Raw genomic sequence first — 72,089 nt, 5'->3', positions numbered from 1 at the left:
CATGGAACCGGCCGCTGACACCCTACAGCACCATGGAACCTGATTAAGACCATCCAGGACCGCTGACACTCTGCAGCACCATGGAACCTGATTAAGACCATCTAGAGTCGCTGACACCCTGCAGCACCATGGAACCTGATTAAGACCATCATGGGCCGCTAAAATCCTGCAACACCATGGAACCTGATTAAGAAAATCGAGAGCCGCTGACACCCTGCAGCACCATGGAACCTGATTAAGACCATCTAGGGCCGCTGAAACCCTGCAGCACCATGGAACCTGATTAAGACCATCTAGGGCCGCTGACACCCTGCAGCACCATGGAACCTGATTAGGACCATCTAGGGCCGCTGACACCCTGCAGCACCATGGAACCTGCTTAAGACCATCTGGGACCGCTAAAACCCTGCAGTAGCATGGAACCTGATCAAGACCATCTAGGGCCGCTGAAACCCTGCAGCATCATGGAACCTGATTGCTGACACCCTGCAGCACCATGTAACCTTATTAAGACCATCTGGGGCCACTGACACCCTGCAGCACCATGGAACCTTATTAAGACCATCTAGGGACGCTGACACCCTGCAGCACCATGAAACCTGATAAAGACCAAATAGGGCCGCTGACACCCTGCAACACCATGGAACTTGACTAAGACCATCTAGGGCCGCTGACACCCTGCAGCACTATGGAACCTGATTAAGACCATATTGGGCAGTTGACACTCTGCAGCACCATGGAACCTGATTAGGACCACCTAGGGCCGCTGACACCCTGCAGCATCATGGAACCTGATTAAGACTATCTAGGGCAGCTGACACCCTGCAGCACCATGGAATCTGATTAAGACCAGATAGGGCCGCTGACACCCTGCAGCACCATGGAACCTGATTAAGAACATCTAGGGCCGCTGAAACCCTGCAGCACCATGGAACCTGATTAAGACCATCTAGGGCTGCTGACACCTTGCAGCACCACGGAACCTGATTAAGACCATCTAGGGCCGCTGACACCCTACAGCACCATGGAACCTGATTAAGACCATCCAGGACCGCTGACACTCTGCAGCACCATGGAACCTGATTAAGACCATCTAGGGTCGCTGACACCCTGCAGCACCATGGAACCTGATTAAGACCATCAGGGGCCGCTAAAATCCTGCAACACCATGGAACCTGATTAAGAAAATCGAGAGCCGCTGACACCCTGCAGCACCATTGAACCTGATTAAGACCATCTAGGGCCGCTGAAACCCTGCAGCACCATGGAACCTGATTAAGACCATCTAGGGCCGCTGACACCCTGCAGCACCATGGAACCTGATTAAGACCATCTAGGGCCGCTGACACCCTGCAGCACCATGGAACCTGCTTAATACCATCTGGGACCGCTAAAACCCTGCAGTAGCATGGAACCTGATCAAGACCATCTAGGGCCGCTGAAACCCTGCAGCATCACGGAACCTGATTGCTGACACCCTGCAGCACCATAGAACCTTATTAAGACCATCTGGGGCCACTGACACCCTGCAGCACCATGGAACCTTATTAAGAACATCTAGGGACGCTGACACCCTGCAGCACCATGGGACCTGATTAAGACCATCTAGGGCCGCTGACACCCTGCAGCACCATGGAACCTGATTAAGACCATCTAGGGCCGCTGACACCCTACAGCACCATGGAACCTGATTAAGACCATCCAGGACCGCTGACACTCTGCAGCACCATGGAACCTGATTAAGACCATCTAGGGTCGCTGACACCCTGCAGCACCATGGAACCTGTTTAAGACCATCAGGGGGCGCTAAAATCCTGCAACACCATGGAACCTGATTAAGAAAATTGACAGCCGCTGACACCCTGCAGCACCATGGAACCTGATTAAGATCATCTAGGGCCGCTGAAACCCTGCAGCACCATGGAACCTGATTAAGACCATCTAGGCCGCTGACACCCTGCAGCACTATGGAACCTGATTAAGACCATCTAGGGCCGCTGACACCCTGCAGCACCATGGAACCTGCTTAAGACCATCTGGGACCGCTAAAACCCTGCAGTAGCATGGAACCTGATCAAGACCATCTAGGGCCGCTGAAACCCTGCATCATCATGGAACCTGATCGCTGACACCCTGCAGCACCATGGAACCTTATTAAGACCATCTGGGGCCACTGACACCCTGCAGCACCATGGAACCTTATTAAGACCATCTAGGGCCGCTGACACCCTGCAGCACCATGGAACCTGATTAAGACCATCTAGGGCCACTGACACCCTGCAGCACCATGGAACCTGATTAAGACCATCTCCGGCCGCTGACACCCTGCAGCACCATGGAACCTGATTAAGACCATCGAGAGCAGCTGACACCCTGCAGCACCATGGAACCTGATTAAGACCATATAGGGCCGCTGACACCCTGCAGCACCATGGAACCTGATTAAGACCATCTCGGGCCGCTGACACCCTGCAGCACCATGGAACCTGATTAAGACCATCTAGGGCCGCTGACACCCTGCAGCACCATGGAACCTGATTAAGACCATCTAGGGCCGCTGACACCCTACAGCACCATGGAACCTGATTAAGACCATCCAGGACCGCTGACACTCTGCAGCACCATGGAACCTGATTAAGACCATCTAGGGTCGCTGACACCCTGCAGCACCATGGAACCTGTTTAAGACCATCAGGGGGCGCTAAAATCCTGCAACACCATGGAACCTGATTAAGAAAATTGAGAGCCGCTGACACCCTGCAGCACCATGGAACCTGATTAAGATCATCTAGGGCCGCTGAAACCCTGCAGCACCATGGAACCTGATTAAGACCATCTAGGGCCGCTGACACCCTGCAGCACCATGGAACCTGATTAAGACCATCTAGGGCCGCTGACACCCTGCAGCACCATGGAACCTGCTTAAGACCATCTGGGACCGCTAAAACCCTGCAGTAGCATGGAACCTGATCAAGACCATCTAGGGCCGCTGAAACCCTGCATCATCATGGAACCTGATCGCTGACACCCTGCAGCACCATGGAACCTTATTAAGACCATCTGGGGCCACTGACACCCTGCAGCACCATGGAACCTTATTAAGACCATCTAGGGCCGCTGACACCCTGCAGCACCATGGAACCTGATTAAGACCATCTCGGGCCGCTGACACCCTGCAGCACCATGGAACCTGATTAAGACCATCGAGAGCAGCTGACACCCTGCAGCACCATGGAACCTGATTAAGACCATATAGGGCCGCTGACACCCTGCAGCACCATGGAACCTGATTAAGACCATCATGGGCCGCTAAAATCCTGCAACACCATGGAACCTGATTAAGAAAATCGAGAGCCGCTGACACCCTGCAGCACCATGGAACCTGATTAAGACCATCTAGGGCCGCTGAAACCCTGCAGCACCATGGAACCTGATTAAGACCATCTAGGGCCGCTGACACCCTGCAGCACCATGGAACCTGATTAGGACCATCTAGGGCCGCTGACACCCTGCAGCACCATGGAACCTGCTTAAGACCATCTGGGACCGCTAAAACCCTGCAGTAGCATGGAACCTGATCAAGACCATCTAGGGCCGCTGAAACCCTGCAGCATCATGGAACCTGATTGCTGACACCCTGCAGCACCATGTAACCTTATTAAGACCATCTGGGGCCACTGACACCCTGCAGCACCATGGAACCTTATTAAGACCATCTAGGGACGCTGACACCCTGCAGCACCATGAAACCTGATAAAGACCAAATAGGGCCGCTGACACCCTGCAACACCATGGAACTTGACTAAGACCATCTAGGGCCGCTGACACCCTGCAGCACTATGGAACCTGATTAAGACCATATTGGGCAGTTGACACTCTGCAGCACCATGGAACCTGATTAGGACCACCTAGGGCCGCTGACACCCTGCAGCATCATGGAACCTGATTAAGACTATCTAGGGCCGCTGACACCCTGCAGCACCATGGAATCTGATTAAGACCAGATAGGGCCGCTGACACCCTGCAGCACCATGGAACCTGATTAAGAACATCTAGGGCCGCTGAAACCCTGCAGCACCATGGAACCTGATTAAGACCATCTAGGGCTGCTGACACCTTGCAGCACCACGGAACCTGATTAAGACCATCTAGGGCCGCTGACACCCTACAGCACCATGGAACCTGATTAAGACCATCCAGGACCGCTGACACTCTGCAGCACCATGGAACCTGATTAAGACCATCTAGGGTCGCTGACACCCTGCAGCACCATGGAACCTGATTAAGACCATCAGGGGCCGCTAAAATCCTGCAACACCATGGAACCTGATTAAGAAAATCGAGAGCCGCTGACACCCTGCAGCACCATGGAACCTGATTAAGACCATCTAGGGCCGCTGAAACCCTGCAGCACCATGGAACCTGATTAAGACCATCTAGGGCCGCTGACACCCTGCAGCACCATGGAACCTGATTAAGACCATCTAGGGCCGCTGACACCCTGCAGCACCATGGAACCTGCTTAAGACCATCTGGGACCGCTAAAACCCTGCAGTAGCATGGAACCTGATCAAGACCATCTAGGGCCGCTGAAACCCTGCAGCATCACGGAACCTGATTGCTGACACCCTGCAGCACCATAGAACCTTATTAAGACCATCTGGGGCCACTGACACCCTGCAGCACCATGGAACCTGATTAAGACCATCTAGGGCCGCTGACACCCTGCAGCACCATGGGACCTGATTAAGACCATCTAGGGCCGCTGACACCCTGCAGCACCATGGAACCTGATTAAGACCATCTAGGGCCGCTGACACCCTACAGCACCATGGAACCTGATTAAGACCATCCAGGACCGCTGACACTCTGCAGCACCATGGAACCTGATTAAGACCATCTAGGGTCGCTGACACCCTGCAGCACCATGGAACCTGTTTAAGACCATCAGGGGGCGCTAAAATCCTGCAACACCATGGAACTTGATTAAGAAAATTGACAGCCGCTGACACCCTGCAGCACCATGGAACCTGATTAAGATCATCTAGGGCCGCTGAAACCCTGCAGCACCATGGAACCTGATTAAGACCATCTAGGGCCGCTGACACCCTGCAGCACCATGGAACCTGATTAAGACCATCTAGGGCCGCTGACACCCTGCAGCACCATGGAACCTGCTTAAGACCATCTGGGACCGCTAAAACCCTGCAGTAGCATGGAACCTGATCAAGACCATCTAGGGCCGCTGAAACCCTGCATCATCATGGAACCTGATCGCTGACACCCTGCAGCACCATGGAACCTTATTAAGACCATCTGGGGCCACTGACACCCTGCAGCACCATGGAACCTTATTAAGACCATCTAGGGCCGCTGACACCCTGCAGCACCATGGAACCTGATTAAGACCATCTAGGGCCACTGACACCCTGCAGCACCATGGAACCTGATTAAGACCATCTCGGGCCGCTGACACCCTGCAGCACCATGGAACCTGATTAAGACCATCGAGAGCAGCTGACACCCTGCAGCACCATGGAACCTGATTAAGACCATATAGGGCCGCTGACACCCTGCAGCACCATGGAACCTGATTAAGACCATCTCGGGCCGCTGACACCCTGCAGCACCATGGAACCTGATTAAGACCATCTAGGGCGGCTGACACCCTGCAGCACCATGGAACCTGATTAAGACCATCTAGGGCCGCTGACACCCTACAGCACCATGGAACCTGATTAAGACCATCCAGGACCGCTGACACTCTGCAGCACCATGGAACCTGATTAAGACCATCTAGGGTCGCTGACACCCTGCAGCACCATGGAACCTGTTTAAGACCATCAGGGGGCGCTAAAATCCTGCAACACCATGGAACCTGATTAAGAAAATTGAGAGCCGCTGACACCCTGCAGCACCATGGAACCTGATTAAGATCATCTAGGGCCGCTGAAACCCTGCAGCACCATGGAACCTGATTAAGACCATCTAGGGCCGCTGACACCCTGCAGCACCATGGAACCTGATTAAGACCATCTAGGGCCGCTGACACCCTGCAGCACCATGGAACCTGCTTAAGACCATCTGGGACCGCTAAAACCCTGCAGTAGCATGGAACCTGATCAAGACCATCTAGGGCCGCTGAAACCCTGCATCATCATGGAACCTGATCGCTGACACCCTGCAGCACCATGGAACCTTATTAAGACCATCTGGGGCCACTGACACCCTGCAGCACCATGGAACCTTATTAAGACCATCTAGGGCCGCTGACACCCTGCAGCACCATGGAACCTGATTAAGACCATCTCGGGCCGCTGACACCCTGCAGCACCATGGAACCTGATTAAGACCATCGAGAGCAGCTGACACCCTGCAGCACCATGGAACCTGATTAAGACCATATAGGGCCGCTGACACCCTGCAGCACCATGGAACCTGATTAAGACCATCTCGGGCCGCTGACACCCTGCAGCACCATGGAACCTGATTAAGACCATCGAGAGCAGCTGACACCCTGCAGCACCATGGAACCTGATTAAGACCATCTAGGGCCGCTGACACCCTGCAGCACCATGGAACCAGATTAAGACCAATTGGGCCGCTGACACCTGGCAGCACCATGGAACCTGATTAAGACCATCTAGGGCCACTGACACCCTGCAGCACCATGGAACCTGATTAAGACCATCTAGGGCCGCTGACACCCTGCAGCACCATGGAACCTGATTAAGACCATCCATTTCCGCTGACACCCTGCAGCACAGTGGAACCTGATTAAGACCATCTAGGGCCGCTGACACCCTGCAGCACCATGGAACCTGATTAAGACCATCGAGAGCCGCTGACACCCTGCAGCACGATGGAACCCGATTAAGACCATCGAGGGCCGCTGACACCCTGCAGCACCATGAAACCCGATTAAGACCATCTCGGGCCACTGACACCCTGCAGCACTGTGGAACCTGATTAAGACCATCTAGGGCCGCTGAAACCCTGCGGCACCATGGAACCTGATTAAGACCATCTAGGGCCATTGACACCCTGCAGCACCATGGAACCTGATTAAGACCATCTAGAGCCGCTGGCACCCTGCAACACCATGGAACCTGATTAAGACCATCTGGGGCCGCTAAAATCCTGCAACACCATGGAACCTGATTAAGACCATCTAGAGCCGCTGACACCCTGCAACACCATGGAACCTGATTAAGACCATCTAGGGCCGCTGAAACCCTGCAGCACCATGGAACCTGATTAAGATCATCTAGGGCCGCTGACACCCTGCAGCACCACGGAACCTGATTAAGACCATCTAGAGCCGCTGACACCCTGCAGCACCATAGAACCTGATTAAGACCATCTAGGGCCGCTGACACCCTGCATCACCATAGAACCTGATTAAGACCATCTAGGGCATCTGACACCCTGCAGCACCATAGAACCTGATTAAGACCATCTAGGGCCGCTAAAACCCTGCAGCAGCATGGAACCTGATCAAGACCATCTAGGGCCGCTGAAACCCTGCAGCACCATGGAACCTGATTGCTGACACCCTGCAGCACCATGGAACCTTATTAAGACCATCTAGGCCGCTGACACCCTGCAGCACCATGGAACCTGATTAAGACCATCTAGGGCCGCTGACACCCTGCAGCACCATGGAACCTGATTAAGACCATCTAGGGCCACTGACACCCTACAGCACCATGGAACCTGATTAAGACCATCTAGGGCCGCTGACTCCGTGCAGCACCATGGAACCTGATTAAGACCATCTAGGGCCGCTGACACCCTGCTGCACCATGGAACCTGATTAAGACCATCTAGGGCCACTGACAACCTGCAGCACCATGGAACCTGATTAAGACCATCGAGTGCCGCTGACACGATGCAGCACCATGAAACCTGATTAAGACCATCTAGGGTCGCTGACACCCTGCAGCACCATGGAACCTGTTTAAGACCATCAGGGGGCGCTAAAATCCTGCAACACCATGGAACCTGATTAAGAAAATTGAGAGCCGCTGACACCCTGCAGCACCATGGAACCTGATTAAGATCATCTAGGGCCGCTGAAACCCTGCAGCACCATGGAACCTGATTAAGACCATCTAGGGCCGCTGACACCCTGCAGCACCATGGAACCTGATTAAGACCATCTAGGGCCGCTGACACCCTGCAGCACCATGGAACCTGCTTAAGACCATCTGGGACCGCTAAAACCCTGCAGTAGCATGGAACCTGATCAAGACCATCTAGGGCCGCTGAAACCCTGCATCATCATGGAACCTGATCGCTGACACCCTGCAGCACCATGGAACCTTATTAAGACCATCTGGGGCCACTGACACCCTGCAGCACCATGGAACCTTATTAAGACCATCTAGGGCCGCTGACACCCTGCAGCACCATGGAACCTGATTAAGACCATCTAGGGCCACTGACACCCTGCAGCACCATGGAACCTGATTAAGACCATCTCGGGCCGCTGACACCCTGCAGCACCATGGAACCTGATTAAGACCATCGAGAGCAGCTGACACCCTGCAGCACCATGGAACCTGATTAAGACCATATAGGGCCGCTGACACCCTGCAGCACCATGGAACCTGATTAAGACCATCTCGGGCCGCTGACACCCTGCAGCACCATGGAACCTGATTAAGACCATCGAGAGCAGCTGACACCCTGCAGCACCATGGAACCTGATTAAGACCATCTAGGGCCGCTGACACCCTGCAGCACCATGGAACCAGATTAAGACCAATTGGGCCGCTGACACCTGGCAGCACCATGGAACCTGATTAAGACCATCTAGGGCCACTGACACCCTGCAGCACCATGGAACCTGAATAAGACCATCTAGGGCCGCTGACACCCTGCAGCACCATGGAACCTGATTAAGACCATCCATTTCCGCTGACACCCTGCAGCACAGTGGAACCTGATTAAGACCATCTAGGGCCGCTGACACCCTGCAGCACCATGGAACCTGATTAAGACCATCGAGAGCCGCTGACACCCTGCAGCACGATGGAACCCGATTAAGACCATCGAGGGCCGCTGACACCCTGCAGCACCATGAAACCCGATTAAGACCATCTCGGGCCGCTGACACCCTGCAGCACCATGGAACCTGATTAAGACCATCTCGGGCCGCTGACACCCTGCAGCACCATGGAACCTGATTAAGACCATCGAGAGCAGCTGACACCCTGCAGCACCATGGAACCTGATTAAGACCATCTAGGGCCGCTGACACCCTGCAGCACCATGGAACCAGATTAAGACCAATTGGGCCGCTGACACCTGGCAGCACCATGGAACCTGATTAAGACCATCTAGGGCCACTGACACCCTGCAGCACCATGGAACCTGATTAAGACCATCTAGGGCCGCTGACACCCTGCAGCACCATGGAACCTGATTAAGACCATCCATTTCCGCTGACACCCTGCAGCACAGTGGAACCTGATTAAGACCATCTAGGGCCGCTGACACCCTGCAGCACCATGGAACCTGATTAAGACCATCGAGAGCCGCTGACACCCTGCAGCACGATGGAACCCGATTAAGACCATCGAGGGCCGCTGACACCCTGCAGCACCATGAAACCCGATTAAGACCATCTCGGGCCACTGACACCCTGCAGCACTGTGGAACCTGATTAAGACCATCTAGGGCCGCTGAAACCCTGCGGCACCATGGAACCTGATTAAGACCATCTAGGGCCATTGACACCCTGCAGCACCATGGAACCTGATTAAGACCATCTAGAGCCGCTGGCACCCTGCAACACCATGGAACCTGATTAAGACCATCTGGGGCCGCTAAAATCCTGCAACACCATGGAACCTGATTAAGACCATCTAGAGCCGCTGACACCCTGCAACACCATGGAACCTGATTAAGACCATCTAGGGCCGCTGAAACCCTGCAGCACCATGGAACCTGATTAAGATCATCTAGGGCCGCTGACACCCTGCAGCACCACGGAACCTGATTAAGACCATCTAGAGCCGCTGACACCCTGCAGCACCATAGAACCTGATTAAGACCATCTAGGGCCGCTGACACCCTGCATCACCATAGAACCTGATTAAGACCATCTAGGGCATCTGACACCCTGCAGCACCATAGAACCTGATTAAGACCATCTAGGGCCGCTAAAACCCTGCAGCAGCATGGAACCTGATCAAGACCATCTAGGGCCGCTGAAACCCTGCAGCACCATGGAACCTGATTGCTGACACCCTGCAGCACCATGGAACCTTATTAAGACCATCTAGGGCCGCTGACACCCTGCAGCACCATGGAACCTGATTAAGACCATCTAGGGCCGCTGACACCCTGCAGCACCATGGAACCTGATTAAGACCATCTAGGGCCACTGACACCCTACAGCACCATGGAACCTGATTAAGACCATCTAGGGCCGCTGACTCCGTGCAGCACCATGGAACCTGATTAAGACCATCTAGGGCCGCTGACACCCTGCTGCACCATGGAACCTGATTAAGACCATCTAGGGCCACTGACAACCTGCAGCACCATGGAACCTGATTAAGACCATCGAGTGCCGCTGACACGATGCAGCACCATGGAACCTGATTAAGACCATCTAGGGTCGCTGACACCCTGCAGCACCATGGAACCTGTTTAAGACCATCAGGGGGCGCTAAAATCCTGCAACACCATGGAACCTGATTAAGAAAATTGAGAGCCGCTGACACCCTGCAGCACCATGGAACCTGATTAAGATCATCTAGGGCCGCTGAAACCCTGCAGCACCATGGAACCTGATTAAGACCATCTAGGGCCGCTGACACCCTGCAGCACCATGGAACCTGATTAAGACCATCTAGGGCCGCTGACACCCTGCAGCACCATGGAACCTGCTTAAGACCATCTGGGACCGCTAAAACCCTGCAGTAGCATGGAACCTGATCAAGACCATCTAGGGCCGCTGAAACCCTGCATCATCATGGAACCTGATCGCTGACACCCTGCAGCACCATGGAACCTTATTAAGACCATCTGGGGCCACTGACACCCTGCAGCACCATGGAACCTTATTAAGACCATCTAGGGCCGCTGACACCCTGCAGCACCATGGAACCTGATTAAGACCATCTAGGGCCACTGACACCCTGCAGCACCATGGAACCTGATTAAGACCATCTCGGGCCGCTGACACCCTGCAGCACCATGGAACCTGATTAAGACCATCGAGAGCAGCTGACACCCTGCAGCACCATGGAACCTGATTAAGACCATATAGGGCCGCTGACACCCTGCAGCACCATGGAACCTGATTAAGACCATCTCGGGCCGCTGACACCCTGCAGCACCATGGAACCTGATTAAGACCATCGAGAGCAGCTGACACCCTGCAGCACCATGGAACCTGATTAAGACCATCTAGGGCCGCTGACACCCTGCAGCACCATGGAACCAGATTAAGACCAATTGGGCCGCTGACACCTGGCAGCACCATGGAACCTGATTAAGACCATCTAGGGCCACTGACACCCTGCAGCACCATGGAACCTGATTAAGACCATCTAGGGTCGCTGACACCCTGCAGCACCATGGAACCTGTTTAAGACCATCAGGGGGCGCTAAAATCCTGCAACACCATGGAACCTGATTAAGAAAATTGAGAGCCGCTGACACCCTGCAGCACCATGGAACCTGATTAAGATCATCTAGGGCCGCTGAAACCCTGCAGCACCATGGAACCTGATTAAGACCATCTAGGGCCGCTGACACCCTGCAGCACCATGGAACCTGATTAAGACCATCTAGGGCCGCTGACACCCTGCAGCACCATGGAACCTGCTTAAGACCATCTGGGACAGCTAAAACCCTGCAGTAGCATGGAACCTGATCAAGACCATCTAGGGCCGCTGAAACCCTGCATCATCATGGAACCTGATCGCTGACACCCTGCAGCACCATGGAACCTTATTAAGACCATCTGGGGCCACTGACACCCTGCAGCACCATGGAACCTTATTAAGACCATCTAGGGCCGCTGACACCCTGCAGCACCATGGAACCTGATTAAGACCATCTCGGGCCGCTGACACCCTGCAGCACCATGGAACCTGATTAAGACCATCGAGAGCAGCTGACACCCTGCAGCACCATGGAACCTGATTAAGACCATATAGGGCCGCTGACACCCTGCAGCACCATGGAACCTGATTAAGACCATCATGGGCCGCTAAAATCCTGCAACACCATGGAACCTGATTAAGAAAATCGAGAGCCGCTGACACCCTGCAGCACCATGGAACCTGATTAAGACCATCTAGGGCCGCTGAAACCCTGCAGCACCATGGAACCTGATTAAGACCATCTAGGGCCGCTGACACCCTGCAGCACCATGGAACCTGATTAGGACCATCTAGGGCCGCTGACACCCTGCAGCACCATGGAACCTGCTTAAGACCATCTGGGACCGCTAAAACCCTGCAGTAGCATGGAACCTGATCAAGACCATCTAGGGCCGCTGAAACCCTGCAGCATCATGGAACCTGATTGCTGACACCCTGCAGCACCATGTAACCTTATTAAGACCATCTGGGGCCACTGACACCCTGCAGCACCATGGAACCTTATTAAGACCATCTAGGGACGCTGACACCCTGCAGCACCATGAAACCTGATAAAGACCAAATAGGGCCGCTGACACCCTGCAACACCATGGAACTTGACTAAGACCATCTAGGGCCGCTGACACCCTGCAGCACTATGGAACCTGATTAAGACCATATTGGGCAGTTGACACTCTGCAGCACCATGGAACCTGATTAGGACCACCTAGGGCCGCTGACACCCTGCAGCATCATGGAACCTGATTAAGACTATCTAGGGCCGCTGACACCCTGCAGCACCATGGAATCTGATTAAGACCAGATAGGGCCGCTGACACCCTGCAGCACCATGGAACCTGATTAAGAACATCTAGGGCCGCTGAAACCCTGCAGCACCATGGAACCTGATTAAGACCATCTAGGGCTGCTGACACCTTGCAGCACCACGGAACCTGATTAAGACCATCTAGGGCCGCTGACACCCTACAGCACCATGGAACCTGATTAAGACCATCCAGGACCGCTGACACTCTGCAGCACCATGAAACCTGATTAAGACCATCTAGGGTCGCTGACACCCTGCAGCACCATGGAACCTGATTAAGACCATCAGGGGCCGCTAAAATCCTGCAACACCATGGAACCTGATTAAGAAAATCGAGAGCCGCTGACACCCTGCAGCACCATGGAACCTGATTAAGACCATCTAGGGCCGCTGAAACCCTGCAGCACCATGGAACCTGATTAAGACCATCTAGGGCCGCTGACACCCTGCAGCACCATGGAACCTGATTAAGACCATCTAGGGCCGCTGACACCCTGCAGCACCATGGAACCTGCTTAAGACCATCTGGGACCGCTAAAACCCTGCAGTAGCATGGAACCTGATCAAGACCATCTAGGGCCGCTGAAACCCTGCAGCATCACGGAACCTGATTGCTGACACCCTGCAGCACCATAGAACCTTATTAAGACCATCTGGGGCCACTGACACCCTGCAGCACCATGGAACCTGATTAAGACCATCTAGGGCCGCTGACACCCTGCAGCACCATGGGACCTGATTAAGACCATCTAGGGCCGCTGACACCCTGCAGCACCATGGAACCTGATTAAGACCATCTAGGGCCGCTGACACCCTACAGCACCATGGAACCTGATTAAGACCATCCAGGACCGCTGACACTCTGCAGCACCATGGAACCTGATTAAGACCATCTAGGGTCGCTGACACCCTGCAGCACCATGGAACCTGTTTAAGACCATCAGGGGGCGCTAAAATCCTGCAACACCATGGAACTTGATTAAGAAAATTGACAGCCGCTGACACCCTGCAGCACCATGGAACCTGATTAAGATCATCTAGGGCCGCTGAAACCCTGCAGCACCATGGAACCTGATTAAGACCATCTAGGGCCGCTGACACCCTGCAGCACCATGGAACCTGATTAAGACCATCTAGGGCCGCTGACACCCTGCAGCACCATGGAACCTGCTTAAGACCATCTGGGACCGCTAAAACCCTGCAGTAGCATGGAACCTGATCAAGACCATCTAGGGCCGCTGAAACCCTGCATCATCATGGAACCTGATCGCTGACACCCTGCAGCACCATGGAACCTTATTAAGACCATCTGGGGCCACTGACACCCTGCAGCACCATGGAACCTTATTAAGACCATCTAGGGCCGCTGACACCCTGCAGCACCATGGAACCTGATTAAGACCATCTAGGGCCACTGACACCCTGCAGCACCATGGAACCTGATTAAGACCATCTCGGGCCGCTGACACCCTGCAGCACCATGGAACCTGATTAAGACCATCGAGAGCAGCTGACACCCTGCAGCACCATGGAACCTGATTAAGACCATATAGGGCCGCTGACACCCTGCAGCACCATGGAACCTGATTAAGACCATCTCGGGCCGCTGACACCCTGCAGCACCATGGAACCTGATTAAGACCATCTAGGGCGGCTGACACCCTGCAGCACCATGGAACCTGATTAAGACCATCTAGGGCCGCTGACACCCTACAGCACCATGGAACCTGATTAAGACCATCCAGGACCGCTGACACTCTGCAGCACCATGGAACCTGATTAAGACCATCTAGGGTCGCTGACACCCTGCAGCACCATGGAACCTGTTTAAGACCATCAGGGGGCGCTAAAATCCTGCAACACCATGGAACCTGATTAAGAAAATTGAGAGCCGCTGACACCCTGCAGCACCATGGAACCTGATTAAGATCATCTAGGGCCGCTGAAACCCTGCAGCACCATGGAACCTGATTAAGACCATCTAGGGCCGCTGACACCCTGCAGCACCATGGAACCTGATTAAGACCATCTAGGGCCGCTGACACCCTGCAGCACCATGGAACCTGCTTAAGACCATCTGGGACCGCTAAAACCCTGCAGTAGCATGGAACCTGATCAAGACCATCTAGGGCCGCTGAAACCCTGCATCATCATGGAACCTGATCGCTGACACCCTGCAGCACCATGGAACCTTATTAAGACCATCTGGGGCCACTGACACCCTGCAGCACCATGGAACCTTATTAAGACCATCTAGGGCCGCTGACACCCTGCAGCACCATGGAACCTGATTAAGACCATCTCGGGCCGCTGACACCCTGCAGCACCATGGAACCTGATTAAGACCATCGAGAGCAGCTGACACCCTGCAGCACCATGGAACCTGATTAAGACCATATAGGGCCGCTGACACCCTGCAGCACCATGGAACCTGATTAAGACCATCTCGGGCCGCTGACACCCTGCAGCACCATGGAACCTGATTAAGACCATCGAGAGCAGCTGACACCCTGCAGCACCATGGAACCTGATTAAGACCATCTAGGGCCGCTGACACCCTGCAGCACCATGGAACCAGATTAAGACCAATTGGGCCGCTGACACCTGGCAGCACCATGGAACCTGATTAAGACCATCTAGGGCCACTGACACCCTGCAGCACCATGGAACCTGATTAAGACCATCTAGGGCCGCTGACACCCTGCAGCACCATGGAACCTGATTAAGACCATCCATTTCCGCTGACACCCTGCAGCACAGTGGAACCTGATTAAGACCATCTAGGGCCGCTGACACCCTGCAGCACCATGGAACCTGATTAAGACCATCGAGAGCCGCTGACACCCTGCAGCACGATGGAACCCGATTAAGACCATCGAGGGCCGCTGACACCCTGCAGCACCATGAAACCCGATTAAGACCATCTCGGGCCACTGACACCCTGCAGCACTGTGGAACCTGATTAAGACCATCTAGGGCCGCTGAAACCCTGCGGCACCATGGAACCTGATTAAGACCATCTAGGGCCATTGACACCCTGCAGCACCATGGAACCTGATTAAGACCATCTAGAGCCGCTGGCACCCTGCAACACCATGGAACCTGATTAAGACCATCTGGGGCCGCTAAAATCCTGCAACACCATGGAACCTGATTAAGACCATCTAGAGCCGCTGACACCCTGCAACACCATGGAACCTGATTAAGACCATCTAGGGCCGCTGAAACCCTGCAGCACCATGGAACCTGATTAAGATCATCTAGGGCCGCTGACACCCTGCAGCACCACGGAACCTGATTAAGACCATCTAGAGCCGCTGACACCCTGCAGCACCATAGAACCTGATTAAGACCATCTAGGGCCGCTGACACCCTGCATCACCATAGAACCTGATTAAGACCATCTAGGGCATCTGACACCCTGCAGCACCATAGAACCTGATTAAGACCATCTAGGGCCGCTAAAACCCTGCAGCAGCATGGAACCTGATCAAGACCATCTAGGGCCGCTGAAACCCTGCAGCACCATGGAACCTGATTGCTGACAGTCTGCAGCACCATGGAACCTTATTAAGACCATCTAGGCCGCTGACACCCTGCAGCACCATGGAACCTGATTAAGACCATCTAGGGCCGCTGACACCCTGCAGCACCATGGAACCTGATTAAGACCATCTAGGGCCACTGACACCCTACAGCACCATGGAACCTGATTAAGACCATCTAGGGCCGCTGACTCCGTGCAGCACCATGGAACCTGATTAAGACCATCTAGGGCCGCTGACACCCTGCTGCACCATGGAACCTGATTAAGACCATCTAGGGCCACTGACAACCTGCAGCACCATGGAACCTGATTAAGACCATCGAGTGCCGCTGACACGATGCAGCACCATGGAACCTGATTAAGACCATCTAGGGTCGCTGACACCCTGCAGCACCATGGAACCTGTTTAAGACCATCAGGGGGCGCTAAAATCCTGCAACACCATGGAACCTGATTAAGAAAATTGAGAGCCGCTGACACCCTGCAGCACCATGGAACCTGATTAAGATCATCTAGGGCCGCTGACACCCTGCAGCACCATGGAACCTGATTAAGACCATCTAGCGCCGCTGACACCCTGCAGCACCATGGAACCTGCTTAAGACCATCTGGGACCGCTAAAACCCTGCAGTAGCATGGAACCTGATCAAGACCATCTAGGGCCGCTGAAACCCTGCATCATCATGGAACCTGATCGCTGACACCCTGCAGCACCATGGAACCTTATTAAGACCATCTGGGGCCACTGACACCCTGCAGCACCATGGAACCTTATTAAGACCATCTAGGGCCGCTGACACCCTGCAGCACCATGGAACCTGATTAAGACCATCTAGGGCCACTGACACCCTGCAGCACCATGGAACCTGATTAAGACCATCTCGGGCCGCTGACACCCTGCAGCACCATGGAACCTGATTAAGACCATCGAGAGCAGCTGACACCCTGCAGCACCATGGAACCTGATTAAGACCATATAGGGCCGCTGACACCCTGCAGCACCGTGGAACCTGATTAAGACCATCTCGGGCCGCTGACACCCTGCAGCACCATGGAACCTGATTAAGACCATCGAGAGCAGCTGACACCCTGCAGCACCATGGAACCTGATTAAGACCATCTAGGGCCGCTGACACCCTGCAGCACCATGGAACCAGATTAAGACCAATTGGGCCGCTGACACCTGGCAGCACCATGGAACCTGATTAAGACCATCTAGGGCCACTGACACCCTGCAGCACCATGGAACCTGAATAAGACCATCTAGGGCCGCTGACACCCTGCAGCACCATGGAACCTGATTAAGACCATCCATTTCCGCTGACACCCTGCAGCACAGTGGAACCTGATTAAGACCATCTAGGGCCGCTGACACCCTGCAGCACCATGGAACCTGATTAAGACCATCGAGAGCCGCTGACACCCTGCAGCACGATGGAACCCGATTAAGACCATCGAGGGCCGCTGACACCCTGCAGCACCATGAAACCCGATTAAGACCATCTCGGGCCGCTGACACCCTGCAGCACCATGGAACCTGATTAAGACCATCTCGGGCCGCTGACACCCTGCAGCACCATGGAACCTGATTAAGACCATCGAGAGCAGCTGACACCCTGCAGCACCATGGAACCTGATTAAGACCATCTAGGGCCGCTGACACCCTGCAGCACCATGGAACCAGATTAAGACCAATTGGGCCGCTGACACCTGGCAGCACCATGGAACCTGATTAAGACCATCTAGGGCCACTGACACCCTGCAGCACCATGGAACCTGATTAAGACCATCTAGGGCCGCTGACACCCTGCAGCACCATGGAACCTGATTAAGACCATCCATTTCCGCTGACACCCTGCAGCACAGTGGAACCTGATTAAGACCATCTAGGGCCGCTGACACCCTGCAGCACCATGGAACCTGATTAAGACCATCGAGAGCCGCTGACACCCTGCAGCACGATGGAACCCGATTAAGACCATCGAGGGCCGCTGACACCCTGCAGCACCATGAAACCCGATTAAGACCATCTCGGGCCACTGACACCCTGCAGCACTGTGGAACCTGATTAAGACCATCTAGGGCCGCTGAAACCCTGCGGCACCATGGAACCTGATTAAGACCATCTAGGGCCATTGACACCCTGCAGCACCATGGAACCTGATTAAGACCATCTAGAGCCGCTGGCACCCTGCAACACCATGGAACCTGATTAAGACCATCTGGGGCCGCTAAAATCCTGCAACACCATGGAACCTGATTAAGACCATCTAGAGCCGCTGACACCCTGCAACACCATGGAACCTGATTAAGACCATCTAGGGCCGCTGAAACCCTGCAGCACCATGGAACCTGATTAAGATCATCTAGGGCCGCTGACACCCTGCAGCACCACGGAACCTGATTAAGACCATCTAGAGCCGCTGACACCCTGCAGCACCATAGAACCTGATTAAGACCATCTAGGGCCGCTGACACCCTGCATCACCATAGAACCTGATTAAGACCATCTAGGGCATCTGACACCCTGCAGCACCATAGAACCTGATTAAGACCATCTAGGGCCGCTAAAACCCTGCAGCAGCATGGAACCTGATCAAGACCATCTAGGGCCGCTGAAACCCTGCAGCACCATGGAACCTGATTGCTGACACCCTGCAGCACCATGGAACCTTATTAAGACCATCTAGGGCCGCTGACACCCTGCAGCACCATGGAACCTGATTAAGACCATCTAGGGCCGCTGACACCCTGCAGCACCATGGAACCTGATTAAGACCATCTAGGGCCACTGACACCCTACAGCACCATGGAACCTGATTAAGACCATCTAGGGCCGCTGACTCCGTGCAGCACCATGGAACCTGATTAAGACCATCTAGGGCCGCTGACACCCTGCTGCACCATGGAACCTGATTAAGACCATCTAGGGCCACTGACAACCTGCAGCACCATGGAACCTGATTAAGACCATCGAGTGCCGCTGACACGATGCAGCACCATGGAACCTGATTAAGACCATCTAGGGTCGCTGACACCCTGCAGCACCATGGAACCTGTTTAAGACCATCAGGGGGCGCTAAAATCCTGCAACACCATGGAACCTGATTAAGAAAATTGAGAGCCGCTGACACCCTGCAGCACCATGGAACCTGATTAAGATCATCTAGGGCCGCTGAAACCCTGCAGCACCATGGAACCTGATTAAGACCATCTAGGGCCGCTGACACCCTGCAGCACCATGGAACCTGATTAAGACCATCTAGGGCCGCTGACACCCTGCAGCACCATGGAACCTGCTTAAGACCATCTGGGACCGCTAAAACCCTGCAGTAGCATGGAACCTGATCAAGACCATCTAGGGCCGCTGAAACCCTGCATCATCATGGAACCTGATCGCTGACACCCTGCAGCACCATGGAACCTTATTAAGACCATCTGGGGCCACTGACACCCTGCAGCACCATGGAACCTTATTAAGACCATCTAGGGCCGCTGACACCCTGCAGCACCATGGAACCTGATTAAGACCATCTAGGGCCACTGACACCCTGCAGCACCATGGAACCTGATTAAGACCATCTCGGGCCGCTGACACCCTGCAGCACCATGGAACCTGATTAAGACCATCGAGAGCAGCTGACACCCTGCAGCACCATGGAACCTGATTAAGACCATATAGGGCCGCTGACACCCTGCAGCACCATGGAACCTGATTAAGACCATCTCGGGCCGCTGACACCCTGCAGCACCATGGAACCTGATTAAGACCATCGAGAGCAGCTGACACCCTGCAGCACCATGGAACCTGATTAAGACCATCTAGGGCCGCTGACACCCTGCAGCACCATGGAACCAGATTAAGACCAATTGGGCCGCTGACACCTGGCAGCACCATGGAACCTGATTAAGACCATCTAGGGCCACTGACACCCTGCAGCACCATGGAACCTGATTAAGACCATCTAGGGCCGCTGACACCCTGCAGCACCATGGAACCTGATTAAGACCATCCATTTCCGCTGACACCCTGCAGCACAGTGGAACCTGATTAAGACCATCTAGGGCCGCTGACACCCTGCAGCACCATGGAACCTGATTAAGACCATCGAGAGCCGCTGACACCCTGCAGCACGATGGAACCCGATTAAGACCATCGAGGGCCGCTGACACCCTGCAGCACCATGAAACCCGATTAAGACCATCTCGGGCCACTGACACCCTGCAGCACTGTGGAACCTGATTAAGACCATCTAGGGCCGCTGAAACCCTGCGGCACCATGGAACCTGATTAAGACCATCTAGGGCCATTGACACCCTGCAGCACCATGGAACCTGATTAAGACCATCTAGAGCCGCTGGCACCCTGCAACACCATGGAACCTGATTAAGACCATCTGGGGCCGCTAAAATCCTGCAACACCATGGAACCTGATTAAGACCATCTAGAGCCGCTGACACCCTGCAACACCATGGAACCTGATTAAGACCATCTAGGGCCGCTGAAACCCTGCAGCACCATGGAACCTGATTAAGATCATCTAGGGCCGCTGACACCCTGCAGCACCACGGAACCTGATTAAGACCATCTAGAGCCGCTGACACCCTGCAGCACCATAGAACCTGATTAAGACCATCTAGGGCCGCTGACACCCTGCATCACCATAGAACCTGATTAAGACCATCTAGGGCATCTGACACCCTGCAGCACCATAGAACCTGATTAAGACCATCTAGGGCCGCTAAAACCCTGCAGCAGCATGGAACCTGATCAAGACCATCTAGGGCCGCTGAAACCCTGCAGCACCATGGAACCTGATTGCTGACACCCTGCAGCACCATGGAACCTTAATAAGACCATCTAGGGCCGCTGACACCCTGCAGCACCATGGAACCTGATTAAGACCATCTAGGGCCGCTGACACCCTGCAGCACCATGGAACCTGATTAAGACCATCTAGGGCCACTGACACCCTACAGCACCATGGAACCTGATTAAGACCATCTAGGGCCGCTGACTCCGTGCAGCACCATGGAACCTGATTAAGACCATCTAGGGCCGCTGACACCCTGCTGCACCATGGAACCTGATTAAGACCATCTAGGGCCACTGACAACCTGCAGCACCATGGAACCTGATTAAGACCATCGAGTGCCGCTGACACGATGCAGCACCATGGAACCTGATTAAGACTATCTAGGGCCGCTGTACCCTGCAGCACCATGGAACCTGATTAAGACCATCTAGGGCCGCTGACACCCTGCTGCACCATGGAACCTGATTAAGACCATCTAGGGCCACTGACACCCTGCAGCACCATGGAACCAGATTAAGACCATTGAGTGCCGCTGACAAGCTGCAGCACCATGGAACCTGATTAAGACCATCTAGGGCCGCTGACACCCTGCAGCACCATGGAACCTGATTAAGACCATATAGGGCTGCTGACACCCTGCAGCACCATGGAACCTGATTAAGACCATCTGGGGTCGCTAAAATCCTGCAACACCATGGAACCTGATTAAGACCATCTAGGGCCACTAACACCCTGCAGCACCATGGAACCTGATTAAGACCATCTAGGGCCGCTAAAATCTTGCAGCACCATGGAACCTGATTAAGACCATTCACGACCGCTGACACCCTGCAGCACCATGGAACCTGATTAAGACCATCTAGGGCCGCTGACACCTTGCAGCACCATGGAACCTGATTAAGACCATCGAGTGCCGCTGACAAGCTGCAGCACCATGGAACCTGATTAAGACCATCCAGGACCGCTGACACCCTGCAGCACCATGGAACCTGATTAAGACCATCGAGTGCTGCTGACAAGCTGCAGCACCATGGAACCTGATTAAGACCATCTGGGGCCGCAAAAATCCTGCAACACCATGGAACCTGATTAAGACCATCTAGGGCCGCTGACACCCTGCAGCACCATGTAACCTGATTAAGACCATCTGGGGCCGCTAAAAAATCCTGCAGCACCATGGAACCTTATTAAAACCATCTGGGGCCACTAAAATCCTGCAACACCATGGAACCTGATTAAGACCTTCTAGGGCCGCTAAAATCCTGCAGCATCCTGGAACTTGATTAAGACCATCCAGGACCGCTGACACCCTGCAGCACCATGGAACCTGATTAAGACCATCCAGGTCCGCTGACACCCTGCAGCACCATGGAACCTGATTAAGACCATCCAGGACCGCTGACACCCTGCAACACCCTGGAACCTGATTAAGACCATCTAGGTCCGCTGACACCATGCAGCACCATGGAACCTGATTAAGACCATCTAGATCCGCTGACACCCTGCAACACCATGGAACCTGATTAAGACAATCTAGGTCCGCTGACACCCTGCAGCACCATGGAACCTGATTAAGACCATCCAGGACCGCTGACACCCTGCAACACCATGCAACCTGATGAAGACCATCTAGGTCCGCTGACACCCTGCAGCACCATGGAACCTGATTAAGACCATCTAGGTCGCTGACACCCTGCAGCACCATGGAACCTGATTAAGACCATCAAGGACCGCTGACACCCTGCAACACCATGGAACCTGATTAAGACCATCCAGGTCCGCTGACACCCTGCAGCACCATGGAACCTGATTAAGACCATCTAGGTCCGCTGACACCCTGCAACACCATGGAACCTGATTAAGACCATCTAGGTTCGCTGATACCCTGCAGCACCATGGAACCTGATTAAGACCATCTAGGACCGCTGACACCCTGCAGCACCATGGAACCTGATTAAGACCATCGAGTGCCGCTGACAAGCTGCAGCACCATGAAACCTAATTAAGACCATCTAGGGCCACTAAAACCTTGCAGCACCATGGAACCTGATTAAGACAATCCAGGACCGCTGACACCCTGCAGCACCATGGAACCTGATTAAGACCATCGAGTGCCGCTGACAAGCTGCAGCACCATGGAACCTTATTAAGACCATCTGGTGCCGCTAAAACCCTGCAGCAGAATGGAACCTGATTAAGACCATCTAGGGTCGCTGACACCCTGCAGCACCTTGGAACCTGATTAAGACCATCTAGGGTCGCTGACACCCTGCAGCACCAGGGAACCTTATTAAGACCATCTAGGGCCGCTGACACCCTGCTGCACCATGGAACCTGATTAAGAGCATCTAGGGCCACTGACACCCTGCAGCACCATGGAACCTGATTAAGACCAACTAGGACCGCTCATACCCTGCAGCACCATGGAACCTGATTAAGACCATCTAGGGCCGCTGACACCCTGCAGCACCATGGAACCTGATTAAGACCATTCAGGACCGCTGGCACCCTGCAGCACCATGGAACCTGATTAAGACCATCTGGGGCCGCTAAAATCCTGCAACACCATGGAACCTGATTAAGACCATCTAGAGCCGCTGACACCCTGCAACACCATGGAACCTGATTAAGACCATCTAGGGCCGCTGACACCCTGCATCACCATAGAACCTGATTAAGACCATCTAGGGCAGCTGACACCCTGCAGCACCATAGAACCTGATTAAGACCATCTAGGGCCGCTAAAACCCTGCAGCAGCATGGAACCTGATCAAGACCATCTAGGGCCGCTGAAACCCTGCAGCACCATGGAACCTGATTGCTGACACCTTGCAGCACCATGGAACCTTATTAAGACCATCTAGGGCCGGTGACACCCTGCAGCACCATGGAACCTGATTAAGACCATCTAGGGCCGCTGACACCCTGCAGCACCATGGAACCTGATTAAGACCATCTAGGGCCGCTGACACCCTGCAGCACCATGGAACCTGATTAAGACCATCTAGGGCCGCTGACTCCCTGCAGCACCATGGAACCTGATTAAGACCATCTAGGGCCGCTGACACCCTGCAGCACCATGGAACCTGATTAAGACCACCTAGGGCCACTGACACCCTGCAGCACCATGGAACCTGATTAAGACCATCGAGAGCCGCTGACACCCTGCAGCACCATGGAACATGATTAGGACCATCTAGGACCACTGACACCCTGCAGCACCATGGAACCTGATTAAGACCATCTAGGGCCGCTGACACCTTGCAGCACCATGGAAACTGATTAAGACCATCTAGGGCCACTAAAATCCTGCAACACCATGGAACCTGATTAAGACCATCGAGAGCCGCTGACACCCTGCACCATGGAACCTGATTAAGACCATCTAGGGTTCGCTGAAACCCTGGAGCACCATGGAACCTGATTAAGACGATCTAGGGCCGATGACACCCTGCAGCACCATGGAACCTGATTAAGACCATCAAGTGCCGCTGACACCCTGCAGCACCATGGAACCTGATTAAGAACATCTAGGGCCGCTGAAACCCTGCAGCACCATGGAACCTGATTAAGACCATCTAGGGCCGCTGACACCCTGCAGCACCATGGAACCTGATTAAGACCACCTAGGGCCACTGACACCCTGCAGCACCATGGAACCTGATTAAGACCATCGAGAGCCGCTGACACCCTGCAGCACCATGGAACATGATTAGGACCATCTAGGACCACTGACACCCTGCAGCACCATGGAACCTGATTAAGACCATCTAGGGCCGCTGACACCTTGCAGCACCATGGAAACTGATTAAGACCATCTAGGGCCACTAAAATCCTGCAACACCATGGAACCTGATTAAGACCATCGAGAGCCGCTGACACCCTGCACCATGGAACCTGATTAAGACCATCTAGGGTCGCTGAAACCCTGGAGCACCATGGAACCTGATTAAGACGATCTAGGGCCGATGACACCCTGCAGCACCATGGAACCTGATTAAGACCATCCAGTGCCGCTGACACCCTGCAGCACCATGGAACCTGATTAAGAACATCTAGGGCCGCTGAAACCCTGCAGCACCATGGAACCTGATTAAGACCATCTAGGGCTGCTGACACCTTGCAGCACCATGGAACCGGCCGCTGACACCCTACAGCACCATGGAACCTGATTAAGACCATCCAGGACCGCTGACACTCTGCAGCACCATGGAACCTGATTAAGACCATCTAGAGTCGCTGACACCCTGCAGCACCATGGAACCTGATTAAGACCATCATGGGCCGCTAAAATCCTGCAACACCATGGAACCTGATTAAGAAAATCGAGAGCCGCTGACACCCTGCAGCACCATGGAACCTGATTAAGACCATCTAGGGCCGCTGAAACCCTGCAGCACCATGGAACCTGATTAAGACCATCTAGGGCCGCTGACACCCTGCAGCACCATGGAACCTGATTAGGACCATCTAGGGCCGCTGACACCCTGCAGCACCATGGAACCTGCTTAAGACCATCTGGGACCGCTAAAACCCTGCAGTAGCATGGAACCTGATCAAGACCATCTAGGGCCGCTGAAACCCTGCAGCATCATGGAACCTGATTGCTGACACCCTGCAGCACCATGGAACCTTATTAAGACCATCTGGGGCATCTGACACCCTGCAGCACCATGGAACCTTATTAAGACCATCTAGGGACGCTGACACCCTGCAGCACCATGAAACCTGATAAAGACCAAATAGGGCCGCTGACACCCTGCAACACCATGGAACCTGATTAAGACTATCTAGGGCCGCTGACACCCTGCAGCACCATGGAATCTGATTAAGACCAGATAGGGCCGCTGACACCCTGCAGCACCATGGAACCTGATTAAGAACATCTAGGGCTGCTGAAACCCTGCAGCACCATGGAACCTGATTAAGACCATCTAGGGCTGCTGACACCTTGCAGCACCACGGAACCTGATTAAGACCATCTAGGGCCGCTGACACCCTACAGCACCATGGAACCTGATTAAGACCATCCAGGACCGCTGACACTCTGCAGCACCATGGAACCTGATTAAGACCATCTAGGGTCGCTGACACCCTGCAGCACCATGGAACCTGATTAAGACCATCAGGGGCCGCTAAAATCCTGCAACACCATGGAACCTGATTAAGAAAATCGAGAGCCGCTGACACCCTGCAGCACCATGGAACCTGATTAAGACCATCTAGGGCCACTGAAACCCTGCAGCACCATGGAACCTGATTAAGACCATCTAGGGCCGCTGACACCCTGCAGCACCATGGAACCTGATTAAGACCATCTAGGGCCGCTGACACCCTGCAGCACCATGGAACCTGCTTAAGACCATCTGGGACCGCTAAAACCCTGCAGTAGCATGGAACCTGATCAAGACCATCTAGGGCCGCTGAAACCCTGCAGCATCACGGAACCTGATTGCTGACACCCTGCAGCACCATAGAACCTTATTAAGACCATCTGGGGCCACTGACACCCTGCAGCACCATGGAACCTTATTAAGAACATCTAGGGACGCTGACACCCTGCAGCACCATGGGACCTGATTAAGACCATCTAGGGCCGCTGACACCCTGCAGCACCATGGAACCTGATTAAGACCATCTAGGGCCGCTGACACCCTACAGCACCATGGAACCTGATTAAGACCATCCAGGACCGCTGACACTCTGCAGCACCATGGAACCTGATTAAGACCATCTAGGGTCGCTGACACCCTGCAGCACCATGGAACCTGTTTAAGACCATCAGGGGGCGCTAAAATCCTGCAACACCATGGAACCTGATTAAGAAAATTGACAGCCGCTGACACCCTGCAGCACCATGGAACCTGATTAAGATCATCTAGGGCCGCTGAAACCCTGCAGCACCATGAAACCCGAATAAGACCATCTCGGGCCGCTGACACCCTGCAGCACCATGGAACCTGATTAAGACCATCTAGGGCCGCTGACACCCTGCAGCACCATCGAACCTGCTTAAGACCATCTGGGACCGCTAAAACCCTGCAGTAGCATGGAACCTGATCAAGACCATCTAGGGCCGCTGAAACCCTGCATCATCATGGAACCTGATCGCTGACACCCTGCAGCACCATGGAACCTTATTAAGACCATCTGGGGCCACTGACACCCTGCAGCACCATGGAACCTTATTAAGACCATCTAGGGCCGCTGACACCCTGCAGCACCATGGAACCTGATTAAGACCATCTAGGGCCACTGACACCCTGCAGCACCATGGAACCTGATTAAGACCATCTCGGGCCGCTGACACCCTGCAGCACCATGGAACCTGATTAAGACAATCGAGAGCAGCTGACACCCTGCAGCACCATGGAACCTGATTAAGACCATATAGGGCCGCTGACACCCTGCAGCACCATGGAACCTGATTAAGACCATCTCGGGCCGCTGACACCCTGCAGCACCATGGAACCTGATTAAGACCATCTAGGGCCGCTGACACCCTGCAGCACCATGGAACCTGATTAAGACCATCTAGGGCCGCTGACACCCTACAGCACCATGGAACCTGATTAAGACCATCCAGGACCGCTGACACTCTGCAGCACCATGGAACCTGATTAAGACCATCTAGGGTCGCTGACACCCTGCAGCACCATGGAACCTGTTTAAGACCATCAGGGGGCGCTAAAATCCTGCAACACCATGGAACCTGATTAAGAAAATTGAGAGCCGCTGACACCCTGCAGCACCATGGAACCTGATTAAGATCATCTAGGGCCGCTGAAACCCTGCAGCACCATGGAACCTGATTAAGACCATATAGGGCCGCTGACACCCTGCAGCACCATGGAACCTGATTAAGACCATCTAGGGCCGCTGACACCCTGCAGCACCATGGAACCTGCTTAAGACCATCTGGGACCGCTAAAACCCTGCAGTAGCATGGAACCTGATCAAGACCATCTAGGGCCGCTGAAACCCTGCATCATCATGGAACCTGATCGCTGACACCCTGCAGCACCATGGAACCTTATTAAGACCATCTGGGGCCACTGACACCCTGCAGCACCATGGAACCTTATTAAGACCATCTAGGGCCGCTGACACCCTGCAGCACCATGGAACCTGATTAAGACCATCTAGGGCCACTGACACCCTGCAGCACCATGGAACCTGATTAAGACCATCTCGGGCCACTGACACCCTGCAGCACCATGGAACCTGATTAAGACCATCGAGAGCAGCTGACACCCTGCAGCACCATGGAACCTGATTAAGACCATATAGGGCCGCTGACACCCTGCAGCACCATGGAACCTGATTAAGACCATCGAGAGCAGCTGACACCCTGCAGCACCATGGAACCTGATTAAGACCATCTTGGGCTGCAGACACCCTGCAGCACCATGGAACCAGATTAAGACCAATTGGGCCGCTGACACCTGGCAGCACCATGGAACCTGATTAAGACCATCTAGGGCCACTGACACCCTGCAGCACCATGGAACCTGATTAAGACCATCTAGGGCCGCTGACACCCTGCAGCACCATGGAACCTGATTAAGACCATCCATTTCCGCTGACACCCTGCAGCACAGTGGAACCTGATTAAGACCATCTAGGGCCGCTGACACCCTGCAGCACCATGGAACCTGATTAAGACCATCGAGAGCCGCTGACACCCTGCAGCACGATGGAACCCGATTAAGACCATCGAGGGCCGCTGACACCCTGCAGCACCTTGAAACCCGATTAAGACCATCTCGGGCCACTGACACCCTGCAGCACTGTGGAACCTGATTAAGACCATCTAGGGCCGCTGAAACCCTGCGGCACCATGGAACCTGATTAAGACCATCTAGGGCCATTGACACCCTGCAGCACCATGGAACCTGATTAAGACCATCTAGAGCCGCTGGCACCCTGCAACACCATGGAACCTGATTAAGACCATCTAGAGCCGCTGACACCCTGCAACACCATGGAACCTGATTAAGACCATCTAGGGCCGCTGACACCCTGCAGCACTATGGAACCTGATTAAGACCATCTAGGGCCGCTGACACCCTGCAGCACCATGGAACCTGATTAAGACCATCTAGGGCCGCTGACACCCTGCAGCACCGTGGAACCTGATTAAGACCATCTAGGGCCGCTGACACCCTGCAACAGCGTGGAACCTGATTAAGACCATCAAAGGCCGCTGACACCCTGCAGCACCGTGGAACCTGATTAAGACCATCTAGGGCCGCTGACACCCTGCAGCACCATGGAACCTGATTAAGACCATCCAGGGCCGCTGACACCCTGCAACACCATGGAACCTGATTAAGACCCTCTAGGGCCGCTGACACCCTGCAGCACCATGGAACCTGATTAAGACCATCCAGGGCCGCTGACACTCTGCAACACCCTGGAACCTGATTAAGACCATCTAGGGCCACTGACACCCTGCTGCACCATGGAACCTGATTAAGAACATCTAGGGCCGCTGACACCCTGCAGCACAATGGAACCTGATTAAGACCATCCAGGGCCGCTGACACTCTGCAACACCCTGGAACCTGATTAAGACCATCTAGGGCCACTGACACCCTGCTGCACCATTGAACCTGATTAAGACCATCTAGGGCCGCTGACAACCTGCTGCACCATGGAACCTGATTAAGACCATCTAGGTCCGCTGACACCCTGCAGCACCATGGAACCTGATTAAGACCATCCAGGGCCGCTGACACCCTGCAACACCATGGAACCTGATTAAGACCCTCTAGGGCCGCTGACACCCTGCAGCACCATGGAACCTGATTAAGACCATCCAGGGCCGCTGACACTCTGCAACACCCTGGAACCTGATTAAGACCATCTAGGGCCACTGACACCCTGCTGCACCATGGAACCTGATTAAGAACATCTAGGGCCGCTGACACCCTGCAGCACCATGGAAGCTGATTAAGACCCTCTAGGGCCGCTGACACCCTGCAGCACAATGGAACCTGATTAAGACCATCTAGGGCCGCTGACACCCTGCAGCACCATGGAACCTGATTAAGACCATCTAGGGCCGCTGACACCCTGCAGCACCATGGAACCTGATAAAGACCATATAGGGCCGCTGACACCCTGCAACACCATGGAACCTGATTAAGACCATCTAGAGCCGCTGACACCCTGCAGCACCATGCAACCTGATTAAGACCACCTGGGGCTGCTAAAATCCTGCAACACCATGGAACCTGATTAAGACCATCGAGAGCCGCTGACACCCTGCAGCACCATGGAACCTGATTAAGACCATCTACAGCCGCTAAAACCTTGCAGCACCATGGAACCTGATTAAGACCATCTAGGGCCACTGACACCCTGCAGCACCATGGAACCTGATTAAGACCATCTAGGGCCGCTGACACCCTGCAGCACCATGGAACCTGATTAAGACCATCTAGGGCCGCTGACACCCTGCAGCACTATGGAACCTGATTAAGACCATATTGGGCAGTTGACACTCTGCAGCACCATGGAACCTGATTAGGACCATCTAGGGCCGCTGACACCCTGCAGCACCATGGAACCTGATTAAGACTATCTAGGGCCGCTGACACCCTGCAGCACCATGGAATCTGATTAAGACCATCTAGGGCCGCTGACACCCTGCAGCACCATGGAACCTGATTAAGAACATCTAGGGCCGCTGAAACCCTGCAGCACCATGGAACCTGATTAAGACCATCTAGGGCCGCTGACACCTTGCAGCACCATGGAACCTGATTAAGACCATCTAGGGCCGCTGACACCCTACAGCACCATGGAGCCTGATTAAGACCATCCAGGACCGCTGACACTCTGCAGCACCATGGAACCTGATTAAGACCATCTAGGGCCGCTGACACCCTGCAGCACCATGGAACCTGATTAAGACCATCAGGGGCCGCTAAAATCCTGCAACACCATGGAACCTGATTAAGAAAATCGAGAGCCGCTGACACCCTGCAGCACCATGGAACCTGATTAACACCATCTAGGGCCGCTGAAACCCTGCAGCACCATGGAACCTGATTAAGACCATCTAGGGCCGCTGACACCCTGCAGCACCATGGAACCTGATTAAGACCATCTAGGGCAGCTGACACCCTGCAGCACCATGGAACCTGCTTAAGACCATCTGGGACCGCTAAAACCCTGCAGTAGCATGGAACCTGATCAAGACCATCTAGGGCCGCTGAAACCCTGCAGCATCATGGAACCTGATCGCTGACACCCTGCAGCACAATGGAACCTTATTAAGACCATCTGGGGCCACTGACACCCTGCAGCACCATGGAACCTTATTAAGACCATCTAGGGACGCTGACACACTGCAGCACCATGGAACCTGATTAAGACCATCTAGGGCCGCTGACACCTGCAGCACCATGGAACCTGATTAAGACCATCTAGGGCCATTGACACCCTGCAGCACCATGGAACCTGATCAAGACCAACTAGGACCGCTGATACCCTGCAGCACCATGGAACCTGATTAAGACCATCTAGGGCCACTGACACCCTGCAGCACCATGGAACCTGATTAAGACCATCCAGGACCGCTGACACCCTGCAGCACCATGGAACCTGATTAAGACCATCGAGAGCAGCTGACACCCTGCAGCACCATTGAACCTGAATAAGACCATCTTGGGCTGCAGTCACCCTGCAGCACCATGGAACCAGATTAAGACCAATTGGGCCGCTGACACCTGGCAGCACCATGGAACCTGATTAAGACCATCTAGGGCCACTGACACCCTGCAGCACCATGGAACCTGATTAAGACCATCTAGGGCCGCTGACACCCTGCAGCACCATGGAACCTGATTAAGACCATCCATGTCCGCTGACACCCTGCAGCACAGTGGAACCTGATTAAGACCATCTAGGGCCGCTGACACCCTGCAGCACCATGGAACCTGATTAAGACCATCGAGAGCCGCTGACACCCTGCAGCACAATGGAACCCGATTAAGACCATCGAGGGCCGCTGAAACCCTGCAGCACCATGAAACCCGATTAAGACCACCTCGGGCCACTGACACCCTGCAGCACTGTGGAACCTGATTAAGACCATCTAGGGCCGCTGAAACCCTGCGGCACCATGGAACCTGATTAAGACCATCTAGGGCCATTGACACCCTGCAGCACCATGGAACCTGATTAAGACCATCTAGAGCCGCTGGCACCCTGCAACACCATGGAACCTGATTAAGACCATCTAGAGCCGCTGACACCCTGCAACACCATGGAACCTGATTAAGACCATCTAGGGCCGCTGACACCCTGCAGCACCATGGAACCTGATTAAGACCATCTAGGGCCGCTGACACCCTGCAGCACCATGGATCCTGATTAAGACCATCTAGGGCCGCTGACACCCTGCAGCACCGTGGAACCTGATTAAGACCATCTAGGGCCGCTGACACCCTGTAACAGCGTGGAACCTGATTAAGACCATCAAAGGCCGCTGACACCCTGCAGCACTGTGGAACCTGATTAAGACCATCTAGGGCCGCTGACACCCTGAAGCACCATGGAACCTGATTAAGACCCTCTAGGGCCGCTGACACCCTGCAGCACCATGGAACCTGATTAAGACCATCTAGGGCCGCTGACACCCTGCAACACCATTGAACCTGATTAAGACCATCTAGGGCCGCTGACAACCTGCTGCACCATGGAACCTGATTAAGACCATCTAGGTCCGCTGACACCCTGCAGCACCATGGAACCTGATTAAGACCATCCAGGGCCGCTGACACCCTGCAACACCATGGAACCTGATTAAGACCCTCTAGGGCCGCTGACACCCTGCAGCACCATGGAACCTGATTAAGACCATCCAGGGCCGCTGACACTCTGCAACACCCTGGAACCTGATTAAGACCATCTAGGGCCACTGACACCCTGCTGCACCATGGAACCTGATTAAGAACATCTAGGGCCGCTGACACCCTGCAGCACCATGGAAGCTGATTAAGACCCTCTAGGGCCGCTGACACCCTGCAGCACCATGGAACCTGATTAAGACCATCTAGGGCCGCTGACACCCTGCAGCACCATGGAACCTGATTAAGACCATCTATGGCCGCTGACACCCTGCAGCACCATGGAACCTGATAAAGACCATATAGGGCCGCTGCCACCTGGGGCTGCTAAAATCCTGAAACACCATGGAACCTGATTAAGACCATCGAGAGCCGCTGACACCCTGCAGCACCATGGAACCTGATTAAGACCATCTACAGCCGCTAAAACCTTGCAGCACCATGGAACCTGATTAAGACCATCTAGGGCCACTGACACCCTGCAGCACCATGGAACCTGATTAAGACCATCTAGGGCCGCTGACACCCTGCAGCACTATGGAACCTGATTAAGACCATATTGGGCAGTTGACACTCTGCAGCACCATGGAACCTGATTAGGACCATCTAGGGCCGCTGACACCCTGCAGCACCATGGAACCTGATTAAGACTATCTAGGGCCGCTGACACCCTGCAGCACCATGGAATCTGATTAAGACCATCTAGGGCCGCTGACACCCTGCAGCACCATGGAACCTGATTAAGAACATCTAGGGCCGATGAAACCCTGCAGCACCATGGAACCTGATTAAGACCATCTAGGGCCGCTGACACCTTGCAGCACCATGGAACCTGATTAAGACCATCTAGGGCCGCTGACACCCTACAGCACCATGGAACCTGATTAAGACCATCCAGGACCGCTGACACTCTGCAGCACCATGGAACCTGATTAAGACCATCTAGGGCCGCTGACACCCTGCAGCACCATGGAACCTGATTAAGACCATCAGGGGCCACTAAAATCCTGCAACACCATGGAACCTGATTAAGAAAATCGAGAGCCGCTGACACCCTGCAGCACCATGGAACCTGATTAACACCATCTAGGGCCGCTGAAACCCTGCAGCACCATGGAACCTGATTAAGACCATCTAGGGCCGCTGACACCCTGCAGCACCATGGAACCTGATTAAGACCATCTAGGGCAGCTGACACCCTGCAGCACCATGGAACTTGCTTAAGACCATCTGGGACCGCTAAAACCCTGCAGTAGCATGGAACCTGATCAAGACCATCTAGGGCCGCTGAAACCCTGCAGCATCATGGAACCTGATCGCTGACACCCTGCAGCACCATGGAACCTTATTAAGACCATCTGGGGCCACTGACACCCTGCAGCACCATGGAACCTTATTAAGACCATCTAGGGACGCTGACACACTGCAGCACCATGGAACCTGATTAAGACCATCTAGGGCCGCTGACACCTGCAGCACCATGGAACCTGATTAAGACCATCTAGGGCCATTGACACCCTGCAGCACCATGGAACCTGATTAAGACCAACTAGGACCGCTGATACCCTGCTGCACCATGGAACCTGATTAAGACCATCTAGGGCCGCTGACACCCTGCAGCACCATGGAACCTGATTAAGACCATCCAGGACCGCTGACACCCTGCAGCACCATGGAACCTGATTAAGACCATCTGGGGCCGCTAAAATCCTGCAACACCATGGAAACTGATTAAGACCATCTAGAGCCGCTGACACCCTGCAACACCATGGAACCTGATTAAGACCATGTAGGGCCGCTGAAACCCTGCAGCACCATGGAACCTGATTAAGACCATCTAGGGCCGCTGACACCCTGCAGCACCACGGAACCTGATTAAGACCATCTAGGGCCGCTGACACCCTGCAGCACCAAGGAACCTGATTAAGACCATCTAGAGCCGCTGACACCCTGCAGCACCATAGAACCTGATTAAGACCATCTAGGGCCGCTGACACCCTGCATCACCATAGAACCTGATTAAGACCATCTAGGGCAGCTGACAGCCTGCAGCACCATAGAACCTGATTAAGACCATCTAGGGCCGCTAAAACCCTGCAGCAGCATGGAACCTGATCAAGACCATCTAGGGCCGCTGAAACCCTGCAGCACCATGGAACCTGATTGCTGACACCCTGCAGCACCATGGAACCTTATTAAGACCATCTAGGGCCGCTGACACCCTGCAGCACCATGGAACCTGATTAAGACCATCTAGGGCCGCTGACACCCTGCAGCACCATGGAACCTGATTAAGACCATCTAGGGCCGCTGACTCCCTGCAGCACCATGGAACCTGATTAAGACCATCTAGGGCCGCTGACACCCTGCTGCACCATGGAACCTGATTAAGACCATCTAGGGCCACTGACATCCTGCAGCACCATGGAACCTGATTAAGACCATCGAGTGCCGCTGACACGATGCAGCACCATGGAACCTGATTAAGACTATCTAGGGCCGCTGTACCATGCAGCACCATGGAACCTGATTAAGACCATCTAGGGCCGCTGACACCCTGCTGCACCATGGAACCTGATTAAGACCATCTAGGGCCACTGACACCCTGCAGCACCATGGAACCTGATTAAGACCATTGAGTGCCGCTGACAAGCTGCAGCACCATGGAACCTGATTAAGACCATCTAGGGCCGCTGACACCCTGCAGCACCATGGAACCTGATTAAGACCATATAGGGCTGCTGACACCCTGCTGCACCATGGAACCTGATTAAGACCATCTGGGGTCGCTAAAATCCTGCAACACTATGGAACCTGATTAAGACCATCTAGGGCCACTAACACCCTGCAGCACCATGGAACCTGATTAAGACCATCTAGGGCCGCTAAAATCTTGCAGCACCATGGAACCTGATTAAGACCATTCACGACCGCTGACACCCTGCAGCACCATGGAACCTGGTTAAGACCATCTAGGGCCGCTGACACCTTGCAGCACCATGGAACCTGATTAAGACCATCGAGTGCCGCTGACAAGCTGCAGCACCATGGAACCTGATTAAGACCATCCAGGACCGCTGACACCCTGCAGCACCATGGAACCTGATTAAGACCATCGAGTGCTGCTGACAAGCTGCAGCACCATGGAACCTGATTAAGACCATCTAGGGCCGCTGACAACCTGCAGCACCATGGAACCTGATTAAGACCATCTAGGGCCGCTGACACCCTGCAGCACCATGGAACCTGCTTAAGACCATCTGGGACCGCTAAAACCCTGCAGTAGCATGGAACCTGATCAAGACCATCTAGGGCCGCTGAAACCCTGCATCATCATGGAACCTGATCGCTGACACCCTGCAGCACCATGGAACCTTATTAAGACCATCTGGGGCCACTGACACCCTGCAGCACCATGGAACCTTATTAAGACCATCTAGGGCCGCTGACACCCTGCAGCACCATGGAACCTGATTAAGACCATCTAGGGCCACTGACACCCTGCAGCACCATGGAACCTGATTAAGACCATCTCGGGCCGCTGACACCCTGCAGCACCATGGAACCTGATTAAGACCATCGAGAGCAGCTGACACCCTGCAGCACCATGGAACCTGATTAAGACCATATTGGGCCGCTGACACCCTGCAGCACCATGGAACCTGATTAAGACCATCTCGGGCCGCTGACACCCTGCAGCACCATGGAACCTGATTAAGACCATCTAGGGCCGCTGACACCCTGCAGCACCATGGAACCTGATTAAGACCATCTAGGGCCGCTGACACCCTACAGCACCATGGAACCTGATTAAGACCATCCAGGACCGCTGACACTCTGCAGCACCATGGAACCTGATTAAGACCATCTAGGGTCGCTGACACCCTGCAGCACCATGGAACCTGTTTAAGACCATCAGGGGGCGCTAAAATCCTGCAACACCATGGAACCTGATTAAGAAAATTGAGAGCCGCTGACACCCTGCAGCACCATGGAACCTGATTAAGATCATCTAGGGCCGCTGAAACCCTGCAGCACCATGGAACCTGATTAAGACCATCTAGGGCCGCTGACACCCTGCAGCACCATGGAACCTGATTAAGACCATCTAGGGCCGCTGACACCCTGCAGCACCATGGAACCTGCTTAAGACCATCTGGGACCGCTAAAACCCTGCAGTAGCATGGAACCTGATCAAGACCATCTAGGGCCGCTGAAACCCTGCATCATCATGGAACCTGATCGCTGACACCCTGCAGCACCATGGAACCTTATTAAGACCATCTGGGGCCACTGACTCCCTGCAGCACCATGGAACCTTATTAAGACCATCTAGGGCCGCTGACACCCTGCAGCACCATGGAACCTGATTAAGACCATCTAGGGCCACTGACACCCTGCAGCACCATGGAACCTGATTAAGACCATCTCGGGCCGCTGACACCCTGCAGCACCATGGAACCTGATTAAGACCATCGAGAGCAGCTGACACCCTGCAGCACCATGGAACCTGATTAAGACCATATAGGGCCGCTGACACCCTGCAGCACCATGGAACCTGATTAAGACCATCTCGGGCCGCTGACACCCTGCAGCACCATGGAACCTGATTAAGACCATCGAGAGCAGCTGACACCCTGCAGCACCATGGAACCTGATTAAGACCATCTTGGGCTGCAGACACCCTGCAGCACCATGGAACCAGATTAAGACCAATTGGGCCGCTGACACCTGGCAGCACCATGGAACCTGATTAAGACCATCTAGGGCCACTGACACCCTGCAGCACCATGGAACCTGATTAAGACCATCTAGGGCCGCTGACACCCTGCAGCACCATGGAACCTGATTAAGACCATCCAGGTCCGCTGACACCCTGCAGCACAGTGGAACCTGATTAAGACCATCTAGGGCCGCTGACACCCTGCAGCACCATGGAACCTGATTAAGACCATCGAGAGCCGCTGACACCCTGCAGCACGATGGAACCCGATTAAGACCATCTAGGGCCGCTGACACCCTGCAGCACCATGAAACCCGATTAAGACCATCTCGGGCCACTGACACCCTGCAGCACTGTGGAACCTGATTAAGACCATCTAGGGCCGCTGAAACCCTGCGGCACCATGGAACCTGATTAAGACCATCTAGGGCCATTGACACCCTGCAGCACCATGGAACCTGATTAAGACCATCTAGAGCCGCTGGCACCCTGCAACACCATGGAACCTGATTAAGACCATCTAGAGCCGCTGACACCCTGCAACACCATGGAACCTGATTAAGACCATCTAGGGCCGCTGACACCCTGCAGCACCATGGAACCTGATTAAGACCATCTAGGGCCGCTACACCCTGCAGCACCATGGAACCTGATTAAGACCATCTAGGGCCGCTGACACCCTGCAGCACCGTGGAACCTGATTAAGACCATCTAGGGCCGCTGACACCCTGCAACAGCGTGGAACCTGATTAAGACCATCAAAGGCCGCTGACACCCTGCAGCACCGTGGAACCTGATTAAGACCATCTAGGGCCGCTGACACCCTGAAGCACCATGGAACCTGATTAAGACCCTCTAGGGCCGCTGACACCCTGCAGCACCATGGAACCTGATTAAGACCATCTAGGGCCGCTGACACCCTGCAACACCATTGAACCTGATTAAGACCATCTAGGGCCGCTGACAACCTACTGCACCATGGAACCTGATTAAGACCATCTAGGTCCACTGACACCCTGCAGCACCATGGAACCTGATTAAGACCATCCAGGGCCACTGACACCCTGCAACACCATGGAACCTGATTAAGACCCTCTAGGGCCGCTGACACCCTGCAGCACCATGGAACCTGATTAAGACCATCCAGGGCCGCTGACACTCTGCAACACCCTGGAACCTGATTAAGACCATCTAGGGCCACTGACACCCTGCTGCACCATGGAACCTGATTAAGAACATCTAGGGCCGCTGACACCCTGCAGCACCATGGAAGCTGATTAAGACCCTCTAGGGCCGCTGACACCCTGCAGCACCATGGAACCTGATTAAGACCATCTAGGGCCGCTGACACCCTGCAGCACCATGGAACCTGATTAAGACCATCTAGGGCCGCTGACACCCTGCAGCACCATGGAACCTGATAAAGACCATATAGGGCCGCTGACACCCTGCAACACCATGGAACCTGATTAAGACCATCTAGAGCCGCTGACACCCTGCAGCACCATGCAACCTGATTAAGACCACCTGGGGCTGCTAAAATCCTGCAACACCATGGAACCTGATTAAGACCATCGAGAGCCGCTGACACCCTGCAGCACCATGGAACCTGATTAAGACCATCTACAGCCGCTAAAACCTTGCAGCACCATGGAACCTGATTAAGACCACCTAGGGCCACTGACACCCTGCAGCACCATGGAACCTGATTAAGACCATCTAGGGCCGCTGACACCCTGCAGCACCATGGAACCTGATTAAGACCATCTAGGGCCGCTGACACCCTGCAGCACTATGGAACCTGATTAAGACCATATTGGGCAGTTGACACTCTGCAGCACCATGGAACCTGATTAGGACCATCTAGGGCCGCTGACACCCTGCAGCACCATGGAACCCGATTAAGACCATCTCGGGCCACTGACACCCTGCAGCACTGTGGAACCTGATTAAGACCATCTAGGGCCGCTGAAACCCTGCGGCACCATGGAACCTGATTAAGACCATCTAGGGCCATTGACACCCTGCAGCACCATGGAACCTGATTAAGACCATCTAGAGCCGCTGGCACCCTGCAACACCATGGAACCTGATTAAGACCATCTGGGGCCGCTAAAATCCTGCAACACCATGGAACCTGATTAAGACCATCTAGAGCCGCTGACACCCTGCAACACCATGGAACCTGATTAAGACCATCTAGGGCCGCTGAAACCCTGCAGCACCATGGAACCTGATTAAGATCATCTAGGGCCGCTGACACCCTGCAGCACCACGGAACCTGATTAAGACCATCTAGAGCCGCTGACACCCTGCAGCACCATAGAACCTGATTAAGACCATCTAGGGCCGCTGACACCCTGCATCACCATAGAACCTGATTAAGACCATCTAGGGCATCTGACACCCTGCAGCACCATAGAACCTGATTAAGACCATCTAGGGCCGCTAAAACCCTGCAGCAGCATGGAACCTGATCAAGACCATCTAGGGCCGCTGAAACCCTGCAGCACCATGGAACCTGATTGCTGACACCCTGCAGCACCATGGAACCTTATTAAGACCATCTAGGGCCGCTGACACCCTGCAGCACCATGGAACCTGATTAAGACCATCTAGGGCCGCTGACACCCTGCAGCACCATGGAACCTGATTAAGACCATCTAGGGCCACTGACACCCTACAGCACCATGGAACCTGATTAAGACCATCTAGGGCCGCTGACTCCGTGCAGCACCATGGAACCTGATTAAGACCATCTAGGGCCGCTGACACCCTGCTGCACCATGGAACCTGATTAAGACCATCTAGGGCCACTGACAACCTGCAGCACCATGGAACCTGATTAAGACCATCGAGTGCCGCTGACACGATGCAGCACCATGGAACCTGATTAAGACCATCTAGGGTCGCTGACACCCTGCAGCACCATGGAACCTGTTTAAGACCATCAGGGGGCGCTAAAATCCTGCAACACCATGGAACCTGATTAAGAAAATTGAGAGCCGCTGACACCCTGCAGCACCATGGAACCTGATTAAGATCATCTAGGGCCGCTGAAACCCTGCAGCACCATGGAACCTGATTAAGACCATCTAGGGCCGCTGACACCCTGCAGCACCATGGAACCTGATTAAGACCATCTAGGGCCGCTGACACCCTGCAGCACCATGGAACCTGCTTAAGACCATCTGGGACCGCTAAAACCCTGCAGTAGCATGGAACCTGATCAAGACCATCTAGGGCCGCTGAAACCCTGCATCATCATGGAACCTGATCGCTGACACCCTGCAGCACCATGGAACCTTATTAAGACCATCTGGGGCCACTGACACCCTGCAGCACCATGGAACCTTATTAAGACCATCTAGGGCCGCTGACACCCTGCAGCACCATGGAACCTGATTAAGACCATCTAGGGCCACTGACACCCTGCAGCACCATGGAACCTGATTAAGACCATCTCGGGCCGCTGACACCCTGCAGCACCATGGAACCTGATTAAGACCATCGAGAGCAGCTGACACCCTGCAGCACCATGGAACCTGATTAAGACCATATAGGGCCGCTGACACCCTGCAGCACCATGGAACCTGATTAAGACCATCTCGGGCCGCTGACACCCTGCAGCACCATGGAACCTGATTAAGACCATCGAGAGCAGCTGACACCCTGCAGCACCATGGAACCTGATTAAGACCATCTAGGGCCGCTGACACCCTGCAGCACCATGGAACCAGATTAAGACCAATTGGGCCGCTGACACCTGGCAGCACCATGGAACCTGATTAAGACCATCTAGGGCCACTGACACCCTGCAGCACCATGGAACCTGATTAAGACCATCTAGGGCCGCTGACACCCTGCAGCACCATGGAACCTGATTAAGACCATCCATTTCCGCTGACACCCTGCAGCACAGTGGAACCTGATTAAGACCATCTAGGGCCGCTGACACCCTGCAGCACCATGGAACCTGATTAAGACCATCGAGAGCCGCTGACACCCTGCAGCACGATGGAACCCGATTAAGACCATCGAGGGCCGCTGACACCCTGCAGCACCATGAAACCCGATTAAGACCATCTCGGGCCACTGACACCCTGCAGCACTGTGGAACCTGATTAAGACCATCTAGGGCCGCTGAAACCCTGCGGCACCATGGAACCTGATTAAGACCATCTAGGGCCATTGACACCCTGCAGCACCATGGAACCTGATTAAGACCATCTAGAGCCGCTGGCACCCTGCAACACCATGGAACCTGATTAAGACCATCTGGGGCCGCTAAAATCCTGCAACACCATGGAACCTGATTAAGACCATCTAGAGCCGCTGACACCCTGCAACACCATGGAACCTGATTAAGACCATCTAGGGCCGCTGAAACCCTGCAGCACCATGGAACCTGATTAAGATCATCTAGGGCAGCTGACACCCTGCAGCACCACGGAACCTGATTAAGACCATCTAGAGCCGCTGACACCCTGCAGCACCATAGAACCTGATTAAGACCATCTAGGGCCGCTGACACCCTGCATCACCATAGAACCTGATTAAGACCATCTAGGGCATCTGACACCCTGCAGCACCATAGAACCTGATTAAGACCATCTAGGGCCGCTAAAACCCTGCAGCAGCATGGAACCTGATCAAGACCATCTAGGGCCGCTGAAACCCTGCAGCACCATGGAACCTGATTGCTGACACCCTGCAGCACCATGGAACCTTAATAAGACCATCTAGGGCCGCTGACACCCTGCAGCACCATGGAACCTGATTAAGACCATCCATTTCCGCTGACACCCTGCAGCACAGTGGAACCTGATTAAGACCATCTAGGGCCGCTGACACCCTGCAGCACCATGGATCCTGATTAAGACCATCGAGAGCCGCTGACACCCTGCAGCACGATGGAACCCGATTAAGACCATCGAGGGCCGCTGACACCCTGCAGCACCATGAAACCCGATTAAGACCATCTCGGGCCACTGACACCCTGCAGCACTGTGGAACCTGATTAAGACCATCTAGGGCCGCTGAAACCCTGCGGCACCATGGAACCTGATTAAGACCATCTAGGGCCATTGACACCCTGCAGCACCATGGAACCTGATTAAGACCATCTAGAGCCGCTGGCACCCTGCAACACCATGGAACCTGATTAAGACCATCTGGGGCCGCTAAAATCCTGCAACACCATGGAACCTGATTAAGACCATCTAGAGCCGCTGACACCCTGCAACACCATGGAACCTGATTAAGACCATCTAGGGCCGCTGAAACCCTGCAGCACCATGGAACCTGATTAAGATCATCTAGGGCCGCTGACACCCTGCAGCACCACGGAACCTGATTAAGACCATCTAGAGCCGCTGACACCCTGCAGCACCATAGAACCTGATTAAGACCATCTAGGGCCGCTGACACCCTGCATCACCATAGAACCTGATTAAGACCATCTAGGGCATCTGACACCCTGCAGCACCATAGAACCTGATTAAGACCATCTAGGGCCGCTAAAACCCTGCAGCAGCATGGAACCTGATCAAGACCATCTAGGGCCGCTGAAACCCTGCAGCACCATGGAACCTGATTGCTGACACCCTGCAGCACCATGGAACCTTATTAAGACCATCTAGGCCGCTGACACCCTGCAGCACCATGGAACCTGATTAAGACCATCTAGGGCCGCTGACACCCTGCAGCACCATGGAACCTGATTAAGACCATCTAGGGCCACTGACACCCTACAGCACCATGGAACCTGATTAAGACCATCTAGGGCCGCTGACTCCGTGCAGCACCATGGAACCTGATTAAGACCATCTAGGGCCGCTGACACCCTGCTGCACCATGGAACCTGATTAAGACCATCTAGGGCCACTGACAACCTGCAGCACCATGGAACCTGATTAAGACCATCGAGTGCCGCTGACACGATGCAGCACCATGGAACCTGATTAAGACCATCTAGGGTCGCTGACACCCTGCAGCACCATGGAACCTGTTTAAGACCATCAGGGGGCGCTAAAATCCTGCAACACCATGGAACCTGATTAAGAAAATTGAGAGCCGCTGACACCCTGCAGCACCATGGAACCTGATTAAGATCATCTAGGGCCGCTGAAACCCTGCAGCACCATGGAACCTGATTAAGACCATCTAGGGCCGCTGACACCCTGCAGCACCATGGAACCTGATTAAGACCATCTAGGGCCGCTGACACCCTGCAGCACCATGGAACCTGCTTAAGACCATCTGGGACCGCTAAAACCCTGCAGTAGCATGGAACCTGATCAAGACCATCTAGGGCCGCTGAAACCCTGCATCATCATGGAACCTGATCGCTGACACCCTGCAGCACCATGGAACCTTATTAAGACCATCTGGGGCCACTGACACCCTGCAGCACCATGGAACCTTATTAAGACCATCTAGGGCCGCTGACACCCTGCAGCACCATGGAACCTGATTAAGACCATCTAGGGCCACTGACACCCTGCAGCACCATGGAACCTGATTAAGACCATCTCGGGCCGCTGACACCCTGCAGCACCATGGAACCTGATTAAGACCATCGAGAGCAGCTGACACCCTGCAGCACCATGGAACCTGATTAAGACCATATAGGGCCGCTGACACCCTGCAGCACCATGGAACCTGATTAAGACCATCTCGGGCCGCTGACACCCTGCAGCACCATGGAACCTGATTAAGACCATCGAGAGCAGCTGACACCCTGCAGCACCATGGAACCTGATTAAGACCATCTAGGGCCGCTGACACCCTGCAGCACCATGGAACCAGATTAAGACCAATTGGGCCGCTGACACCTGGCAGCACCATGGAACCTGATTAAGACCATCTAGGGCCACTGACACCCTGCAGCACCATGGAACCTGAATAAGACCATCTAGGGCCGCTGACACCCTGCAGCACCATGGAACCTGATTAAGACCATCCATTTCCGCTGACACCCTGCAGCACAGTGGAACCTGATTAAGACCATCTAGGGCCGCTGACACCCTGCAGCACCATGGAACCTGATTAAGACCATCGAGAGCCGCTGACACCCTGCAGCACGATGGAACCCGATTAAGACCATCGAGGGCCGCTGACACCCTGCAGCACCATGAAACCCGATTAAGACCATCTCGGGCCGCTGACACCCTGCAGCACCATGGAACCTGATTAAGACCATCTCGGGCCGCTGACACCCTGCAGCACCATGGAACCTGATTAAGACCATCGAGAGCAGCTGACACCCTGCAGCACCATGGAACCTGATTAAGACCATCTAGGGCCGCTGACACCCTGCAGCACCATGGAACCAGATTAAGACCAATTGGGCCGCTGACACCTGGCAGCACCATGGAACCTGATTAAGACCATCTAGGGCCACTGACACCCTGCAGCACCATGGAACCTGATTAAGACCATCTAGGGCCGCTGACACCCTGCAGCACCATGGAACCTGATTAAGACCATCCATTTCCGCTGACACCCTGCAGCACAGTGGAACCTGATTAAGACCATCTAGGGCCGCTGACACCCTGCAGCACCATGGAACCTGATTAAGACCATCGAGAGCCGCTGACACCCTGCAGCACGATGGAACCCGATTAAGACCATCGAGGGCCGCTGACACCCTGCAGCACCATGAAACCCGATTAAGACCATCTCGGGCCACTGACACCCTGCAGCACTGTGGAACCTGATTAAGACCATCTAGGGCCGCTGAAACCCTGCGGCACCATGGAACCTGATTAAGACCATCTAGGGCCATTGACACCCTGCAGCACCATGGAACCTGATTAAGACCATCTAGAGCCGCTGGCACCCTGCAACACCATGGAACCTGATTAAGACCATCTGGGGCCGCTAAAATCCTGCAACACCATGGAACCTGATTAAGACCATCTAGAGCCGCTGACACCCTGCAACACCATGGAACCTGATTAAGACCATCTAGGGCCGCTGAAACCCTGCAGCACCATGGAACCTGATTAAGATCATCTAGGGCCGCTGACACCCTGCAGCACCACGGAACCTGATTAAGACCATCTAGAGCCGCTGACACCCTGCAGCACCATAGAACCTGATTAAGACCATCTAGGGCCGCTGACACCCTGCATCACCATAGAACCTGATTAAGACCATCTAGGGCATCTGACACCCTGCAGCACCATAGAACCTGATTAAGACCATCTAGGGCCGCTAAAACCCTGCAGCAGCATGGAACCTGATCAAGACCATCTAGGGCCGCTGAAACCCTGCAGCACCATGGAACCTGATTGCTGACACCCTGCAGCACCATGGAACCTTATTAAGACCATCTAGGGCCGCTGACACCCTGCAGCACCATGGAACCTGATTAAGACCATCTAGGGCCGCTGACACCCTGCAGCACCATGGAACCTGATTAAGACCATCTAGGGCCACTGACACCCTACAGCACCATGGAACCTGATTAAGACCATCTAGGGCCGCTGACTCCGTGCAGCACCATGGAACCTGATTAAGACCATCTAGGGCCGCTGACACCCTGCTGCACCATGGAACCTGATTAAGACCATCTAGGGCCACTGACAACCTGCAGCACCATGGAACCTGATTAAGACCATCGAGTGCCGCTGACACGATGCAGCACCATGGAACCTGATTAAGACCATCTAGGGTCGCTGACACCCTGCAGCACCATGGAACCTGTTTAAGACCATCAGGGGGCGCTAAAATCCTGCAACACCATGGAACCTGATTAAGAAAATTGAGAGCCGCTGACACCCTGCAGCACCATGGAACCTGATTAAGATCATCTAGAGCCGCTGAAACCCTGCAGCACCATGGAACCTGATTAAGACCATCTAGGGCCGCTGACACCCTGCAGCACCATGGAACCTGATTAAGACCATCTAGGGCCGCTGACACCCTGCAGCACCATGGAACCTGCTTAAGACCATCTGGGACCGCTAAAACCCTGCAGTACCATGGAACCTGATCAAGACCATCTAGGGCCGCTGAAACCCTGCATCATCATGGAACCTGATCGCTGACACCCTGCAGCACCATGGAACCTTATTAAGACCATCTGGGGCCACTGACACCCTGCAGCACCATGGAACCTTATTAAGACCATCTAGGGCCGCTGACACCCTGCAGCACCATGGAACCTGATTAAGACCATCTAGGGCCACTGACACCCTGCAGCACCATGGAACCTGATTAAGACCATCTCGGGCCGCTGACACCCTGCAGCACCATGGAACCTGATTAAGACCATCGAGAGCAGCTGACACCCTGCAGCACCATGGAACCTGATTAAGACCATATAGGGCCGCTGACACCCTGCAGCACCATGGAACCTGATTAAGACCATCTCGGGCCGCTGACACCCTGCAGCACCATGGAACCTGATTAAGACCATCGAGAGCAGCTGACACCCTGCAGCACCATGGAACCTGATTAAGACCATCTAGGGCCGCTGACACCCTGCAGCACCATGGAACCAGATTAAGACCAATTGGGCCGCTGACACCTGGCAGCACCATGGAACCTGATTAAGACCATCTAGGGCCACTGACACCCTGCAGCACCATGGAACCTGATTAAGACCATCTAGGGCCGCTGACACCCTGCAGCACCATGGAACCTGATTAAGACCATCCATTTCCGCTGACACCCTGCAGCACAGTGGAACCTGATTAAGACCATCTAGGGCCGCTGACACCCTGCAGCACCATGGAACCTGATTAAGACCATCGAGAGCCGCTGACACCCTGCAGCACGATGGAACCCGATTAAGACCATCGAGGGCCGCTGACACCCTGCAGCACCATGAAACCCGATTAAGACCATCTCGGGCCACTGACACCCTGCAGCACTGTGGAACCTGATTAAGACCATCTAGGGCCGCTGAAACCCTGCGGCACCATGGAACCTGATTAAGACCATCTAGGGCCATTGACACCCTGCAGCACCATGGAACCTGATTAAGACCATCTAGAGCCGCTGGCACCCTGCAACACCATGGAACCTGATTAAGACCATCTGGGGCCGCTAAAATCCTGCAACACCATGGAACCTGATTAAGACCATCTAGAGCCGCTGACACCCTGCAACACCATGGAACCTGATTAAGACCATCTAGGGCCGCTGAAACCCTGCAGCACCATGGAACCTGATTAAGATCATCTAGGGCCGCTGACACCCTGCAGCACCACGGAACCTGATTAAGACCATCTAGAGCCGCTGACACCCTGCAGCACCATAGAACCTGATTAAGACCATCTAGGGCCGCTGACACCCTGCATCACCATAGAACCTGATTAAGACCATCTAGGGCATCTGACACCCTGCAGCACCATAGAACCTGATTAAGACCATCTAGGGCCGCTAAAACCCTGCAGCAGCATGGAACCTGATCAAGACCATCTAGGGCCGCTGAAACCCTGCAGCACCATGGAACCTGATTGCTGACACCCTGCAGCACCATGGAACCTTAATAAGACCATCTAGGGCCGCTGACACCCTGCAGCACCATGGAACCTGATTAAGACCATCTAGGGCCGCTGACACCCTGCAGCACCATGGAACCTGATTAAGACCATCTAGGGCCACTGACACCCTACAGCACCATGGAACCTGATTAAGACCATCTAGGGCCGCTGACTCCGTGCAGCACCATGGAACCTGATTAAGACCATCTAGGGCCGCTGACACCCTGCTGCACCATGGAACCTGATTAAGAACATCTAGGGCCACTGACAACCTGCAGCACCATGGAACCTGATTAAGACCATCGAGTGCCGCTGACACGATGCAGCACCATGGAACCTGATTAAGACTATCTAGGGCCGCTGTACCCTGCAGCACCATGGAACCTGATTAAGACCATCTAGGGCCGCTGACACCCTGCTGCACCATGGAACCTGATTAAGACCATCTAGGGCCACTGACACCCTGCAGCACCATGGAACCAGATTAAGACCATTGAGTGCCGCTGACAAGCTGCAGCACCATGGAACCTGATTAAGACCATCTAGGGCCGCTGACACCCTGCAGCACCATGGAACCTGATTAAGACCATATAGGGCTGCTGACACCCTGCAGCACCATGGAACCTGATTAAGACCATCTGGGGTCGCTAAAATCCTGCAACACCATGGAACCTGATTAAGACCATCTAGGGCCACTAACACCCTGCAGCACCATGGAACCTGATTAAGACCATCTAGGGCCGCTAAAATCTTGCAGCACCATGGAACCTGATTAAGACCATTCACGACCGCTGACACCCTGCAGCACCATGGAACCTGATTAAGACCATCTAGGGCCGCTGACACCTTGCAGCACCATGGAACCTGATTAAGACCATCGAGTGCCGCTGACAAGCTGCAGCACCATGGAACCTGATTAAGACCATCCAGGACCGCTGACACCCTGCAGCACCATGGAACCTGATTAAGACCATCGAGTGCTGCTGACAAGCTGCAGCACCATGGAACCTGATTAAGACCATCTGGGGCCGCAAAAATCCTGCAACACCATGGAACCTGATTAAGACCATCTAGGGCCGCTGACACCCTGCAGCACCATGTAACCTGATTAAGACCATCTGGGGCCGCTAAAAAATCCTGCAGCACCATGGAACCTTATTAAAACCATCTGGGGCCACTAAAATCCTGCAACACCATGGAACCTGATTAAGACCTTCTAGGGCCGCTAAAATCCTGCAGCATCCTGGAACTTGATTAAGACCATCCAGGACCGCTGACACCCTGCAGCACCATGGAACCTGATTAAGACCATCCAGGTCCGCTGACACCCTGCAGCACCATGGAACCTGATTAAGACCATCCAGGTCCGCTGACACCCTGCAGCACCATGGAACCTGATTAAGACCATCCAGGACCGCTGACACCCTGCAACACCCTGGAACCTGATTAAGACCATCTAGGTCCGCTGACACCATGCAGCACCATGGAACCTGATTAAGACCATCTAGATCCGCTGACACCCTGCAACACCATGGAACCTGATTAAGACAATCTAGGTCCGCTGACACCCTGCAGCACCATGGAACCTGATTAAGACCATCCAGGACTGCTGACACCCTGCAACACCATGCAACCTGATGAAGACCATCTAGGTCCGCTGACACCCTGCAGCACCATGGAACCTGATTAAGACCATCTAGGTCGCTGACACCCTGCAGCACCATGGAACCTGATTAAGACCATCAAGGACCGCTGACACCCTGCAACACCATGGAACCTGATTAAGACCATCCAGGTCCGCTGACACCCTGCAGCACCATGGAACCTGATTAAGACCATCTAGGTCCGCTGACACCCTGCAACACCATGGAACCTGATTAAGACCATCTAGGTTCGCTGATACCCTGCAGCACCATGGAACCTGATTAAGACCATCTAGGACCGCTGACACCCTGCAGCACCAATGAACCTGATTAAGACCATCGAGTGCCGCTGACAAGCTGCAGCACCATGAAACCTAATTAAGACCATCTAGGGCCACTAAAACCTTGCAGCACCATGGAACCTGATTAAGACAATCCAGGACCGCTGACACCCTGCAGCACCATGGAACCTGATTAAGACCATCGAGTGCCGCTGACAAGCTGCAGCACCATGGAACCTTATTAAGACCATCTGGTGCCGCTAAAACCCTGCAGCAGAATGGAACCTGATTAAGACCATCTAGGGTCGCTGACACCCTGCAGCACCTTGGAACCTGATTAAGACCATCTAGGGTCGCTGACACCCTGCAGCACCAGGGAACCTTATTAAGACCATCTAGGGCCGCTGACACCCTGCTGCACCATGGAACCTGATTAAGAGCATCTAGGGCCACTGACACCCTGCAGCACCATGGAACCTGATTAAGACCAACTAGGACCGCTCATACCCTGCAGCACCATGGAACCTGATTAAGACCATCTAGGGCCGCTGACACCCTGCAGCACCATGGAACCTGATTAAGACCATTCAGGACCGCTGGCACCCTGCAGCACCATGGAACCTGATTAAGACCATCTGGGGCCGCTAAAATCCTGCAACACCATGGAACCTGATTAAGACCATCTAGAGCCGCTGACACCCTGCAACACCATGGAACCTGATTAAGACCATCTAGGGCCGCTGAAACCCTGCAGCACCATGGAACCTGATTAAGACCATCTAGGGCCGCTGACACCCTGCAGCACCACGGAACCTGATTAAGACCATCTAGGGCCGCTGACACCCTGCAGCACCACGGAACCTGATTAAGACCATCTAGAGCCGCTGACACCCTGCAGCACCATAGAACCTGATTAAGACCATCTAGGGCCGCTGACACCCTGCATCACCATAGAACCTGATTAAGACCATCTAGGGCAGCTGACACCCTGCAGCACCATAGAACCTGATTAAGACCATCTAGGGCCGCTAAAACCCTGCAGCAGCATGGAACCTGATCAAGACCATCTAGGGCCGCTGAAACCCTGCAGCACCATGGAACCTGATTGCTGACACCTTGCAGCACCATGGAACCTTATTAAGACCATCTAGGGCCGGTGACACCCTGCAGCACCATGGAACCTGATTAAGACCATCTAGGGCCGCTGACACCCTGCAGCACCATGGAACCTGATTAAGACCATCTAGGGCCGCTGACACCCTGCAGCACCATGGAACCTGATTAAGACCATCTAGGGCCGCTGACTCCCTGCAGCACCATGGAACCTGATTAAGACCATCTAGGGCCGCTGACACCCTGCAGCACCATGGAACCTGATTAAGACCACCTAGGGCCACTGACACCCTGCAGCACCATGGAACCTGATTAAGACCATCGAGAGCCGCTGACACCCTGCAGCACCATGGAACATGATTAGGACCATCTAGGACCACTGACACCCTGCAGCACCATGGAACCTGATTAAGACCATCTAGGGCCGCTGACACCTTGCAGCACCATGGAAACTGATTAAGACCATCTAGGGCCACTAAAATCCTGCAACACCATGGAACCTGATTAAGACCATCGAGAGCCGCTGACACCCTGCACCATGGAACCTGATTAAGACCATCTAGGGTTCGCTGAAACCCTGGAGCACCATGGAACCTGATTAAGACGATCTAGGGCCGATGACACCCTGCAGCACCATGGAACCTGATTAAGACCATCAAGTGCCGCTGACACCCTGCAGCACCATGGAACCTGATTAAGAACATCTAGGGCCGCTGAAACCCTGCAGCACCATGGAACCTGATTAAGACCATCTAGGGCCGCTGACACCCTGCAGCACCATGGAACCTGATTAAGACTACCTAGGGCCACTGACACCCTGCAGCACCATGGAACCTGATTAAGACCATCGAGAGCCGCTGACACCCTGCAGCACCATGGAACATGATTAGGACCATCTAGGACCACTGACACCCTGCAGCACCATGGAACCTGATTAAGACCATCTAGGGCCGCTGACACCTTGCAGCACCATGGAAACTGATTAAGACCATCTAGGGCCACTAAAATCCTGCAACACCATGGAACCTGATTAAGACCATCGAGAGCCGCTGACACCCTGCACCATGGAACCTGATTAAGACCATCTAGGGTCGCTGAAACCCTGGAGCACCATGGAACCTGATTAAGACGATCTAGGGCCGATGACACCCTGCAGCACCATGGAACCTGATTAAGACCATCCAGTGCCGCTGACACCCTGCAGCACCATGGAACCTGATTAAGAACATCTAGGGCCGCTGAAACCCTGCAGCACCATGGAACCTGATTAAGACCATCTAGGGCTGCTGACACCTTGCAGCACCATGGAACCGGCCGCTGACACCCTACAGCACCATGGAACCTGATTAAGACCATCCAGGACCGCTGACACTCTGCAGCACCATGGAACCTGATTAAGACCATCTAGAGTCGCTGACACCCTGCAGCACCATGGAACCTGATTAAGACCATCATGGGCCGCTAAAATCCTGCAACACCATGGAACCTGATTAAGAAAATCGAGAGCCGCTGACACCCTGCAGCACCATGGAACCTGATTAAGACCATCTAGGGCCGCTGAAACCCTGCAGCACCATGGAACCTGATTAAGACCATCTAGGGCCGCTGACACCCTGCAGCACCATGGAACCTGATTAGGACCATCTAGGGCCGCTGACACCCTGCAGCACCATGGAACCTGCTTAAGACCATCTGGGACCGCTAAAACCCTGCAGTAGCATGGAACCTGATCAAGACCATCTAGGGCCGCTGAAACCCTGCAGCATCATGGAACCTGATTGCTGACACCCTGCAGCACCATGGAACCTTATTAAGACCATCTGGGGCATCTGACACCCTGCAGCACCATGGAACCTTATTAAGACCATCTAGGGACGCTGACACCCTGCAGCACCATGAAACCTGATAAAGACCAAATAGGGCCGCTGACACCCTGCAACACCATGGAACCTGATTAAGACTATCTAGGGCCGCTGACACCCTGCAGCACCATGGAATCTGATTAAGACCAGATAGGGCCGCTGACACCCTGCAGCACCATGGAACCTGATTAAGAACATCTAGGGCTGCTGAAACCCTGCAGCACCATGGAACCTGATTAAGACCATCTAGGGCTGCTGACACCTTGCAGCACCACGGAACCTGATTAAGACCATCTAGGGCCGCTGACACCCTACAGCACCATGGAACCTGATTAAGACCATCCAGGACCGCTGACACTCTGCAGCACCATGGAACCTGATTAAGACCATCTAGGGTCGCTGACACCCTGCAGCACCATGGAACCTGATTAAGACCATCAGGGGCCGCTAAAATCCTGCAACACCATGGAACCTGATTAAGAAAATCGAGAGCCGCTGACACCCTGCAGCACCATGGAACCTGATTAAGACCATCTAGGGCCACTGAAACCCTGCAGCACCATGGAACCTGATTAAGACCATCTAGGGCCGCTGACACCCTGCAGCACCATGGAACCTGATTAAGACCATCTAGGGCCGCTGACACCCTGCAGCACCATGGAACCTGCTTAAGACCATCTGGGACCGCTAAAACCCTGCAGTAGCATGGAACCTGATCAAGACCATCTAGGGCCGCTGAAACCCTGCAGCATCACGGAACCTGATTGCTGACACCCTGCAGCACCATAGAACCTTATTAAGACCATCTGGGGCCACTGACACCCTGCAGCACCATGGAACCTTATTAAGAACATCTAGGGACGCTGACACCCTGCAGCACCATGGGACCTGATTAAGACCATCTAGGGCCGCTGACACCCTGCAGCACCATGGAACCTGATTAAGACCATCTAGGGCCGCTGACACCCTACAGCACCATGGAACCTGATTAAGACCATCCAGGACCGCTGACACTCTGCAGCACCATGGAACCTGATTAAGACCATCTAGGGTCGCTGACACCCTGCAGCACCATGGAACCTGTTTAAGACCATCAGGGGGCGCTAAAATCCTGCAACACCATGGAACCTGATTAAGAAAATTGACAGCCGCTGACACCCTGCAGCACCATGGAACCTGATTAAGATCATCTAGGGCCGCTGAAACCCTGCAGCACCATGAAACCCGAATAAGACCATCTCGGGCCGCTGACACCCTGCAGCACCATGGAACCTGATTAAGACCATCTAGGGCCGCTGACACCCTGCAGCACCATCGAACCTGCTTAAGACCATCTGGGACCGCTAAAACCCTGCAGTAGCATGGAACCTGATCAAGACCATCTAGGGCCGCTGAAACCCTGCATCATCATGGAACCTGATCGCTGACACCCTGCAGCACCATGGAACCTTATTAAGACCATCTGGGGCCACTGACACCCTGCAGCACCATGGAACCTTATTAAGACCATCTAGGGCCGCTGACACCCTGCAGCACCATGGAACCTGATTAAGACCATCTAGGGCCACTGACACCCTGCAGCACCATGGAACCTGATTAAGACCATCTCGGGCCGCTGACACCCTGCAGCACCATGGAACCTGATTAAGACAATCGAGAGCAGCTGACACCCTGCAGCACCATGGAACCTGATTAAGACCATATAGGGCCGCTGACACCCTGCAGCACCATGGAACCTGATTAAGACCATCTCGGGCCGCTGACACCCTGCAGCACCATGGAACCTGATTAAGACCATCTAGGGCCGCTGACACCCTGCAGCACCATGGAACCTGATTAAGACCATCTAGGGCCGCTGACACCCTACAGCACCATGGAACCTGATTAAGACCATCCAGGACCGCTGACACTCTGCAGCACCATGGAACCTGATTAAGACCATCTAGGGTCGCTGACACCCTGCAGCACCATGGAACCTGTTTAAGACCATCAGGGGGCGCTAAAATCCTGCAACACCATGGAACCTGATTAAGAAAATTGAGAGCCGCTGACACCCTGCAGCACCATGGAACCTGATTAAGATCATCTAGGGCCGCTGAAACCCTGCAGCACCATGGAACCTGATTAAGACCATATAGGGCCGCTGACACCCTGCAGCACCATGGAACCTGATTAAGACCATCTAGGGCCGCTGACACCCTGCAGCACCATGGAACCTGCTTAAGACCATCTGGGACCGCTAAAACCCTGCAGTAGCATGGAACCTGATCAAGACCATCTAGGGCCGCTGAAACCCTGCATCATCATGGAACCTGATCGCTGACACCCTGCAGCACCATGGAACCTTATTAAGACCATCTGGGGCCACTGACACCCTGCAGCACCATGGAACCTTATTAAGACCATCTAGGGCCGCTGACACCCTGCAGCACCATGGAACCTGATTAAGACCATCTAGGGCCACTGACACCCTGCAGCACCATGGAACCTGATTAAGACCATCTCGGGCCACTGACACCCTGCAGCACCATGGAACCTGATTAAGACCATCGAGAGCAGCTGACACCCTGCAGCACCATGGAACCTGATTAAGACCATATAGGGCCGCTGACACCCTGCAGCACCATGGAACCTGATTAAGACCATCGAGAGCAGCTGACACCCTGCAGCACCATGGAACCTGATTAAGACCATCTTGGGCTGCAGACACCCTGCAGCACCATGGAACCAGATTAAGACCAATTGGGCCGCTGACACCTGGCAGCACCATGGAACCTGATTAAGACCATCTAGGGCCACTGACACCCTGCAGCACCATGGAACCTGATTAAGACCATCTAGGGCCGCTGACACCCTGCAGCACCATGGAACCTGATTAAGACCATCCATTTCCGCTGACACCCTGCAGCACAGTGGAACCTGATTAAGACCATCTAGGGCCGCTGACACCCTGCAGCACCATGGAACCTGATTAAGACCATCGAGAGCCGCTGACACCCTGCAGCACGATGGAACCCGATTAAGACCATCGAGGGCCGCTGACACCCTGCAGCACCATGAAACCCGATTAAGACCATCTCGGGCCACTGACACCCTGCAGCACTGTGGAACCTGATTAAGACCATCTAGGGCCGCTGAAACCCTGCGGCACCATGGAACCTGATTAAGACCATCTAGGGCCATTGACACCCTGCAGCACCATGGAACCTGATTAAGACCATCTAGAGCCGCTGGCACCCTGCAACACCATGGAACCTGATTAAGACCATCTAGAGCCGCTGACACCCTGCAACACCATGGAACCTGATTAAGACCATCTAGGGCCGCTGACACCCTGCAGCACCATGGAACCTGATTAAGACCATCTAGGGCCGCTGACACCCTGCAGCACCATGGAACCTGATTAAGACCATCTAGGGCCGCTGACACCCTGCAGCACCGTGGAACCTGATTAAGACCATCTAGGGCCGCTGACACCCTGCAACAGCGTGGAACCTGATTAAGACCATCAAAGGCCGCTGACACCCTGCAGCACCGTGGAACCTGATTAAGACCATCTAGGGCCGCTGACACCCTGCAGCACCATGGAACCTGATTAAGACCATCCAGGGCCGCTGACACCCTGCAACACCATGGAACCTGATTAAGACCCTCTAGGGCCGCTGACACCCTGCAGCACCATGGAACCTGATTAAGACCATCCAGGGCCGCTGACACTCTGCAACACCCTGGAACCTGATTAAGACCATCTAGGGCCACTGACACCCTGCTGCACCATGGAACCTGATTAAGAACATCTAGGGCCGCTGACACCCTGCAGCACAATGGAACCTGATTAAGACCATCCAGGGCCGCTGACACTCTGCAACACCCTGGAACCTGATTAAGACCATCTAGGGCCACTGACACCCTGCTGCACCATTGAACCTGATTAAGACCATCTAGGGCCGCTGACAACCTGCTGCACCATGGAACCTGATTAAGACCATCTAGGTCCGCTGACACCCTGCAGCACCATGGAACCTGATTAAGACCATCCAGGGCCGCTGACACCATGCAACACCATGGAACCTGATTAAGACCCTCTAGGGCCGCTGACACCCTGCAGCACCATGGAACCTGATTAAGACCATCCAGGGCCGCTGACACTCTGCAGCACCATGGAACCTGATTAAGACCATCTAGGGCCGCTGACACCCTGCTGCACCATGGAACCTGATTAAGACCATCTAGGGCCGCTGACACCTTGCAGCACCATGGAACCTGATTAAGACCATCTAGGGCCGCTGACACCCTGCAGCACCATGGAACCTGATTAAGACCATCCAGGGCCGCTGACACTCTGCAACACCCTGGAACCTGATTAAGACCATCTAGGGCCACTGACACCCTGCTGCACCATGGAACCTGATTAAGAACATCTAGGGCCGCTGACACCCTGCAGCACCATGGAAGCTGATTAAGACCCTCTAGGGCCGCTGACACCCTGCAGCACCATGGAACCTGATTAAGACCATCTAGGGCCGCTGACACCCTGCAGCACCATGGAACCTGATTAAGACCATCTAGGGCCGCTGACACCCTGCAGCACCATGGAACCTGATAAAGACCATATAGGGCCGCTGACACCCTGCAACACCATGGAACCTGATTAAGACCATCTAGAGCCGCTGACACCCTGCAGCACCATGCAACCTGATTAAGACCACCTGGGGCTGCTAAAATCCTGCAACACCATGGAACCTGATTAAGACCATCGAGAGCCGCTGACACCCTGCAGCACCATGGAACCTGATTAAGACCATCTACAGCCGCTAAAACCTTGCAGCACCATGGAACCTGATTAAGACCATCTAGGGCCACTGACACCCTGCAGCACCATGGAACCTGATTAAGACCATCTAGGGCCGCTGACACCCTGCAGCACCATGGAACCTGATTAAGACCATCTAGGGCCGCTGACACCCTGCAGCACTATGGAACCTGATTAAGACCATATTGGGCAGTTGACACTCTGCAGCACCATGGAACCTGATTAGGACCATCTAGGGCCGCTGACACCCTGCAGCACCATGGAACCTGATTAAGACTATCTAGGGCCGCTGACACCCTGCAGCACCATGGAATCTGATTAAGACCATCTAGGGCCGCTGACACCCTGCAGCACCATGGAACCTGATTAAGAACATCTAGGGCCGCTGAAACCCTGCAGCACCATGGAACCTGATTAAGACCATCTAGGGCCGCTGACACCTTGCAGCACCATGGAACCTGATTAAGACCATCTAGGGCCGCTGACACCCTACAGCACCATGGAGCCTGATTAAGACCATCCAGGACCGCTGACACTCTGCAGCACCATGGAACCTGATTAAGACCATCTAGGGCCGCTGACACCCTGCAGCACCATGGAACCTGATTAAGACCATCAGGGGCCGCTAAAATCCTGCAACACCATGGAACCTGATTAAGAAAATCGAGAGCCGCTGACACCCTGCAGCACCATGGAACCTGATTAACACCATCTAGGGCCGCTGAAACCCTGCAGCACCATGGAACCTGATTAAGACCATCTAGGGCCGCTGACACCCTGCAGCACCATGGAACCTGATTAAGACCATCTAGGGCAGCTGACACCCTGCAGCACCATGGAACCTGCTTAAGACCATCTGGGACCGCTAAAACCCTGCAGTAGCATGGAACCTGATCAAGACCATCTAGGGCCGCTGAAACCCTGCAGCATCATGGAACCTGATCGCTGACACCCTGCAGCACAATGGAACCTTATTAAGACCATCTGGGGCCACTGACACCCTGCAGCACCATGGAACCTTATTAAGACCATCTAGGGACGCTGACACACTGCAGCACCATGGAACCTGATTAAGACCATCTAGGGCCGCTGACACCTGCAGCACCATGGAACCTGATTAAGACCATCTAGGGCCATTGACACCCTGCAGCACCATGGAACCTGATCAAGACCAACTAGGACCGCTGATACCCTGCAGCACCATGGAACCTGATTAAGACCATCTAGGGCCACTGACACCCTGCAGCACCATGGAACCTGATTAAGACCATCCAGGACCGCTGACACCCTGCAGCACCATGGAACCTGATTAAGACCATCGAGAGCAGCTGACACCCTGCAGCACCATTGAACCTGAATAAGACCATCTTGGGCTGCAGTCACCCTGCAGCACCATGGAACCAGATTAAGACCAATTGGGCCGCTGACACCTGGCAGCACCATGGAACCTGATTAAGACCATCTAGGGCCACTGACACCCTGCAGCACCATGGAACCTGATTAAGACCATCTAGGGCCGCTGACACCCTGCAGCACCATGGAACCTGATTAAGACCATCCACGTCCGCTGACACCCTGCAGCACAGTGGAACCTGATTAAGACCATCTAGGGCCGCTGACACCCTGCAGCACCATGGAACCTGATTAAGACCATCGAGAGCCGCTGACACCCTGCAGCACGATGGAACCCGATTAAGACCATCGAGGGCCGCTGAAACCCTGCAGCACCATGAAACCCGATTAAGACCACCTCGGGCCACTGACACCCTGCAGCACTGTGGAACCTGATTAAGACCATCTAGGGCCGCTGAAACCCTGCGGCACCATGGAACCTGATTAAGACCATCTAGGGCCATTGACACCCTGCAGCACCATGGAACCTGATTAAGACCATCTAGAGCCGCTGGCACCCTGCAACACCATGGAACCTGATTAAGACCATCTAGAGCCGCTGACACCCTGCAACACCATGGAACCTGATTAAGACCATCTAGGGCCGCTGACACCCTGCAGCACCATGGAACCTGATTAAGACCATCTAGGGCCGCTGACACCCTGCAGCACCATGGATCCTGATTAAGACCATCTAGGGCCGCTGACACCCTGCAGCACCGTGGAACCTGATTAAGACCATCTAGGGCCGCTGACACCCTGTAACAGCGTGGAACCTGATTAAGACCATCAAAGGCCGCTGACACCCTGCAGCACTGTGGAACCTGATTAAGACCATCTAGGGCCGCTGACACCCTGAAGCACCATGGAACCTGATTAAGACCCTCTAGGGCCGCTGACACCCTGCAGCACCATGGAACCTGATTAAGACCATCTAGGGCCGCTGACACCCTGCAACACCATTGAACCTGATTAAGACCATCTAGGGCCGCTGACAACCTGCTGCACCATGGAACCTGATTAAGACCATCTAGGTCCGCTGACACCCTGCAGCACCATGGAACCTGATTAAGACCATCCAGGGCCGCTGACACCCTGCAACACCATGGAACCTGATTAAGACCCTCTAGGGCCGCTGACACCCTGCAGCACCATGGAACCTGATTAAGACCATCCAGGGCCGCTGACACTCTGCAACACCCTGGAACCTGATTAAGACCATCTAGGGCCACTGACACCCTGCTGCACCATGGAACCTGATTAAGAACATCTAGGGCCGCTGACACCCTGCAGCACCATGGAAGCTGATTAAGACCCTCTAGGGCCGCTGACACCCTGCAGCACCATGGAACCTGATTAAGACCATCTAGGGCCGCTGACACCCTGCAGCACCATGGAACCTGATTAAGACCATCTATGGCCGCTGACACCCTGCAGCACCATGGAACCTGATAAAGACCATATAGGGCCGCTGCCACCTGGGGCTGCTAAAATCCTGAAACACCATGGAACCTGATTAAGACCATCGAGAGCCGCTGACACCCTGCAGCACCATGGAACCTGATTAAGACCATCTACAGCCGCTAAAACCTTGCAGCACCATGGAACCTGATTAAGACCATCTAGGGCCACTGACACCCTGCAGCACCATGGAACCTGATTAAGACCATCTAGGGCCGCTGACACCCTGCAGCACTATGGAACCTGATTAAGACCATATTGGGCAGTTGACACTCTGCAGCACCATGGAACCTGATTAGGACCATCTAGGGCCGCTGACACCCTGCAGCACCATGGAACCTGATTAAGACTATCTAGGGCCGCTGACACCCTGCAGCACCATGGAATCTGATTAAGACCATCTAGGGCCGCTGACACCCTGCAGCACCATGGAACCTGATTAAGAACATCTAGGGCCGATGAAACCCTGCAGCACCATGGAACCTGATTAAGACCATCTAGGGCCGCTGACACCTTGCAGCACCATGGAACCTGATTAAGACCATCTAGGGCCGCTGACACCCTACAGCACCAAGGAACCTGATTAAGACCATCCAGGACCGCTGACACTCTGCAGCACCATGGAACCTGATTAAGACCATCTAGGGCCGCTGACACCCTGCAGCACCATGGAACCTGATTAAGACCATCAGGGGCCACTAAAATCCTGCAACACCATGGAACCTGATTAAGAAAATCGAGAGCCGCTGACACCCTGCAGCACCATGGAACCTGATTAACACCATCTAGGGCCGCTGAAACCCTGCAGCACCATGGAACCTGATTAAGACCATCTAGGGCCGCTGACACCCTGCAGCACCATGGAACCTGATTAAGACCATCTAGGGCAGCTGACACCCTGCAGCACCATGGAACTTGCTTAAGACCATCTGGGACCGCTAAAACCCTGCAGTAGCATGGAACCTGATCAAGACCATCTAGGGCCGCTGAAACCCTGCAGCATCATGGAACCTGATCGCTGACACCCTGCAGCACCATGGAACCTTATTAAGACCATCTGGGGCCACTGACACCCTGCAGCACCATGGAACCTTATTAAGACCATCTAGGGACGCTGACACACTGCAGCACCATGGAACCTGATTAAGACCATCTAGGGCCGCTGACACCTGCAGCACCATGGAACCTGATTAAGACCATCTAGGGCCATTGACACCCTGCAGCACCATGGAACCTGATTAAGACCAACTAGGACCGCTGATACCCTGCTGCACCATGGAACCTGATTAAGACCATCTAGGGCCGCTGACACCCTGCAGCACCATGGAACCTGATTAAGACCATCCAGGACCGCTGACACCCTGCAGCACCATGGAACCTGATTAAGACCATCTGGGGCCGCTAAAATCCTGCAACACCATGGAAACTGATTAAGACCATCTAGAGCCGCTGACACCCTGCAACACCATGGAACCTGATTAAGACCATGTAGGGCCGCTGAAACCCTGCAGCACCATGGAACCTGATTAAGACCATCTAGGGCCGCTGACACCCTGCAGCACCACGGAACCTGATTAAGACCATCTAGGGCCGCTGACACCCTGCAGCACCAAGGAACCTGATTAAGACCATCTAGAGCCGCTGACACCCTGCAGCACCATAGAACCTGATTAAGACCATCTAGGGCCGCTGACACCCTGCATCACCATAGAACCTGATTAAGACCATCTAGGGCAGCTGACACCCTGCAGCACCATAGAACCTGATTAAGACCATCTAGGGCCGCTAAAACCCTGCAGCAGCATGGAACCTGATCAAGACCATCTAGGGCCGCTGAAACCCTGCAGCACCATGGAACCTGATTGCTGACACCCTGCAGCACCATGGAACCTTATTAAGACCATCTAGGGCCGCTGACACCCTGCAGCACCATGGAACCTGATTAAGGTCATCTAGGGCCGCTGACACCCTGCAGCACCATGGAACCTGATTAAGACCATCTAGGGCCGCTGACTCCCTGCAGCACCATGGAACCTGATTAAGACCATCTAGGGCCGCTGACACCCTGCTGCACCATGGAACCTGATTAAGACCATCTAGGGCCACTGACATCCTGCAGCACCATGGAACCTGATTAAGACCATCGAGTGCCGCTGACACGATGCAGCACCATGGAACCTGATTAAGACTATCTAGGGCCGCTGTACCATGCAGCACCATGGAACCTGATTAAGACCATCTAGGGCCGCTGACACCCTGCTGCACCATGGAACCTGATTAAGACCATCTAGGGCCACTGACACCCTGCAGCACCATGGAACCTGATTAAGACCATTGAGTGCCGCTGACAAGCTGCAGCACCATGGAACCTGATTAAGACCATCTAGGGCCGCTGACACCCTGCAGCACCATGGAACCTGATTAAGACCATATAGGGCTGCTGACACCCTGCTGCACCATGGAACCTGATTAAGACCATCTGGGGTCGCTAAAATCCTGCAACACTATGGAACCTGATTAAGACCATCTAGGGCCACTAACACCCTGCAGCACCATGGAACCTGATTAAGACCATCTAGGGCCGCTAAAATCTTGCAGCACCATGGAACCTGATTAAGACCATTCACGACCGCTGACACCCTGCAGCACCATGGAACCTGGTTAAGACCATCTAGGGCCGCTGACACCTTGCAGCACCATGGAACCTGATTAAGACCATCGAGTGCCGCTGACAAGCTGCAGCACCATGGAACCTGATTAAGACCATCCAGGACCGCTGACACCCTGCAGCACCATGGAACCTGATTAAGACCATCGAGTGCTGCTGACAAGCTGCAGCACCATGGAACCTGATTAAGACCATCTAGGGCCGCTGACAACCTGCAGCACCATGGAACCTGATTAAGACCATCTAGGGCCGCTGACACCCTGCAGCACCATGGAACCTGCTTAAGACCATCTGGGACCGCTAAAACCCTGCAGTAGCATGGAACCTGATCAAGACCATCTAGGGCCGCTGAAACCCTGCATCATCATGGAACCTGATCGCTGACACCCTGCAGCACCATGGAACCTTATTAAGACCATCTGGGGCCACTGACACCCTGCAGCACCATGGAACCTTATTAAGACCATCTAGGGCCGCTGACACCCTGCAGCACCATGGAACCTGATTAAGACCATCTAGGGCCACTGACACCCTGCAGCACCATGGAACCTGATTAAGACCATCTCGGGCCGCTGACACCCTGCAGCACCATGGAACCTGATTAAGACCATCGAGAGCAGCTGACACCCTGCAGCACCATGGAACCTGATTAAGACCATATTGGGCCGCTGACACCCTGCAGCACCATGGAACCTGATTAAGACCATCTCGGGCCGCTGACACCCTGCAGCACCATGGAACCTGATTAAGACCATCTAGGGCCGCTGACACCCTGCAGCACCATGGAACCTGATTAAGACCATCTAGGGCCGCTGACACCCTACAGCACCATGGAACCTGATTAAGACCATCCAGGACCGCTGACACTCTGCAGCACCATGGAACCTGATTAAGACCATCTAGGGTCGCTGACACCCTGCAGCACCATGGAACCTGTTTAAGACCATCAGGGGGCGCTAAAATCCTGCAACACCATGGAACCTGATTAAGAAAATTGAGAGCCGCTGACACCCTGCAGCACCATGGAACCTGATTAAGATCATCTAGGGCCGCTGAAACCCTGCAGCACCATGGAACCTGATTAAGACCATCTAGGGCCGCTGACACCCTGCAGCACCATGGAACCTGATTAAGACCATCTAGGGCCGCTGACACCCTGCAGCACCATGGAACCTGCTTAAGACCATCTGGGACCGCTAAAACCCTGCAGTAGCATGGAACCTGATCAAGACCATCTAGGGCCGCTGAAACCCTGCATCATCATGGAACCTGATCGCTGACACCCTGCAGCACCATGGAACCTTATTAAGACCATCTGGGGCCACTGACTCCCTGCAGCACCATGGAACCTTATTAAGACCATCTAGGGCCGCTGACACCCTGCAGCACCATGGAACCTGATTAAGACCATCTAGGGCCACTGACACCCTGCAGCACCATGGAACCTGATTAAGACCATCTCGGGCCGCTGACACCCTGCAGCACCATGGAACCTGATTAAGACCATCGAGAGCAGCTGACACCCTGCAGCACCATGGAACCTGATTAAGACCATATAGGGCCGCTGACACCCTGCAGCACCATGGAACCTGATTAAGACCATCTCGGGCCGCTGACACCCTGCAGCACCATGGAACCTGATTAAGACCATCGAGAGCAGCTGACACCCTGCAGCACCATGGAACCTGATTAAGACCATCTTGGGCTGCAGACACCCTGCAGCACCATGGAACCAGATTAAGACCAATTGGGCCGCTGACACCTGGCAGCACCATGGAACCTGATTAAGACCATCTAGGGCCACTGACACCCTGCAGCACCATGGAACCTGATTAAGACCATCTAGGGCCGCTGACACCCTGCAGAACCATGGAACCTGATTAAGACCATCCAGGTCCGCTGACACCCTGCAGCACAGTGGAACCTGATTAAGACCATCTAGGGCCGCTGACACCCTGCAGCACCATGGAACCTGATTAAGACCATCGAGAGCCGCTGACACCCTGCAGCACGATGGAACCCGATTAAGACCATCTAGGGCCGCTGACACCCTGCAGCACCATGAAACCCGATTAAGACCATCTCGGGCCACTGACACCCTGCAGCACTGTGGAACCTGATTAAGACCATCTAGGGCCGCTGAAACCCTGCGGCACCATGGAACCTGATTAAGACCATCTAGGGCCATTGACACCCTGCAGCACCATGGAACCTGATTAAGACCATCTAGAGCCGCTGGCACCCTGCAACACCATGGAACCTGATTAAGACCATCTAGAGCCGCTGACACCCTGCAACACCATGGAACCTGATTAAGACCATCTAGGGCCGCTGACACCCTGCAGCACCATGGAACCTGATTAAGACCATCTAGGGCCGATACACCCTGCAGCACCATGGAACCTGATTAAGACCATCTAGGGCCGCTGACACCCTGCAGCACCGTGGAACCTGATTAAGACCATCTAGGGCCGCTGACACCCTGCAACAGCGTGGAACCTGATTAAGACCATCAAAGGCCGCTGACACCCTGCAGCACCGTGGAACCTGATTAAGACCATCTAGGGCCGCTGACACCCTGAAGCACCATGGAACCTGATTAAGACCCTGTAGGGCCGCTGACACCCTGCAGCACCATGGAACCTGATTAAGACCATCTAGGGCCGCTGACACCCTGCAACACCATTGAACCTGATTAAGACCATCTAGGGCCGCTGACAACCTACTGCACCATGGAACCTGATTAAGACCATCTAGGTCCACTGACACCCTGCAGCACCATGGAACCTGATTAAGACCATCCAGGGCCACTGACACCCTGCAACACCATGGAACCTGATTAAGACCCTCTAGGGCCGCTGACACCCTGCAGCACCATGGAACCTGATTAAGACCATCCAGGGCCGCTGACACTCTGCAACACCCTGGAACCTGATTAAGACCATCTAGGGCCACTGACACCCTGCTGCACCATGGAACCTGATTAAGAACATCTAGGGCCGCTGACACCCTGCAGCACCATGGAAGCTGATTAAGACCCTCTAGGGCCGCTGACACCCTGCAGCACCATGGAACCTGATTAAGACCATCTAGGGCCGCTGACACCCTGCAGCACCATGGAACCTGATTAAGACCATCTAGGGCCGCTGACACCCTGCAGCACCATGGAACCTGATAAAGACCATATAGGGCCGCTGACACCCTGCAACACCATGGAACCTGATTAAGACCATCTAGAGCCGCTGACACCCTGCAGCACCATGCAACCTGATTAAGACCACCTGGGGCTGCTAAAATCCTGCAACACCATGGAACCTGATTAAGACCATCGAGAGCCGCTGACACCCTGCAGCACCATGGAACCTGATTAAGACCATCTACAGCCGCTAAAACCTTGCAGCACCATGGAACCTGATTAAGACCACCTAGGGCCACTGACACCCTGCAGCACCATGGAACCTGATTAAGACCATCTAGGGCCGCTGACACCCTGCAGCACCATGGAACCTGATTAAGACCATCTAGGGCCGCTGACACCCTGCAGCACTATGGAACCTGATTAAGACCATATTGGGCAGTTGACACTCTGCAGCACCATGGAACCTGATTAGGACCATCTAGGGCCGCTGACACCCTGCAGCACCATGGAACCTGATTAAGGCTATCTAGGGCCGCTGACACCCTGCAGCACCATGGAATCTGATTAAGACCATCTAGGGCCGCTGACACCCTGCAGCACCATGGAACCTGATTAAGAACATCTAGGGCCGCTGAAACCCTGCAGCACCATGGAACCTGATTAAGACCATCTAGGGCCGCTGACACCTTGCAGCACCATGGAACCTGATTAAGACCATCTAGGGCCGCTGACACCCTACAGCACCATGGAGCCTGATTAAGACCATCCAGGATCGCTGACACTCTGCAGCACCATGGAACCTGATTAAGACCATCTAGGGCCGCTGACACCCTGCAGCACCATGGAACCTGATTAAGACCATCAGGGGCCGCTAAAATCCTGCAACACCATGGAACCTGATTAAGAAAATCGAGAGCCGCTGACACCCTGCAGCACCATGGAACCTGATTAACACCATCTAGGGCCGCTGAAACCCTGCAGCACCATGGAACCTGATTAAGACCATCTAGGGCCGCTGACACCCTGCAGCACCATGGAACCTGATTAAGACCATCTAGGGCAGCTGACACCCTGCAGCACCATGGAACCTGCTTAAGACCATCTGGGACCGCTAAAACCCTGCAGTAGCATGGAACCTGATTAAGACCATCTAGGGCAGCTGACACCCTGCAGCACCATGGAACCTGCTTAAGACCATCTGGGACCGCTAAAACCCTGCAGTAGCATGGAACCTGATCAAGACCATCTAGGGCCGCTGAAACCCTGCAGCATCATGGAACCTGATCGCTGACACCCTGCAGCACCATGGAACCTTATTAAGACCATCTGGGGCCACTGACACCCTGCAGCACCATGGAACCTTATTAAGACCATCTAGGGACGCTGACACACTGCAGCACCATGGAACCTGATTAAGACCATCTAGGGCCGCTGACACCTGCAGCACCATGGAACCTGATTAAGACCATCTAGGGCCATTGACACCCTGCAGCACCATGGAACCTGATTAAGACCAACTAGGACCGCTGATACCCTGCAGCACCATGGAACCTGATTAAGACCATCTAGGGCCGCTGACACCCTGCAGCACCATGGAACCTGATTAAGACCATCCAGGACCGCTGACACCCTGCAGCACCATGGAACCTGATTAAGACCATCGAGAGCAGCTGACACCCTGCAGCACCATTGAACCTGAATAAGACCATCTTGGGCCGCTGACACCCTGCAGCACCATGGAACCAGATTAAGACCAATTGGGCCGCTGACACCTGGCAGCACCATGGAACCTGATTAAGACCATCTAGGGCCACTGACACCCTGCAGCACCATGGAACCTGATTAAGACCATCTAGGGCCGCTGACACCCTGCAGCACCATGGAACCTGATTAAGACCATCCAGGTCCGCTGACACCCTGCAGCACGATGGAACCCGATTAAGACCATCGAGGGCCGCTGACACCCTGCAGCACCATGAAACCCGATTAAGACCATCTCGGGCCACTGACACCCTGCAGCACTGTGGAACCTGATTAAGACCATCTAGGGCCGCTGAAACCCTGCGGCACCATGGAACCTGATTAAGACCATCTAGGGCCATTGACACCCTGCAGCACCATGGAACCTGATTAAGACCATCTAGAGCCGCTGGCACCCTGCAACACCATGGAACCTGATTAAGACCATCTAGAGCCGCTGACACCCTGCAACACCATGGAACCTGATTAAGACCATCTAGGGCCGCTGACACCCTGCAGCACCATGGAACCTGATTAAGACCATCTAGGGCCGCTGACACCCTGCAGCACCATGGAACCTGATTAAGACCATCTAGGGCCGCTGACACCCTGCAGCACCATGGAACCTGATTAAGACCATCTAGGGCCACTGACACCCTGCAACACCATGGAACCTGATTAAGACCATCTCGGGCCGCTGACACCCTGCAGCACCATGGAACCTGATTAAGACCATCGAGAGCAGCTGACACCCTGCAGCACCATGGAACCTGATTAAGACCATATAGGGCCGCTGACACCCTGCAGCACCATGGAACCTGATTAAGACCATCTCGGGCCGCTGACACCCTGCAGCACCATGGAACCTGATTAAGACCATCGAGAGCAGCTGACACCCTGCAGCACCATGGAACCTGATTAAGACCATCTTGGGCTGCAGACACCCTGCAGCACCATGGAACCAGATTAAGACCAATTGGGCCGCTGACACCTGGCAGCACCATGGAACCTGATTAAGACCATCTAGGGCCACTGACACCCTGCAGCACCATGGAACCTGATTAAGACCATCTAGGGCCGCTGACACCCTGCAGCACCATGGAACCTGATTAAGACCATCCAGGTCCGCTGACACCCTGCAGCACAGTGGAACCTGATTAAGACCATCTAGGGCCGCTGACACCCTGCAGCACCATGGAACCTGATTAAGACCATCGTGAGCCGCTGACACCCTGCAGCACGATGGAACCCGATTAAGACCATCTAGGGCCGCTGACACCCTGCAGCACCATGAAACCCGATTAAGACCATCTCGGGCCACTGACACCCTGCAGCACTGTGGAACCTGATTAAGACCATCTAGGGCCGCTGAAACCCTGCGGCACCATGGAACCTGATTAAGACCATCTAGGGCAATTGACACCCTGCAGCACCATGGAACCTGATTAAGACCATCTAGAGCCGCTGGCACCCTGCAACACCATGGAACCTGATTACGACCATCTAGAGCCGCTGACACCCTGCAACACCATGGAACCTGATTAAGACCATCTAGGGCCGCTGACACCCTGCAGCACCATGGAACCTGATTAAGACCATCTAGGGCCGCTGACACCCTGCAGCACCATGGAACCTGATTAAGACCATCTAGGGCCGCTGACACCCTGCAGCACCGTGGAACCTGATTAAGACCATCTAGGGCCGCTGACACCCTGCAACAGCGTGGAACCTGATTAAGACCATCAAAGGCCGCTGACACCCTGCAGCACCGTGGAACCTGATTAAGACCATCTAGGGCCGCTGACACCCTGAAGCACCATGGAACCTGATTAAGACCCTCTAGGGCCGCTGACACCCTGCAGCACCATGGAACCTGATTAAGACCATCTAGGGCCGCTGACACCCTGCAGCACCATGGAACCTGATTAAGACCATCTAGGGCCGCTGACACCCTGCAGCACCATGGAACCTGATAAAGACCATATAGGGCCGCTGACACCCTGCAACACCATGGAACCTGATTAAGACCATCTAGAGCCGCTGACACCCTGCAGCACCATGCAACCTGATTAAGACCACCTGGGGCTGCTAAAATCCTGCAACACCATGGAACCTGATTAAGACCATCGAGAGCCGCTGACACCCTGCAGCACCATGGAACCTGATTAAGACCATCTACAGCCGCTAAAACCTTGCAGCACCATGGAACCTGATTAAGACCATCTAGGGCCACTGACACCCTGCAGCACCATGGAACCTGATTAAGACCATCTAGGGCCGCTGACACCCTACAGCACCATGGAACCTGATTAAGACCATCTAGAGCCGCTGACACCCTGCAGCACTATGGAACCTGATTAAGACCATATTGGGCAGTTGACACTCTGCAGCACCATGGAACCTGATTAGGACCATATTGGGCAGTTGACACTCTGCAGCACCATGGAACCTGATTAGGACCATCTAGGGCCGCTGACACCCTGTAGCACCATGGAACCTGATTAAGACTATCTAGGGCCGCTGACACCCTGCAGCACCATGGAATCTGATTAAGACCATCTAGGGCCGCTGACACCCTGCAGCACCATGGAACCTGATTAAGAACATCTAGGGCCGCTGAAACCCTGCAGCACCATGGAACCTGATTAAGACCATCTAGGGCCGCTGACACCTTGCAGCACCATGGAACCTGATTAAGACCATCTAGGGCCGCTGACACCCTACAGCACCATGGAGCCTGATTAAGACCATCCAGGACCGCTGACACTCTTCAGCACCATGGAACCTGATTAAGACCATCTAGGGCCGCTGACACCCTGCAGCACCATGGAACCTGATTAAGACCATCAGGGGCCGCTAAAATCCTGCAACACCATGGAACCTGATTAAGAAAATCGAGAGCCGCTGACACCCTGCAGCACCATGGAACCTGATTAACACCATCTAGGGCTGCTGAAACCCTGCAGCACCATGGAACCTGATTAAGACCATCTAGGGCCGCTGACACCCTGCAGCACCATGGAACCTGATTAAGACCATCTAGGGCAGCTGACACCCTGCAGCACCATGGAACCTGCTTAAGACCATCTGGGACCGCTAAAACCCTGCAGTAGCATGGAACCTGATCAAGACCATCTAGGGCCGCTGAAACCCTGCAGCATCATGGAACCTGATCGCTGACACCCTGCAGCACCATGGAACCTTATTAAGACCATCTGGGGCCACTGACACCCTGCAGCACCATGGAACCTTATTAAGACCATCTAGGGACGCTGACACACTGCAGCACCATGGAACCTGATTAAGACCATCTAGGGCCGCTGACACCTGCAGCACCATGGAACCTGATTAAGACCATCTAGGGCCATTGACACCCTGCAGCACCATGGAACCTGATTAAGACCAACTAGGACCGCTGATACCCTGCAGCACCATGGAACCTGATTAAGACCATCTAGGGCCGCTGACACCCTGCAGCACCATGGAACCTGATTAAGACCATCCAGGACCGCTGACACCCTGCAGCACCATGGAACCTGATTAAGACCATCGAGAGCAGCTGACACCCTGCAGCACCATTGAACCTGAATAAGACCATCT

Source organism: Ambystoma mexicanum, chromosome 5q (genome assembly GCF_040938575.1).
Source record: "Ambystoma mexicanum isolate Mex_15411 chromosome 5q, UKY_AmexF1_1, whole genome shotgun sequence".
NCBI lineage: Eukaryota > Metazoa > Chordata > Amphibia > Caudata > Ambystomatidae > Ambystoma > Ambystoma mexicanum.
This window is presented reverse-complemented; position numbering follows the sequence as displayed.